The 72,089-nt window shown below is 38.3% G+C and overlaps 2 protein-coding genes across 2 annotated transcripts; both read right to left on the bottom strand.

The window, feature by feature from the left end:
• Positions 1–5,671: 5,671 nt before the first annotated feature.
• LOC124164398 (uncharacterized protein K02A2.6-like) lies at positions 5,672–8,275 on the bottom strand. Its single transcript, XM_046541721.1, has one exon. It carries the CDS (start codon positions 8,273–8,275, stop codon positions 5,672–5,674), a length of 2,604 nt encoding a protein of 867 aa, XP_046397677.1.
• Positions 8,276–24,480: 16,205 nt separating this feature from the next.
• LOC124164396 lies at positions 24,481–36,348 on the bottom strand. Its single transcript, XM_046541720.1, has 3 exons — positions 35,940–36,348; positions 32,159–33,973; positions 24,481–25,588 (listed from the first exon to the last, which is right to left on the bottom strand). The coding sequence occupies exons 1-3, from the start codon at positions 35,951–35,953 to the stop codon at positions 24,481–24,483; spliced, it is 2,937 nt and encodes a 978-aa protein (XP_046397676.1). The 5' UTR covers positions 35,954–36,348.
• Positions 36,349–72,089: the final 35,741 nt, after the last annotated feature.

Below are 72,089 nucleotides of genomic sequence, written 5' to 3'. Positions count from 1 at the left end.
CTGCATCTGTATTTTCCAAATCGCTATCTTAGTTTTGGTACTTAATTTGGCCAATAGGTTACCAACTGTACAGGGACATTCCTTTCATTCCATTTTCATTCCACGTTTATTCACACATTTCACAGTTTTCAATAGGCTTAGCTTTATTCCGAGAAAAAGAAGCTAAAAGATCGATTAGCAATCCATTTCTAAGTAATGGAGTAATAATGTTATACATCACATATGGTGTATGTTACTGATCTAAAGGTCCCAATCCAAGACCATATAGAGCATTTGGAAACCCTGAACAATATCCCCTCGCTACCCTTGTCGGCCAAAAGAAAATAATTGTCCCCTAACATGAATCGTGCGCCGTTGGCACAATGTGGGGCTGGGATCTTTGTGGCCCAATCCAGTTTTATCCTGAATAACCCACAGGCGTACAGCGTGAATGAATGAGAGAGTTAAGGAATTGACAGACTCGTTACAAAATATGCATTGTAAGCAGAATTAGAACACACACACTTCATAGCTTAACTTTCTGTATTTCACCCGTATATGTTTTCAGAATACAGCTTTTAGAAACATTCAATATCGTTTCATCACCAATACGACTGTTGTTTATGCATACTTCGTGAGAGAGAGAAGAACATGCAATGAAAGATTCCTTGGCTTTCAAAATATATTTTCATGAGCAGCTTTGTTTGCAAGAATGTGAGAACAGGTAATATGTAAAATTACAAAATCGGTATGTCTTGATAACAAAGGGATATTTCTATTGTATTGATTTTCACTTAATAACAAGAACTACTCCTCATTATTCATACCTGTAACTTATTACATATTCACATACAACCAAGCGACCCCAGGGTTAACAGGCGAGGACTTCATCCCGTCAACATCGTTACCAGCCAAATCGACCGGATATTTTGCAGAAACGTAGCCACTAAAAACTATTAATGAGCGTAAAATTAACCAAAATTGGTGACGTGACATACCATAAGCATTAATAATTATAAGTGATAGTAAAACAAGCGGAAATTAAATATCTTGTTGAGTAACACGATTAAATTATACACGGGCGCAATAATCTAATGCGCGCGTTAATTACGGGCAAGCATGTACCAGAATAATTGATTCAATACGCACCCAAAATAGGTTCGAAAGTGGATCAAAAACATATGTGAGATATCAATTACCTCGTAAAATTTGAAAAGCTCGTGAGTAGTAATATAATAATCCTTATTTAAGTACTCTCGCAGTTTTACTTCAATTAAAAATATCTGACAAAAGTTATGAATGAAGAAATCAAGAGACCACACTAAATAGCTCATAAAACTACTCACGATTTTAACTAATTCCTACCTGTTTTATCCTTAAATATTTTAATTAGCAACCCGACGTAGTTGGATATTCGGTTTGTTCATTTAAAATCCCGATATAAAGGCCTCATTGTGCTGTTTTCAGGGGTAATTGAAATAAATAAATAAAAATTTCTCAAATAGTGTTCCCTACTGAAGCACTCTCTCAGTTTTACTTCAAAACAAAATTATTTTACAAAATGAATGAATGAGGAAATCTAGAGACTACACAGAATAGCTCAAATTATTATTCACAAATTCAATCAATACCAATCTCTTTTATCATTATATTTTTTTAATAAACAAGACCACGTAGTTGGGCATTTCTCAAAAAGGGTCTTATAACCGCAAGGGAAATGTTCTCCAAAGACGGGCGTACCCTTACCCAATCGATCGCCGGTCAAACCCTAGCGTAAGAAAGAGCGCCAAAACCTACTCACTATAGGAATCCCATAAATCGTGTTATTTACTACACTGGACCGGCAACCAATTTCAAACCTTTGGGCTTGCTCAAAAGACCGTGGATATGATTTAAGGCTATCCCAGCGCATTTTCCTTTCGGAATATTTACAGAGTGGAAATCTGCTGCCGTTGCCTCATAATATTTCTCGAGCGTGGAACGATAAGCATAGCCTCATCTTATTAATTCTTTATCAGAGTTCCCAAAATTTATCTCCGCATAAAGAAAACCATTGGATATAATCTGTTTGGGTATCGAAACGAAAACTGTGAAAAAAATTGATGCAGGAAGCACTTAAAAAGCAAAAGACAGTTTAAGTTTTTCGTATCATTTTCCAGCCATGGTGGCAACGATAAATATTTTCCCTGAATGCAGAACATAAATGCAAGCGACAGAATAAACATACCTCCGACTATTCTCTATAATGGGTGATGTTATCTTGGGCACACCACCGGGTGAGTTGGTTAGGCATGACACGCCCTGAGAATGAAGACACCGTGAGTCATCGAAACGTCGGCCTAGACTACCTAAATCCCTAGATGGTGAACCACTTCCCCAATACCGTAAGCAAGGAAAGCTTGACGTATAAGTCCACTAACTTTTCCTAACGTACAAAATTTAAACGATGGTTTATGATCTCAGTTAATCAATCACAAACAGCGTTATTTATTTGTTGTAATTAACTTGGTCACTTTCAATCTGAGGAGAGGATATCTAATCCTAGATAAATATTTCTTATAGTGAGCTAAGGGTACTTGCCTGCTTCAAATCTAACGTACTTTAACCTTTAACGTAATTTAGCGTAACGTAACTTTTCCTAACGTACAAAATTTAAACCGGGATTTATGATCTCAGTTAATCATTCACAAATAGCGTTATTTATTTGCTGTAATTAACTTGGCCACTTTCAACCTGAGGAGAGGATATCTAATCCTAGATAAATATTTCTTAAAGTGAGCTAAGGTTACTTCCCTGCTTCAAATCTAAGGAAAACTTAATACTTTAGTGACTATTAATGCAGTGATTTTTTTCCTTGGATGTCAACAGAAAATTCGTATGACCAAGGATAAAATATATTTATTCACAGCTGATGCTCGACATGCATGCACCTAAATGTATCTAATTATTCTAAACCCGATTGATGGCTTAAGCAACATTGATAGTTCCTTAGAGAATTTTTAAGTATGTGGTTTTTCCAGCGATGTCTATGAATGCTTCTACAGTTAACATTTGTGCGATTAAAAATGAGTAATATACTGTGGTGATTGTATCAAATTTTCCACAAAGGCTTGTTGGAGTGCTGATAGTGTACCCAAAACTGAAGGCCTAGCGGAAGCAGAGAGGTGCATTTTTCATGAGAAAATAATAGCTGGGTAGAAGCTGGTCAAATAAGTAATGCCACTCTCAGGCATAAAAGAAAATGTTTGTTTTAATCTTGAGAAAGATTAAATTAATATGAAAGCAATGAAGACGGTAATAAGACATGAAAAACGGGGCAACATAAAATTTCGCATTATAAGTGTAAAAATTGCGGCAAGAGATGGGATGCCAAAGCCGAAGTCTTTTGGTAGCTGAGATTGTTCTAGCAGCGTATGTATGATCTCCGTTTTGCAACAAACCACAAAGAGAATCTTTCATGTGCCTACATTCGGTAACTTTAGCCAAAGGAATTCGCCCAAAGCGTAATAAAGTCCAGGATTAACATTTCTTCTCGTGAGCCTCGGTTTTTAACCAGCCGTACAAGTTGTCAACATCATCCAACAATGTTTCGCCATGAGAACTTAGTTATCTAAAAAGTGTGTCATCTCGAAAACATGCTCTTTTAAATACTGCAGTATGAACACATGCCCAAATGAATGCGACATAAATAAATAAAATTAACTATAACTAACTGAAGTAAGTATGAAAAAAATTATTGCCATAGTTCCCGCAGCACTATGGAAAACTCTGCTAAATTTTCTTTCCTGTACTTTTTTAAACAAAATTTCAACGGTGGGCCTCGCTAGTAGGGCTATTACTTGTTTTCACAACCCATTTACTTGATTTTGATGACTTAGGAAAATTAAATTGATCAAAGTGAAAAAAAGAAACAGAATTAAGACAGTGAAATACCATCAACTAAGCCGAAACTATCGAGTTTAATTTTTCTAAATTTGCTAATGCTCCCTGCATTTACGAAAAAGTTCTATATCCTCATTAATTTAATGTTATTAAAGCATGATTATCTCCTAATGAAGCTTAAAGGACTAAAATAAAATTTATGGTATTTGGAGGAGGCGACCGACAGCCGAGGTCATTTGCGCCATGAGGGTAGGGTATGGAAGGCAGGGTGGAGAGAAACCCGGCGTCGGCATTAGCCTGCTCTTAACGAAAGGTGCCAAGAGGACCACAGCTTAACGTCCCATCCGACGGACGGAGTATTGCGCTTGAAATTTCCTCCACGCAACACTCAAAGAGGGATCGGGCAGTCTCTGAAAATTCTCTGCCACTGCCGGGATTCGATCCCGAGCCCGCCGGGTGGGATAAAATAAAATCTACGAATCGATTATTAATGAAACTTATTTCTCATTATCCTAAAATTACTATGCCAAGTTTGAACGGCGAATGTGAGGCTCTCAAACAGCCCGAAGAGCTATTAACTCATATTCTTCCGAATTCACTCTTCTCACGTTTTTTAAAAGAAAGAAATAGGAGCTTCATTGCCACTATCTAGTAAATTTTAAAGGAATAATATTGAAAAAGGCTGCATTAGGAGCAATGAATCGTGTTTACAATAGGGTATAGTGGGTCGGACACTAGCACCAAAAAAATGGGCTTCTGTAGGCCAACTAGATCCTGTCGGATCTATGGCGAATTCTTGACTGTCGCCGAAACTAAAGCCTAAGGTTTAATATTTCTGTTGTGGCCAGCCTTCCACAGAGATTGGTAGGCGTTGCCTATTTGAGAAGGAGGAAAAGGTTCTGTGCGTCTTCATACCTAAACTTATTGAAATTTCCCTATGTTAACATTGAAATTATTAAATTGAATTCGCTTACTTAAGCCTAAAATATAGATATTTCAAGTTCTATAAGTTTGGACTAAAGCAATAATGAAATGAACATTTTTTCAAATGCTACCTACATATACTACGGTGGACCATGTTTCAGCTTTCACCCAAGTAGGTGGGGTAGAAAATATATCACGTTAGTTTTTACACCGTTACCACCAGGTGCAGTCATGTGGCCACGGTTCATCCTGAGAAAACATTTTGATGAATGCATCACCAAAATATTCAAAGGATATGGAGGCAAAAACTGATAGAGGTGGATGAATTCTGTTATTTGGGAAGCAAGATAACTAGTGACGGGAGAAGCAAGAAAGAAATTATCAGCAGAATAGCCCAGGCGAAGAGAGCATTCCACCAAAAGAGAGACCTGCTTACAGCGGGAAACTTAAATATGGATGTAAAGAAACAATTTATAAGAACCTACATCTGGAATATGCTCCTATACGGAAGTGAGGCATGGACAATGACCGCAGCGGAGAAAGCAAGGATAGAGGCCTTTGAAATGTGGTGCTACAGAAGAATGATGAAAATCAAATGGATCGACCGAGTTAGTAACGAGGAAGTCTGTAGGGTTCTTTTAATTATATAACACCAACTCCGGGTTCAACAATTTATTGTCACTCCGTTACATCGAGGCTTGACGTCGAGTTGTATACTGCTCCCGTCATGCCGGGCCACGGCCTTTTATGCGAACGGCAGGTGATGACGCACAGGCTCTGCGTTAGTCAGCCGCCTCCGTTAGTCAGCCGCCTCAGTTGACTCTCTCGGCCGGTACCTGGATCCCAACACCCTCCCTTCTCTGCAAGAAAGAAAAGTGTTAGCCTCTTATCTCTCACACATGCATATTGGTTTTCTCACCACCCGCCCGCTTCTTGTCATTATTTCACCCCGATGGAATTCCCCCGCTCCGGACCCGCTGCTCTGCGCCACCGATTTGGCCGCTACGAGGAATGCTCGATTTCTCCGAACAACGCCGCCGTCAACTTCCACATCGTATGACCTCGGCTCGTTGCGTCTATTGACGATTTTCTCATAGTGTTTCCTATCAGTCACCCAAACTCGGTCTCGTGGTTTCAGCTCGGGCAGCGGTTGAGCTCGATGTCTTCTATTGTACTTCTCTGCCGCCTTTGCTTTCTTTATTCCCATCTTTTCCCGGTGCTCCCTCAGGTTCGGCCACGATGGCTGCAATGAGTATGAAGAAATGGGAAGGTTTGTGCGTAATTTTCTTCCCATTAACAGCTCTGCTGGGCTATATCCGGTTTCCAGGGGTGTTGACCTGTAGACAAGTAATCCTAAATTTGGGTCTTTCTCCTTCAGTAAAATGTTTTTAACTATTTTTACTGCTGACTCTGCTTGGCCATTGCTTCTCGCTAATAATGGACTGCTCGTTATTAGCCGGAATCCGTATTCTTTGGCGAATTCCAACATTTCTCCTCTAAACTGTGGCCCATTATCGGATCTAACAACTTCTGGGATCCCAAACCTAGCGAAAATCGCTTTGATTTTTCCGATGACTGCTGCTGCGGTAGTGCTTGTTAACCTCGCCACCTCCGGATATCTGGAAAAATAATCTACAACAACTAAAAAGCTCTGATTGCGGACGGTTAAGATATCCATTCCTACCATCATCCAGGGTCTTTCCGGAACTGCAGTTGGCATCAGGGGTTCAACGGGCTGTGGACGCCTCTCCAGACATTCTTCGCATTTTTCAACTGCATTTTGTATGTCTGCCGATATTCCTGGCCACCAAATTGCATCTCGTGCTCTTTCCCTACATTTCCCTATTCCTAGATGACCTTTATGTAACCTATCGAGCATCTCCTTCCTTAACTCCTTCGGAATAACAACTCTGTGTCCATGCATAAGCAATCCTTCTCCCTCATTGAGATATCCTCTTTCTTCATAATATCTCCGCAGCGGCAGCTCAAGGTCTTCTTTGTGCGCAGGCCAGCCATTACGAACGTATTGCTTTACCTCTTTTAAGACGTCGTCTCTTTCTTGCTTTTCTCTGACTTCTTCCAGCCTGGTGTCTGACATTGGTAGAGCCTTTATTACTTCTTTCACCATCGCTTCATCCTTTTCTGCCATAATTATGTCCTCATCCCGTGGTCTCCTGGCCAGTGGTGCTCTGGAAAGCATATCTGGGGTATAAAACAATTTACCAGGAACGTGCTCAATAGTGTACTGGTAGCCCAGAAGTCTCATGCGAAATCTTTGCAATCTCGCGGATAAATCACTTAATGGTTTGGTACTCAATAAGGGCACTAATGGTTTATGATCCGTCCTTAAAATGAAATGGGATCCTTGGATGTATGAGGTGAATTTCTCACACGCCCAAGTCAAAGCCAACGCTTCTTTTTCTATCTGCGCGTACCTTTGTTCCGTGTCCGTTAGGGATCGGGACGCAAAACTTACGGCTTTCCACACCCCGTTTTGGTTCTGCTCTAGAACGGCCCCCAAACCATACGATGACGAATCTGCCGACACTCTGCATTTTCTGTTTGGATCATAAATCCCCAATGCGGGCGCTTCAGTGAGCCTCTTCTTGATCGCTGCAAATGCCTTATCGTGAACTTCAGTCCAAGGAAGTTTCCCCTTGCAAGATAATAATTCTCGTAATGGTTGTGTCATGTCTGCCAGGTGATCCAAAAATTTTAAGTGGTAATGAACCATACCCAGAAAACGCCGCACCGCTTCTGTTGTCTTGGGTCTTTCCATCTCGCGGATAGCTTCTATCTTCTCCGGGTCAGGAAGTAATCCTTCTTCTGCCGAGATTACATGTCCTAAAAATCGACATTTGTTTACTCTCCATTTGCATTTATTATAATTCAGGGTGATTCCTGCTTCCTGAAGCCTTCTCAACACGGCTTCCAGGCGCTCGTCGTGCTGCTCCCTCGTTTCACCAAACACTAGGACATCATCGAGCAAATTGGCAACACCTTCTAAACCTGCTAATGTTTCCGACATTCGTTTCTGAAAATGTTCTCCCGATGACGCCAACCCCATTGGGACGCGGTTGAAGAAATATCTTCCGAATGGCGTGATGAATGTCGTCATTTTCTTGCTCTTTTCTTCTAACGGTATTTGAAAATACCCTCTGCAGGCGTCGAGTTTACTCATTACTTTAGTTTGACCTAGACGGGCTAAAATTTCATCCACTGCTGGTAGCATGTGTCGTTCTCGGCGTACTCCTTCATTTAACTTCGTGTAATCGACACATATCCTTACTTTTCCATCTGACTTGGGAACGACGACCATCGGTGCACACCACTCTGTTGGTTCGTCAACCGGGGATATGACGCCTTCTTCTTCCATTTGTTTCAGCTCTTCCTTTACCTTTTCCCATAGCTGAATTGGCACTCTTCTCGGAGTAGTCACTGCAAATGGTCTTGCATTATCTTCCAATCGAATTTCATACCGCTTCTCCATTTTTCCTAGTCCATTAAATAACGCAGGGAATGTTTTCTCCGGTGCCCCGTTACGTAAGGAAGTCACCCCGACCCATTTTAATATTCCTAACTTCTGAATAGCTGGCCTCCCTAGCAATACCTCTCTACCCCCGGGAGTTACGTAAATTGTTTCATCACACAATTTTTCCTTCCACTGCAGCTTAGCCTCGAAACTTCCCTTCGCACAAAAGTTCGTCCCTCCTATGCCTGCCAGTCGTTTAGACGTAGGGGTTAATTTAATTCCTTGCAATTTATCTTCAACCACGAGGGACCCTATCACTGTTACGTCTGCCCCCGTGTCTATTTTGAATTTAATATCGACACCATTCAGCGTGACTGTGACCCACCATGGCTCTACATTAGTATCTACAATTCCCAAGTAATACATATCTTCTTCGTCGTCTTCTTCCCGGACTACGACGGTCCCCACGGATTTCCGCAATCTACATAATTTTCTCCAATGACCCTTCTTACTGCACGCGTGGCACGTTGACTGTCTCGCGGGGCAAGTTGCGAACGCGTGTTGAGGACTACGCCCGCATCTGCCGCATCTCTGGTGCTGGCTCTGTCCGCTGCATCGTAGACTCCGACCACAATTCGATCTCGGAGAAGATCGTCCTGGAGTGACCCATATTCGCAATATTGTATGAGGCGATACAGGTCTGAGATGAATTCATCCACTGCTTCTCCCTCCTTCTGGCAGCGTTGGTTAAATTTCGCCCTCATGTATACGACGTTTACCGTCCCATGTAGTGATTCTTGAATTCTTCGTATACCTTCTTGTATTTCTTCTTATCCGCTGCTGACAGCTGTAGGCTAAGCAGTACGTCTTCCGCCTTTTCGCCCATCACGTACACCAGCATGTTGAGTTGCTCCTCGTCGCTCTGCTTCTTCAGCCCAGACGCAACCCAGTATCTCTCCCAACGTTGCGCCCATCGCGGCCAATCCTCCGCCACGAAAGAAAATTGGGAGGGCGCCGTCACGCCTGCTGTTAGCACGAACGTGCTGTTGCCTTCCGCCATGTGGATCTCGCCGCTGCGTTCCTGGCACCGCTGCCACCATGTAGGGTTCTTTTAATTATATAACACCAACTCCGGGTTCAACAATTTATTGTCACTCCGTTACATCGAGGCTTGACGTCGAGTTGTATACTGCTCCCGTCATGCCGGGCCACGGCCTTTTATGCGAACGGCAGGTGATGACGCACAGGCTCTGCGTTAGTCAGCCGCCTCCGTTAGTCAGCCGCCTCAGTTGACTCTCTCGGCCGGTACCTGGATCCCAACATCTTGCGTGCCTAAGAAGTGTAGGAGAGAAGAGAAGCCTCATGAAAACCTTAATAAGGAGACGGAACAACCTTATAGGCCACATCTTGAGACATGATGGCCTGATGAAGACAATCGTCGAAGGAAAAGTGGAAGGCAAGAATGGAAAAGGAAGACCTCGAACAAAATATATGGAGCAAGTAAAGAGAGATGTGAAAGAGAAGAAATACGTAGGTGTGAAAAGATTATCTGATAGGAGAACTGAGTGGAGAGCTGCGTCAAACCAATCCTAGGATTGTTGACCAGTGATGATGATGATGATGATAATTTATACTGAGGATAATTAATTCGATTGTAGGGGCAAAATACGTAAATATTTTCGAAACCCGAAGCGACATTTTTCTGAGCGGAAATGGGTTAATCAGCCTAAATTACGAAGATATAATAATTAAGCTATCCTATAATTTTTAACCTTAAGGAGAAGACTGATGAAAATAATGGTGATAGGACAGTTGGAAGGGAAGAAGGGCAAGGGACGGCCCCGAATGAGTTACATAAAACAGGTTATAAAGGATGTAAAAGAGAAGGAATGCGTAGCTGTGAAAAGGCTAGCGAATAGGAGAGCTGCGTCATCTCAGTTTTAGGATTTTTTATTTTAAGATTTTCGCAGCTTCTTTTATCAATGTTGTAAGTTCATTTCGGAAAATGCTGAGTTTAAAACATTTTTTACGCAACGCTTCCCTACTCCTACTGGAGCGTTTTCAAGAAAATCGAGAAGAAGATTTTCTTGAAAACGCTCCCAGTAGGATCAGTGAAACGTTGTGCGAAAATTTATTTCAACGCAGCAATCCCCGGGAGAAACTTACAATATCAATTTTAGGATTGCTGACAAATGATAATGATGACAGATATTTTTATTATATAAGATTGGACTGAAAGAATACATAAATGAACATTTTTTTCAAATGCTGCATATACCTTAACTACTGGTGCGGAATTTTGAGACGCTAGTACTGGCATGGGAACGTACCATATCCCTAAATTATTTATTTAATTTCTTCATAACCACTGATATTTTGTCAAAACCACCATGCATTCTTAAAAGTTTACATTTTTTCAAAAGTTGTAGATTATATGCGAATGATATTTTCAACAATCAATATTTTCTCATATTTTTTAGAAAAAAAACCTTGTATTTTTTTGTGAAAACGTAAAATCATATTCAATTTTCTTTTCGCTCAGGTCCTGGGAACTCATTATTCAGTTATTATAACAAAATACAAAACAAATTAACATACACCACTTCACTTCACATTGGTAATTATTTCAATGCAAAAAAAACGAGGTATATATTACGCATCTAGTGGCGCGGAGATATACCGAGTCCCCAGATCACCTTGCACAATGTTTACACTTCACAAGGGTGAGATAGGCTGACAAAAACCAGTTTGGTGGGAATGGGGGGAAAAGACTTTAAGCTACTAAGTAGCTAAGCAATGTTGCCAAATCACTCTGGAAGTTAACAACAAATTAACCAGCCTGGGGATCAGCCATAACCCCGCGCTAGTAGTTAAGGGATATGCTACGGTAGACCAATATGCCAGCTTTGACCCAAGTAGCTGCGATTGTACCGTGCAGAAGAAAAAAATAATTAGAAAAATTCCTACGAATGGAATTCCGATGTAAATCTTTTGTTCCCCTTGAAGACTTCACCCTACGCGCATACCTACTTCTGTTTGCGAACAAAGCCGAAACTTGAGTCCTCCGCCGATTCCCTCGAGGGAAACGGTGACCCGAATGTAAAAAACCGGAGCGAAGCGCAGGGACAAGCGCGGACTCACCTGCGGGACATTTTTTACTCCCCCCTGCACTCAAGCTTCATTCTAGTTTTGAGTTGAGAGTATAAATGGCATTTATTCCAAACTTCCGGCACTACTCTTCAGGGAATATGCAACTTCCACATTGTAAGCCGAGAGTAAGTCTTCAGAATACCTAATGTACTTACGAAGAAGAAGTTCAACAAGAGGAAGAAGATACCGCCACAAAATAAACTCTCCAGTAGTGTTTCAAATACTGCAGGAAATTTCCGATTTCTTCCCAATTCACTAGGGTGATTCTTTTCGGTGTGAAATTATCGCTGAAGAGTTCACCTATATTTTGATTACAGAATAAATTATATACTTTTATATTCATTAAATGTATCTAAAAATAATCTGGGTAACTGAATACAGGAAAATAAATACAGATTGTCTGGTATTAATTAATATCCACAGCCTCTTACGAACAATTTCCAACATTATTCCAGGAATATTGCAGGAATTTAATCCTATTTGCTCTCGCTGTAGCTTCAACCTATTTCCACCTGTAATAATGTCTGCTTTCGATTTTGAAGATATTTAGGTGTATCGATCCTATGGAGGTCATAAATAAGCCTTTTGATGAGGCATATCTCAAAATGACCCATATGGCCACTCTAGGGGGTAAAGGTGTCCAAATCTTTTGAGATCTATTTTCTACCAGCTTAAAAAAGTATTAAATCTACACGGAAAACATAGTTTTGGTGAAGAAAATTTAAAACCATTTTTTTCTATTCCCTTCTTCCTTAATTTCGATTATACTTGCATTTTATTTATAAAGAGAAGGCGTCCATATTAACCGATTAATCCCCAGCATTGCGTTAACGCAACATTATTGAATCCTATTTCTCAGAACAAGTTTCTAATTCAGAATAATTTTTTCTTCGGTGTACTGACTTTTTAAGTATATCTAGTTCTAATTTCGTCAATTCCACCAACATTTTCATTCATATTATTGTATTTTTATGACTGATGACGTTTGGCATAAAAAAGGATGCGCACATACGAGAGCACCCTAGGAAAAATGACATATCCCATCATGTCCGTTAAAAGGCGGAATGGGGAATTTCCTCCAAAGGAATATCGATAACTCCCGGCGAAGATGTCGAGTGTACGAATCAAGACAAAAAAAATAAAAGATGTAATCTAAGTTTTAAAAAATAACTTTTTTTGTATATATTTACCGGAGTTTCCCCAGCTTTGCGTATACGCAGCATTATGAATTTCTTAAAATATGATGAAAATATTTTTATTCCAAAAATTCATCTTAATTACGCCAAAATAAATCGGACAATGCGAAGCAACCGAAGTTAAAAGCTCTTGAGTACAGTCTGGAGAATAATGGGTTAAGATTCACTTCACAATATTGCACTCGTTTTTTCAGCTAGTGGGATTATTTCTACTTACTTCAAAAATAAACTAATAGATAGATTAGGTTGGCAAAACCTTAACCCTTTAAATACCAAAGTATTACCAACTGATTTTTATTATTTTCGCATATCCTATTTATTTTTCAACTAATTAAGGGATATTACGAAAGAAAACCCGAACAAAAATTTTCAAATGTGTATTTCAAGCATATTCCCAAACGGGAACACGCCGCAAAATTTTGCTATAGCTTGAAAAATAAATATACACTTGAACAAAAAACTAAGTTAAACAACGTAATAAGTTTAACGACGTAATATATATTGAACTTATGAATGAATGAGCGTTGGTCACTGGAGAGCAAGTGTTGGGGAAAATACCGAATAAACCGTATGCTCACTAATGGGGTAATGAAAATACCCAATTTTGAAAAGGCACAACTAACGACCAATGTATACACAAGTCATGCGATTCGCTTTAAACAATACTTCTATATTTTATTTACATAACAAAAGCTATTAATGTAATCACAGATACGAAATATAATTTTTATGATTTTTTTTATAAATCTGTTCCCAAGTGGGAACATTGGACTTAAAACGGTTAAGCACTATATCTGCGACACTTAAAAAACAAAACATTGTACACTTTTTTAAAAAGAGCCCAATAGGGTGGTTTCCTATTATTTTTTTATTGCCTAAGTCGAAAGATTATTACTCCTGGAGCACGTATTTCACGCTTTTAGATTTTTAAATGACGATATCTATTTTTCGCGATTAAATGAAAAGTGAAAATTTTCAAGCGCGCGAAAACGCGACGCTTAAGTATGAATGCCGGGAAGTCTTTCCGCGTGACGTATTTCTGGTTCCCGTTGCCGCCCTGCGAGGTGACCTTGAGGCGAGGCTTAGCGCTGATACGACGCAGGCTGGTAGCGGGTAGCCTAGTACCCTGCTGGCTGGTAGCGCTTGGCTTAAATAAGGATTATTAATAACTTATCAAACGAGGAAAACTTTCCGACCTTAGGCAGTTTTAATAAGTGATTGTTAAGACACGTTTCCCTGAGCTCTGCGCCTCATGCATGCATTGGTAACCTCAGACGACGTAAAACTCCTATCTACTCGTATAGAAACTAGGTCCCTGTGACGTCAAGTGGAGTAGCATCGCATGGGCGCCAATCTGGCCTTTTTCAAAAGAGGATAAAATTGACCATTGCCATTCGTCTAAACCGGTATTTCTAAAACGAAATAATTTGTATATTTTGAATACACTAATGGTGGGTAACGAATCGCAATCAATGCCTTTCGTTTTCTTTGATGAAGGAAACCACCCTATTTGCCCAGTATTACAGAGTGTTGCCACATGGCTACGTTGGGCGGATATGGGTTAAAGTAGCATTCATATATCTGGTTAACAATCCAAAGATCGCTTTGACGCAGCTCTCAACTCAATCCTCTAATCAGCTAATCCTTTTTGCACCTGCGTATTTCTTCTCTTCCATGTCCTTCTTCATCCGATCCATACTTTTTATTCGAAGTTTTCCTTATCCATTCTAGCCCTCCACTCGCCTCGACGACAGTCTACATCAGGGCATGATGCCTCGCAGACAATCGTTGGTGCAAGAAAAATGGCGTTATAAAATGTAAATGATTTTCAGTGAATAAATATTTGCTAGGAAATTTGTTAAACTTACTGTCCCTCATCTTGATGTAAACTAACAAGAGCCAAGAATTATTTATCTCAAACTCTACTCAGTAATCATTTATGATATCAGGTCTGGGAGTCATTGTACATTGATGCATCAACTTTTCAACTTTACCGCCCATTATTAACGATATATTTATATTAGCCATGGTAGCACCGAGAGCGCTCCTAGTGGTCAACCCATCAATCATGTATGAATAGACGCATACTGTAACCAATTCCCTTAAAACCATTATTAAATACAAGCGATCCTGGATCAAGACCAGAAAATGTAAATTATTTAGTACATATTCCCATAAAGTTGGCACATCAATGCACTCGCAGATTCTCCGCAAAGATTTTCCGGTAGTATTTTAACAGCACCTTTCAATAAGAATATAAACATTGGCTTTATTCTATGGAGTGAAACACGACAGACATGATCTTGTTGCTTTTCATTGCTATCATCCGCCAGACGACACTTATTGATTTTACACTCATTTATTAAAATTACTAGCTGACCCGGCGAACTTCGTACCGCCTAAGAATCAATCTTACACCATTTATAAATCAAGAGCGGCTGTATCGTTTTTAATCATGTTTAATTTATTAAAATAAAATAAGGATACAAATTCAATAAAACTACGTAAATGAGTACCAAAATTGCTTGTCAGAAAGACATTTTCTTTATTGAATCTACATAGGGTGAATCGGAGCACGTTTACGCGGATTTTTTTCAACAAATTTTCTTACGTTTTAGCTTAAGAAATTTTGGGAATTGTGGTTTAATAAAGCAGTTCATGAAATAAAAATTATACGCATTCAGTTGTTGGCTGTTTGCGTTATTAGCTGTAAAAAATGCTTTTAGGTCCAAGTCTGTTGCATATACTTGGCCCATTCAGGGGGCAGGTTGACACGACCCCCAGACCGACGCTTGACTGATGCTCAAAATCGTGCAAGAAAAGCCCCTATGAAGCAGCATTCTCATTAAATGACATAAGGCGCGCCAGTTTTAGTATCTCTGTTTGGAAAAAATGCACTGCGTAAACGAACTGCATGCGTAAACGCACCACGGTGAGCCCTACACATTCGGGTTTAATGTCTTGCGTCAAGCACCTTCTGAGAAACAACAGTTTTTGCTTTGTTATCAGGCGCAAGATGAAGCGGATGAAGCTAAATAAATATAGCGAAGCAAAGCAGTGACGCAGCGAGGGGAGGTTTTGGGGGATAACCCCCCCCCCCCCCAAGAGCTTAGAGAATTTTTTTATGAAAGATTTTGTTATTAATATTTGGGGGACGGATGACTAACAAACAAAACATATTTAACTATTCACACAGCCACAAAACCCACTATTTTGAACCATTTATCTTAAAAAATGTCTGTGGGAAGTGCCCCCACACTTCCCGCTTACCTTAGCGAGTTTTCTATACCCTACAGACTCGTGGTATTAGCTGCGCCCAAAACCCCCTATCCTAGCTACGCACTTGAAGCGAAGGAAGAAATACAGAGGATGGTTTATCGACTCGTGAACATAGCACGCTAAATTGACCATGAGAAAATCATGGGTTTTCATTAGCACATGAGTACAAACAACACAAAAACTGAAAGAATGACCATGCGATTTTTTAATCGTTATCACGAATGCAACACGAATTGTAAATTGAATACGTTTAAGCTCAATAGGGCATATGAGTTGAGATCATGGAATCTACGGAATGAGGACTTCCTAACCTTTGAATTTTCCTTTGAGTAAAGTTGCGTGAATCACATTCATCACCAATTTTTTTAATGATCAAACACGTTCCGTTGGATAGTTATGGTTGGTTTAGGCTTCGAAAGATCATGAGCACAGAAACTACATTTTTCTGTAAATCGTGCCTTGGTAAGCCAGGTACGTCCAAGGACTTAAAATATTCAGATAGATAGTTGGTGATTTCGTCTTCGTTTGTTACACATTTAAAAGATTCGAATCCATGCAGAGTACGAACTATTTGAATTTACCTCGTTTTAGTCATCCACATCTTCGTTCTTGCTCGCTAAATCAACCATCTTTGATTCTTTTGGTGATCAATCATATTCTGGAACTCTTTGTTGATGAGCTCACCTTCCGCTGCAATCATTCCAAGGAAATGAGTTAAAACTACTCGATTCCTCGACTGGAACACGGACATAACCGTTTGTCAACAATTGCTTGGAGATTTGTTTACAAACACGGTAGTGAAGTGTCAACTCGAGCTGGGCTACGGCTGGGCTTACAATCAGCTCGAATTAAATTTTAAAAATGTAATTTCAATTTAATTAATATTTTGAATATATTTAGTAATTAAAATGTTATATTGTTACTAAATTCAGTTATTGAAGTGGTAAAAACAAAACAAATTATTTAATTTGTAGTTTTGACCGACTTATCAATTGTTGTGTTACTATAACTCCTAAAAGCATGCCCATAGGAAAGAGATGAATTTTTTTTGTGAAATTATCCTTTTTTTAATGGCCTATATGTTAACCCCGCCTGAGACGAATCCAAAGATCCAAATCTCATTGAAATCGGTGCAGCCGTTCTCGAGTTATAAGTGTTCTAACTAACACGATTTTCGACTTTCTTTTATATATATATAAGATGTACGGATAGGCCATCAAAATGTGTTTCAAATAGTCTGCGGTTCTAGCCGAATTATCTTAATTTCTTTATTCCCCATTAAATTTATTAATTTATTTTCTCCTTATACATATGGTAGCACCAGTAAGAGACCAATGAGGGTATAAAGAGATAGAATGAGGGAGTGTGTTAAAAGTATAGGACGGATTGAGAAGAGAATCCTGTAGGAAATACACAACGTAGTGAGTTTTGAGGACATGCTAGTAAAAAAATAAATATCTAAAAGAAAAGTTCTTCAAAGAAGCGACGACATTCCTGAGGGCTTCGGTACGAGGAGATATATCAGCGTAGAAACTACTCGCTCACTCGTACACACATAGAGCCAAAAAGAAAGACGTTGCTTCTCGTGTTCAATCTTTGAGATGTAGGCACAGACCGATCCGGGATGGAATTGGACCGCCCCGGCGGGGAAACTTTTCAAGAGAAAAACCCTTAAGGGGGTTTTAGCGGGAAGATATTAAGAGTATCGGTCCATGGGATGAGATCTGTGGCTTCTATGGTTCATGCGGAGTCGTAGATGTGTGGGAGGCGGACGTTCGCTGCAGTTTTGTGGGGAGGAAACGAAGAGAGAATAAAATTACCCAGTCCGTGGTGGACTTCCCATCTGGGCTAGGATAGTGTCGGAGGCAGTGCGGATGAGAAAGGCTATCCCCAGGGGTCATCATTGGTTATGTGGAGGAAGCCTAGATGAATGCTTACAGACACCGTCACATGCATATCTACACAGCCTATTTCAGGATGGATAGGACACAAATCTAGTAGGTTTTATCTTGGATCATATACAGTGCGAAAATATTTGAGAGCACAAATATCCGTCCAATTTTCATTAGATATTGAGCTATGCAAATTTTCTTATAAGCATACCATGAACTTACAAGTGATTTAAATGTACTCTGATGCCAAAACGCTTTATTGCACTGTTAATCAAAGCAAATGATTTTTTAAAAACTACTGTATAAACCACAAGATTGAATTCAGAAATTTGGGGCCATATAGGTCATTGGTTAAACGGAAGAATACCAGATAAATACTTACAGACGCGGTCACATGCATATCTACACAGACTCTATCAGGAGGAAAAGGGGACAAATCTTTTAGGTTTTATCATGCCTCATTTACATTGTGAAAAAATTTGAAAGTTCAAATATTCGTCCAATTTTTATTAAATGTTGAGTTAAGAAATTTTTCTATGAAGTACAGTATGAACTAATGAGAGGTTGAAATATAATCGATGCATATTTACACAGCCTTTTTCAGGAGGGAAATGGCACAAATCATGTAGGGTTTAAGACAGCTTGGTTACAGAGTTTAAAAAATTAGAAAGCTCTATAATCCGTTTGATTTTCAATATATGTACAGTTAAACAAATCTTCTAAAAAATATGCCATAAAATGATGAGAGATTTAAAAATACTCTGGTGTCAAAAAGGTTTACTTATTGATGAAAAAAAACTTAACAAATTACCGAATAAAGCACAAGATTGAATTGATGTATACGGGGCCATATAGGTCATTGGCGGTCATAGGTCATAAGGAGGAGGACCAGAGGAGTTTTTCCAGACGCGGTCACATGCTTATCCACAATCTACATAGCCTCTTTCAGCAGGAAAAGGCACAAATATTGTAGGTTTCATCATGGCTCATAAAAAGTGTATCAAATACTAGAAAGCTCATATATTCGTCCAATTTTCAAAAGATGTTGAGTTGAGCAAATTTTCTAAGAAGTATGCCGTGAACTAATAAGATGTTAAAGTATTCTCCGGATCCAAAAAGCTTAACTTATCAGTTTAAAAACCTTGAGAAATCACCGTATTAAGCTCAAGATTGCACTGACAGATTAAAACATTCTGCAAATGAATGTGAAGTGAGTTAAAGAATATATATAAGCTTGCATCAGATCCAATGTCGACTTGAGCTCGACATAACAAGGCGCTGCGATCATATTAGGGCAATATTTCAAGAGTTTCCACTTAATAATATGCATGTGAAGTGAGATAAAGGATATTCACTCTGTTAATACTATAAGACATTTTTCAAATACCTTTTGCGCGCCAGTACGCTGAGGTAGCGACAGCCCATAAAAAGATATAATGCAACACTTAAGAGATTTTCTTCTCTTCTTGCATGTTGGCCCCCAGTATATCATGCGCCTGAAAAAGTGTGAAAAAATTGTAATTGAAATTTAAATAAGTCTTTGCATGTATTGCGGATTCGGAGGGTCTAGGTTCGGCTCATGGATAATCTAACAGTAATTCCTCTCATTTGCAAACTTCATTTAGCCCCCACCTCCACCTGTGTTTTCGTCAATGCTAATGTCTTCTTCCATTGTTTTAATTTTTTATTTATGAACATATTTCTATGCTTATTTGAGCATCTAATGAATGGAGGCCAACAGGTCATCATCCTCGAGTCGGCATAATATTGGCAAACCACTCCTTTGCATTCTACTACTGCTCAATGCCGCAACTATATTCGAATTTTCTTCAATTCGCTCGCGGGCGAAATTTAAAACGGCGGCGGCATTCTTCCCATGTGCGGCCCATGAATCACCCTTTTTTATGCAATCCTATCAAGTGCCCTTGACGACAGTGCGGAAATATTTCCAATGGACTCCGCAACTAACTACATTTTCTTTAATAAAGCATCAATACAGGGAGGAGACAAACTGCGTAACGAAATTTTAGCTATAGATAGTTGATGCCAAAAATTTTAATTTAAAATTTAATTTATAATAACCTACCTTTGGAGTATGTTTCCACACGGAATTGAGGCATGTACAGTGAAAGTAGTGAAGAAAGCAAGGATAGAGGCCTTTAAAATTTGGTGCTACAGAAGAATGATGAGGATGAAATGGAGATAGTAATGAGGAAATCCTAAGAGTAGGTTAAAAGAAAAGCCTCATGAAAACCTTAAATAGAAGAAGTAACAACCTTATAGGCCGTATCTTGAGATATGATAGCGTGATGAGGACATTCGTTGAGGGATAAGTGGATGGCAAGAACGGAAAAGGAAGACTTCGAACAAAATATATGGAACAGGTAAAGAAAGATGTGAAAGAGGAGAAATACGTAGGGGTGACGTCAAATCAATCTTAGGATTGTTGACGGGTGATGACGATGATGAGCTGATGACATTAATAGCCAAAATTGCTGATGATATTTAAGTCGAAATTAGGCCAATTTTTAAACTTCAAAAACTTAGAGCCAAGCTCTACGATTAACAGGAGTTACCGCTATCATTTTTATTTCACTCGCAAGTGAATTAAAGGGGAGATGGATGCTCTGGACAACTCATTACTTCGAATGATTTGTTTCATTTGACTTCATTTGCCTTTGCCTTTGTCCAGGCCATCTTGCAACAGGGAAAACATGCAACTAATTGGAGTACTTGGATCAATGTATCTTTGGTTTAAAAATGGTGCGTTTTCGACCAAATTATGATCAGTAATTTTTGCATTAGCTGTCCAGGATAAAATGCGTGACACAGTTTTTCTTTGCCCTTTATTGTTTCCTATTTTCGTCGAAATATCCTGCGCACGGTTCCCATTCAATATTTCTAGTGCTTGACAGATGAAGTGAAGCTCTAAATGATATGAAGTTCATTCATCAAAGTTTTGAGACAATGTTACTCGCCCAATGGTTAATTTTTGCTAGTGCGGCTAAATAGCTTTAAGCGGCGATGGGATATAATTCTTATTCCCAATACTACCTCGCGTCCATTTTATAGTAATTTACTCTATATTCTGTGACATATTTGCTAATATAGGATAAAATTCAACTGGAATTCATCCAATGATATGAGTTGCCATCATGTAATTTGAAGGCCCCGTTTCGATTTCCAGGCAAGTAGAAATTTGTAGTCGTGTTTGTGCACTTCTTCAACCGCATGGGGTCATTTTTTTCGATGCATTATATTTTTTATGATTACATGTTTCACTTGTATATCTAATAAAAAAAAGTCCAACAGGTTTTCAACCCAGAGGCTACGTAATATTGGCTAACCACTCGTCGATATTCCAATCTTCGTACGTAACGTAGCCCTAGATCCATCTCCCTTTAATTCGCTCGCGAGTGAAGTAAAAATGATTGCGGCAATATTTACCATGCAGAATATACTTTACAGCTTTTAGGATTTCACTTTCGTCCGTTACACACTGAGAATCCATCTATACATATAAAAAAAGGATGTCTGTTTGTATGTCCGCTATGGGTTTCCATAGAACTGCACGGATTGAGACTTAAGTTTGTACATAGGTGCATCTCATGCTCCCAAACGACCAAATGCTACTTTCAGTTGCGTCCGACGCGTCCTTTGCGTCGTTATCTCATTACCGTTAGCTACGACACGTCATACAACTTCTGCGATTGGACATCCTGCAGGGTAGGCACACCTTTTGACCCGATGAAGGTGATAACAAAAAACCTATTTGATCATGACATCCGAGTTCCAAGTTTCCCGGTTCTCTGAGTACCATCCTCCCCTAGCAACTCGGAAAGGTACCCCAGCTATTAATTAAATCAAGTTTATCACTGAATCATTCGGAAATATTTCTGTATTGTCGTCAAGGGCAAATGATAGTAAGAATGAATTGTTTTTCATCCCCAAGGCGATATAATATTGGCAAACCACTAGTTGATATTCTTGCATACCTTATCTCTCTATCCGCCTTCCCTTCAATTCGCTCGCGGGGGTGAAATAAAAATGGTTGAGGCATTCTACCTCCAGCCCTTAAAAACCATCCTTCCCATCCAAGCTAGCTTTAAACGCCGATTGGATATTATTTCTAATACTACCATTCGTCTACCTTATTGTCATTTACTCTATATTCTGTGACATCAATACGATAACAAGATATAATTTAATTGGAAATCATGCTAGAGGCATGAGTTGCCATCGTGGACTTCGAAGGCCCGGGTTCGATTTCCGGGCATGTGGAAATTTTTACTTATGTTTGCGCGCTTCTTCTAATTCCACATCACCGCTGCGGTCGTTTTTTTTCTTCTTGGCATTGAATTTTATACGAATAAAGTCTGTGCATGAATATCTAATGAAGAAGATGCCAACAGGTTTTCATACTCAAGGTGATGTCATATTGGCAAACCACTCTTCTGGTATGTATTCCAGTCTTCTTACATACTGCACATACCGCACCCTTTCCATCCGTCTTCCCTTCAATTCGCTCGCGGGGGTAAAATAAAAATGGTTGCGGCATTCTTCCTCCTGCCCTTAAAAATCACCCTTCCCATCCGAGTTCCTCTCATTTGCCCTCGAGGACTCCATCGCATGCATTTCACCATCCCTCCCTCGACCCACCGTGCCCCGTTATCCCCGTCCCCCTGCATTTCGGTCGCTTTCATTTGGGTTGAACTATTCCTCTTCTCATTTCCACGCCCACTTTCCTTTCCGTACGTACCCATAAAGTTTAAACATGCCCCGACCGTAGTGAGCGGACCGCTTCTAATTTTGGGGGGGTTTGTTTTTTTCTGGGACGGAAATGTAGAACTGTCATGGCGACGTTGTCATGGAGACTAGGATATGTCGGTCAAAATTTGGATTTCGGCTTGTTTTCTTGGCTTAAAAACTGTCAGCCGAAAAGGAAGACATTTTTTCCCAATTCACGTATTTTTTATAGGATAATAAGGTAGCTTAAGGGGTGATGCGCTTAAATAGATATTCTCTAGGATTTCCTGGAAACACACAGGTTTCTACCTCGGAAGAACCCTGAGAGATAAGCGGTGAGTACTCTTAATGGCCATTTGCGTTGTGAAAATAATTTACAATGCGCGTAAATTGGTAGCCCGAGCGTTGTCTTTACTCTCTAAAAGTTGCTTTGAAACACGGAAGAATGAAATTTCCTCTTCTGGTAAATCGTGTGAATTTTATCGGTGTAACATTTCTAGCTTCGTTAATTTTCTTCAAATCGTCTCTTGTTGATTGTTTAAACTACCGATGTCATCATCATCATCACTGGTCAACAATCCTAGGATTGGTTTGACGCAGCTCTCCACTCAGTTCTCCTATCAGCTAATCTTTTCACTCCTACGTATTTAAAGGCCACATTAAGCTGTTTTCGGAGGTAATTGAGATAAATAAATAAATGGTGCCACAGCATTATTTTCTCACAATGACTGGATACTGTAATCAATGACTACGCGACTTTCAAAAGAAAATCTAATACAAGGTAATTTTGAATATTTGACTTTAGAAATCATTAGTTCCCTTATCAAATGTGTAGCCATCATACTGTAACGAATACATTCATTAATTTTATTACTTACGGATTCCATATTTTCCCAACATACACTCGCAGTTTATCATTTCTTTCGAGATGAATTATTGAAAATGGATCTATTGGAAAGTTGGAGCAGAAAAAAATTTCGATGAGGAGAAAATATTTTATATTTCGCATTTCAGGTAATACCTGTAGTAGATAAGGTAATGATTTTTTTAAATATTGATATCCTAGTTACCTAGTTTATGAAGGAGAGCCAGTGCACCAGTTATTTATGATATTGTCTTTTGTGTAAAATTACATTAATTTCAGTAATCCTCTTTGCTGGCCTTGGAGCTAGTTGCCATGTCAAAGAATAGGGGCCATCAATGATTCATAAGTTTTCCATCTGCCAATTTTTTTCTCATCTATAGTGATATCAACTGCATCCGACTGTAGTCCACGCCGTACCTTGCCGGAAAATATTTCCATACAACTCTGAAACACCTGATTACCTCATCTTTTGCGTGCTGATAGCTTCTGCTTTAATAAAAATACCGGGAATAACGGCGCGTGTCTAATGGGTGTTTTCATAGTGCTCTCTCAATAGAAAGAACAAATGCATCAACTTAATTACCAGCAATATGTGATGTTTAACATTGTGAGTGAGCGATGAGAGTAATAACTACTAAATGTACTATCTCAAACTCGATGGACGAGCCAGGCACTTTTAATTTGAGTGGAAATTGATGATACAAATACCATCCTTTTAATATGCAAAATAATTCGTGTATTGATGGAGTATTCATATACCTTGTTGACGCAGGTCTCAACGCCTGCAGCTGGATAATAATTATAACGCCGCGAAGTCGTTTTGCCTTGAGATGGTTTATTACAATTTAAGAACAAATTTGGTTGCTAATACAATGAACAAGTGAGTCGGTTCTGCTCCCTTTCACGACTCGCTTCACGACTGCTCTCGTCTTGTCGTCCGCACCAGGCCTCGCTCACTCCCATCGCGAACCGCCGACAGCGCCGCGCCTCGTCTCCCCGACGAACCACGACGGCGGGAGTATGAAAGGCCAACATTCCGCCCACCTTGAAAGGTTAACTTTCAACTCTGAAAAAAAGGAATGAAATAAATATGCTTTACTGATTGCCCGCCATGGGCAAGACACAAAATTCTGTGATGGCTCTTTTGACTGATCCCTTGGCTGTTTTAATGGTGGCCACTCTGCTAATGCCGTCCTTCCCGGGGTGAAGAGCAATAATCCTCCCCATTGGCCAGTGCATGGGGGGACGAAAATCTTCCTTCAGCATCACCAACATTCCCTCCTTCAGATCGCCCCCTCTGGAAACCCACTTCGACCGCTGTTGCAGATGTGGCAGGTACTCCGCTGACCATCTTCTCCAGAAATCCTGCATGAGCTGCTGACAATACTGCCAACGGGATAAACGATTAATCGGGAGTGGAGTCAAATCTGGCTCAGGAAGTGAGGTGAAAGGCTGGCCAATTAAGAAATGGCCTGGGGTTAAAGGATTTAAGTCATTAGGGTTATCTGAGAGTGGTGTCAATGGGCGGGAATTTAGGCAAGCCTCTATTTGAGTGAGTATTGTGTTCAGTTCTTCATAATTCAAAATTGCATTGCCCAAAACCCTTCTTAGATGATACTTAACCATCTTCACACCTGCCTCCCAAAGGCCTCCGAAGTGTGGAGATCGGGGAGGGATGAAGTGCCAAGCAATTCCATCATTGGCCAGGTGGGTTGTCACATCTCGTTGATAGGCTTCTGTGTTGAAGAGATTTCGAAGTTCCTTCAACTCCTTATCAGCTCCTACGAAGTTGGTGCCGTTGTCGCTGTATACATTGATACATTGTCCCCTGCGACTAATAAATCTCCTGAAAGCTGCAATGAAGGCTTGCGATGTGAGTTCAGTTACCAGCTCCAGATGAATAGCTTTAGTTGAAAGACAGACAAATAGAGATATGTAAGTTTTTACCACAGGAGAGCGTCTATGCTTAGTTTGTTTGCAGTGAATTGGCCCACAGTAATCAACTCCAGTATTGAGAAATGGTTTTGATGGTGTTACTCTCCCGGCGGGTAGCTCTCCCATTAGTTGGCTGCTAAGAGTTGGCTTCACTTTAAAGCATTTGATGCATAGATGTACAGTTCTATTAGCTAAATGCTTTCCCCGAAGAGGCCAATAAGTTTGTCTCACCTCAGCCAATAATGCTTGAGGACCAATATGGAGTGAGCTGATGTGGATATGAACAAAAATTAATGAGGTCAAATTGCAATTATCAGGAAGAATAATAGGATGCATGCTCCCATAAGACAGCTGTGAATTTTTTAGCCGACCACCCACTCTAATGACACAAGATTCATCGAGGAATGGGCAAAGTGGCCTTAATTTACTTTTCCCAGAAACGCATTGATAAGCCTTAAGGGGATAGGATACTTCGGGAGAACTCCGCTGCAACGGTCGCTGGCATTTAGTTCCGAAAGCGACCGCTGCGTTTGAATTGGAGGGGAAGTTGACTGGGTGGAAGGGGGACTCGAGAGCGAAGAAAAATTCATGGTTGGGGAGAGGGACTGAACTCCCCTTCTGCGGTGTCAGATTTCGGTCCGCTGGCGGTCGGGATCTCGGATAACCTATGCAGACCCCATGGAGTTGTTTGTGTTGCAAAAAAAAAACTCTTGAGGCCCAAAAAACACTTTTTGTGTTTTTTGTGTTACTTAAGTTGATCAGCCCTTCCGTCGGTCTCCTTTTCTCTGGATAGTTCCCGCATTGAATTCCGCTCGCTTTCTTCACGGTGTCCCATTTCTATTCATCCTGTACCTCAATGAATGCATCGTAAATAAGATTGCAGTTTATAATTTATAATATAAAAATAAAATAGACCGTATGACTTGACTTATTCCACGCCGGTAACCAATATTGCACAATATAATTAATCGAAACGAGAACACGAGAAATCGTGTATCACTTTCGTTAAATGCAGTTTCATTTTTCTCTCTACCGTTTGTTGTTGCAATCCTTCACAAAATCCACGTTTATATTACTTCAATACTCCGTTTTATTGCGCACTTCAATTATAATTTTTTCCTATGATGGCAACGACAGCATAATTTTTAGTACAGCTGGGAGGAATCCTAAATTACCTCTATTTCGAAAGCTTCAACTCCAAGTATGAAAGGTGAAAGTATGTCTTAAAAGTCGAAAACTTTTACAAGTGGTCTATTTCATATGAAACATATACGTGTTTATGATTACATTTATAAAAATTCATACACAGTTATTAAATCTCAACTCCCCTGGGATCATGCAAAATTAATTTTTTCTTAACTTTGAAGTCTGTAGCGCTGTAATCGGCACTGAAGCTGAGGAGTCATGATATCCTCATTTTTTTATCTTACTCGTTTGAAAATGCCCGGAGAAAATTAATGTCGCGCCGCAGCACGAAAAATTTCGACTCGGTTCACAATTGGTGAAGGGTATTCAGAGGTGGAATTAGTAACTTCATGTATTGCGATCTCATTACCCTGTAAGAATCCCATCTCTAAAGGCCGTTTTACACGGTACATGGAATTGCGCAATCTGACTTACGTGCGAAGGCGCAATCAAAATTGCGTCGTGTAAAGCGGTGAATTGCTAGAACACATGCGAGAATGCGTGGATGCGAGACGGCAAAATAGCCACTGGTTTAATTTCGTTCATGCATTCGCGCAATTCCGCGCCATTTTAGAAATTAATGTAGCTCTAACCTGCGCAATTCCGTACCTCGTGTAAAACGGCCTTAAGGCTGAAGCCGGAAACTTTTGATGCGCGCGTGACTCGATAAACAATGCGGTTCGCGCGGCTGAAAGCTATTAATTATTTCGATGTATGTATAGCATATTGTAAGCACTAATGGAAGTCGCACTTAAATTTGTTACAATATTAATTAATTTATAAAATTGGCCTAGAAAAGAAAAATGCGTCTTACTCAGCCATGCCATAATATATATGCGATAATCCAGGAAAAACCAGTGGCCGGTGCAGAAGGCTGCTGTTGGCCGCACCGCGATATACAGGGATAAAATATTACCATATTTAATCTCCAGGAGACCGGTGTGCAGAGAGAAATGAAGGGTAAAAAGTTGAGGGAAAGTATTGATAAAAAAACATCAGCTCCGGTACAATTATTTATTGTAACCAGGTGTATTATGGCATATTTTAGGCAACATAAAGTTCAGGTAAAACTCTTTTAATTTATCCACCATTGCTGTGGCCCAAAACTGCTTTCCCTTTGAATTCTGTCAATTATAATCCCATGAGGAGACCACACAATAAAATCGCAATATTGTTTATCCCATATTTCCAGCTGTCCCTGTACTTGATAAAAATATCTGTTTCTCCTGCGTAACTTATATTTTCCTTCTTTCACTTCCATGAAGGTAGCTCTTTTATTTTTAACTCCTTCCTCAGGAGTAATATACCTACAATTATAGGGGCACTTGATTTCAACCAAGCCTTCACCATCAGATATTACCCCATCAGGACTAGCAGCCAAAAAAGGTAATTTGTCATCAACAAAGAGACCTGCGGGTAAAACTTTATATTTGATTGAAGACTCATAATCCCTGATGGCAGATTTTTCGTTAGCATTTCCCCAATCTGTAGCCTTGTTTCTTCTGAAGGAAGGAAACAAAATATCGTCTGCCACTTTCTCCCTAGATGTTGTGGGCCTTAAATTGCAAATACGGCCAAAGAAAGAGGCCGTCAACCTTTTCCACATTTCCGCCTGCCCCGTCGTATTGAGCATTTGCTCTCTTGTTTCCCTCTCCAACTTTTCCCTTGAGGTTTTATCCATTTTTAGTGATGATAGGAAATTATTCATGGAATCTTGGCTGGCCAATGCGATGTCACTTTGTACATCAGGAACAAGCCCATAATGTTTGTCTGGTCCCTCAATTCGCAGACGTTTCTTTTTTGAAGTTTCAGAGAATTCCAGTCGTCGCTTTCTAATGTACTCCCTATTCCTTTTGGAGGAAACAGAATTTTTTTGGGCATTCTCCTGGGCTCTTGCTCGTCAGTCCTTTATGAATTATGCCATGTACATCATCTTTCACATTGAAGGCTACCGATGCAATGGCACACCTAGTTTCATAGGCCCCCCTTAAACATAAATTTAACCTTTTCCCTCCTACGTACTTAGCTACATAAGAGTTGTAGGACTCCGCAAGATTGTCACGCTATATATCAAACTAGCGGAGTGACGAGATAATATACTGTTGGCATAGGTGATATCCTCCCATATGCCGCAACTAATGAAATGAGGGACCAAGTTTTCCTCTCCTTCTTTGGGCCCTTTGCAATAATATTTGTCACATTTATTATGGTCACCAAAAACATGATTCGATCCTTGCTCTATGTCCTTCTGTAGGAGTTTGACCCTTTCCGACCCGGCCATTTTCGCTCTGAAGGAGATTGCCCCACTCACAGCTACCCTCAATCTTGGCAAGTTATTGTTTATTGTTCTCCTGTACCCAACGGGTACTGCCCCTTTTGAATTTCTTGGCCGTCGTGCAATATCTTGCAGTCTACTGCTGTAATTTCTAAGTAGGTGGTTGACGCATTCTACTTTTTGCACTGGTAGGTAACTGCTGCCCATATGGCATTTCCCTAGACAGCCTTTTCATTATGCTACTATCACCATCACCTGTAATAAAAAGGATTTCATTACTTGAGAGCGATGTTGTTTGATCGTGAATGATTTCATGATAAAAATATATTAAATATTCAAGTTTTAAAATTAACTTCCAACTAAAGTATTGAAAGAAAATGAATGCATATAGCTTCTAATGAACAAATATTTTATGCACATTAGCTACGTAACAGTTGTATGACTCTACAGGATTGTTGGTGACATTATATATTAAACTAGGGGCGTACAAAATAGGAGACGGTAAACTACATTAAAATGCGTTTTTCAATTCTGTGAGTTTGCGTATTCAAAATTATGTTCCGAGTAATTCAACCTAACCGAATCAACAAATCCACCAAAGTCTTACTGCAATTACCTATCCGTTTTTTCCAAATGATCCTCAACTCTGAGAAGGCAATCGTCTACGTCTGATTGCTCAGCTCGTCGATATTCATCCTGTTCCTTAGGGTCCATTTCTCCACCATGCCAATTGCTGCATCCAGGCTGAGGTGATGATGGCCTAACCCAGTGAGAAATTGATCATCGAATCTACGTCGATTCGACGTCGAAGTACTCATCGATAAAACGTCGATGGTAACACATCGATCGATGTCTATATGGTCCGAAAATCGACGTGTTTTCGACGTCGAAGCCATCGACGTGTTTTCGACGTCGACGCCATCGACGTGTTTTCGACGTCGACACCATCGACGAGTTTTCTATGTCGACGAGATATTGTCTTTTTACCTGCGATTCCTACTAATAATTGCGGAAATATACATCTATTCGGCTAATAAAGAGCATCTATTGCTGCGCCAACGACGTATTTCAATCGAGCACGAAAAGTCTAAACAAATGAAGGCTGAAATACATTTATAATGGTGATTTGAAATCTTAAGTCCTTCGTATTCATCTTCAATAATAATCAGAAATCCTTGAGAAAAAATGTGAGGTGTTGACATCTATGACGCGAGTATAAAGGTATCGAAATGAGGTAAACGTAGTCACAAAGCCAAGCTCGTGCGTATCACATACCACGTAGGAAAGAAGTAAGAACTTGGACGCAAATAGAAGGTCCGGCGTATGTGGCAAATGTGCGAAAATGGAAATCTTGAACACATTAAATAGGGGAAGCTAATCCTACCTGTCATACAGCGGTCCAAAAGCAGACCGATTCCGAAGTATGGAAGACGTAGTGAAGCTTGTCTTTACTAAGCGACGGAATGCCTTTTTCGATGATTAATACGAATCCAAAAGCTCATTAAGTTTCAGAAGGATTTTAAATACCGCAATAACAGGATTTAGAGCTAGCAAAGTTTGTCGCGCAAAATAAATGCGACAATAAATTTTCTATACGGCGCCGAATGTCTCTGTTCCGAGTTTACTGCGAAGAACTAACAGCATGACGACTAACAGCTCAACTGATACACGCAATCGAACTTCAACGGTCAAGTTACAGAATTAAAAGGAATCAAAGATTGTTCTCGGAGATTAAAACTAATGTTTATGGATAAATAAAATAATTATTTAATTTTATATTTCTTATTTAAGACACATATGTTGTAATAGCGTCTCACCGTTATTGTTAAGACATTAAAACTACATCACTAAGTTCTCCCCTCAGCCAATCAATACGCTGACCCCGCTGGCCAATGAGAATAACACGTCGAAAAAACGTCGATTGGACAAATAAAATCGACGTCGACCACATATCGATCTATAGTCGTCGAATCGACGAAGATTCGATGATCCATTTCTCACTGGGTAAGGGGAAAAAACGAATTTTGAGAAAACGAATTTGCTGACGGTGATGTAATTTACACGTTAATTATAATTAGCAATTAGCGCTCCATTGAATATTTCTGAACTATTATAAACTAAATCGTAGGTATAATATTTAATGTAATTATTTTGCAGCAATATTTACCTTTCCACTACACCTGTTCCGGAACCCAATGGCAATGATTCTTCGGAATGAACGCTTCCGGTTTCAACTGCTACAAAAAAAATGTGTAATAAGGCTTCAGGCAAAGGAGGGAATTTTTATTCTCGTTATTTTTCTTGAAGCTTAAATAATTGGTACACTATCAATACAAGAGAGTCATTTTTTAAACGCAAAATGAATTGAATTTCATTGTGAAATTACCTGCTTCCTTAGGTTTTGGGGGGTGATATTTCCTCTTCTTTGGCTGATAACACTTACGATATCTCCACTTCAGGTAAGGAGTTGGTTTTTCCATAATCTGCTGTCCACAATCAATCTTGACACTGACCCGTCGAAAAACACAGGTGTATCTTGCTCTCGTAGCACGCTTGAACTCTCCAGCCTCCCGAAACAAAATATTTTTTTTCTCCGAATATGACGCCCGACGCAGTGGAGCAGTGTGAGGGGAAGGAAGGCAAGGGATTGGTAGTGGGGGAGAGAGAGGGGAAGGAGAGAGACCGCCAAAGAGAGGGGAAGTGGAGGTGGGGGGATCCTTCTCTGGAAGACGACAGCGCCAGGTCCCCGCCAGCGCTGTGATAGACGTTGAGCCGTAGAAAGGCCAAAACATCCATCACGCTCAAGAACATAACGCGAATCTGGTTGCATGCACGCTCTACCGGTATATATATTTGAAATTATGAAAGACGCAGCCTTGACTCAAATGTTTGATCATCTCTGAGTCTCAATTTGGAGCGGAGTAATTCTCACGAGAAAAAGGCGATTTTTTTGGGAAGTTTACAATTTTTTTCTCCTAATAGGTTTTTACGTGTGCAACTGTGAAGACATACAAACCAAGGCTACATATATCCTATGTTTTTTAGTGGAAACAGTTCCTTGTTACATGCAAAAATGGCTCCCTAGCGACCTAAATGGTAGCTTGCTGCAACAGCACTTTTCTGGCGTGGTATCCAGTCCCCTTAAGATCTTCTATCTCCTTAGAGAAATGTTGTCTTTGTGCAATCTTAATTAAACATGACATGGCATCTTTAATCTCTTGTGCTGTGATCAATCCGAAATTTCGCTCTTGACATTGCTGCCTAGCGTTAGTAATGAATCTTCGACAATAAGAAATCACCTTTCTGAGTTTATTAAGTGATGAAAATCTATCGAAAAGGTGAACATCATCTGCAATGGCAATGTAAGAGTTTACTAACGATACCCTTGCTTCAAGGACATCTTCTCCTGGGACACACTTTTCAGTTGCCGTGGGCCATTCCTCTTCCTTCTTCAGCAGCCAACTTGGACCAAACCACCACAAAGAAGAGCTCCGTAGCTGCTCTGGGGAAGCGCCGCGAGACAATATATCAGCAGGATTTTCACTGGTAGAAATGTAACCCCACTTCATTCCATTCGTGATATCTTGTATCTCGGTGACTCTGTTGGCGATGAAGACCTTCCAACGGTGTGATGGCGCTGCGATCCAATCTAGTACAATTGTGGAATCTGTCCAAAGATAAAATTCATGAAAGTGAATCCCGGTGTCCAATAGCCTTGCGACAAGTCGGGATAAAAGAAGAGCACCACATAGCTCCAGTCGAGGAATGGTGATTCGTTTTAATGGAGCAATGCGTGATTTGGCACAAAGGAGATGGCAAGAGATTTGTCCTTTAACATCTTGGCAACGAACATAAATACAAGCCCCGTAAGCAGCCTCTGATGCGTCGCTGAAGCCATGAAGCTGAAGACCTTGCACCATCTCCTTGCTGCTAACTAGTCTGGGTACAGTCAATAGCTCAGCAACTGCCATCTCTGCCTGAAATTGATTCCATTGGGTATGGACATTCATTGGAATAGATTCATCCCAGTCTAGATTAAGTGACCACAAATGCTGCATGATGATTTTACCCTTGACAATCACAGGAGCAATAATTCCCAATGGGTCAAATAATCGAGCAATTGAGGCTAGTATAGTCCGTTTAGACACATTTGAGCATTTAATTGGCGTATAATTGAACCCAAAATGATCCTCAATTGGGTTCCACGAAACTCCCAATGTTTTGGTATGTACCCCTGAATCCTCCATAATATCATATTTAACCTCTTGGTCCTCCTTTTCAATATATTGCAATAATTTGGGATGGTTGGCGCACCATTTGCGTAAATGAAATCCAGCTTCACTCAGCATTCTTACCAATTCACTCTGCAACCTTAAGGCTCCTTCAATTGTACTTGCACCGGTTATGAGGTCGTCCACGTAGAAGTCCTTTCTGGTAACTGCTGCTGCCAATGGATATCTCAGTTTCTCAGTCTCCGCCAGATTTAAGAGGCATCTCGTTGCTAGGAATGGTGAGCAGGCTAATCCGAAGGTGACTGTTGTTAAACGGTAAGCCAATAATGCTTCCTCCGGTGAATTTCTCCATAAGATGCATTGCAGGTTGGTGTCAGCAGGATGCAGCCTTATCTGCCGATACATTTGTTTTATGTCTGCTGTGAATACATAAGAATGAAAGCGAAATGATACTAATATTGAGAACAAATCGCGTTGCATGTTGGGACCAATCATCAGCAAGTCATTGAAGGCAATACCCGAGGTCGATTTTGCTGATCCATCGAATACCACCCTTAGTTTCGTCGTTGTGCTCGAATCCTTGAAAACAGGATGGTGTGGTAAGTAGTTAGCTGGAATTAAATCAGAACATGTTTGATTAGAGCAAGGTTCTAAGTGATCGAGTTCCAAATACTCATTCATTTGCATGCTGTAGTTCTGTTTCAGCTTCTTGTCCTTCTCAAATCTCTTCTCCAATTTGTGGAAACGGTCCTCGGCGTGCCGCTTGGTGTTCCCCAAAGTGGTAGGACTATGCTTCAAAGGCAGTCTTACCACATACCTTCCACGTTCATCTCGGCGAACGTTTCTCCGGAAGTGGTCTTCACATGCTCGCTCCTCGTCCGATAAAGTTGACAGATTGCTTGAAGTCACTTCTTCTATCTCCCAGAATTTCTTCATAAGTTGGTCAACATCCTCCTGCATGCTAAAATGACAGAGTAAAGTGTTTTCACAATCACCTTCGAAGCACTTGCCTGGTGTTTTTCCTGAAACGACCCAACCAAACACCGTTTTTTGAAGTATTGGAAGATCCTTGGCAGTACGAATTTGTCCAATGGATGTGAGTTGCCAAAATATGTCTGCACCTAAGAGAGCATCAATCTTACGGGGGACATTAAATTCCGGATCTGCCAAGGTTATTCCCCGAGGTATTTTCAAAAGTTTTTTGCTGATTTGATGCATGGGCAACCTTTGAGTGATTTTCGGAACTACTAAAAACTCAACGTTGGCATGAAAGGAATTAATCCGGGAACTCACTATGGCTTGCACTTTACTCGTGACGTTCATCATTTCTTGATCAATCCCCATGATTCGTTGGCGTACCCTTGTGTGCTGAATGCCCAATGCACGAGCAAAGGAATGAGTCATAAAGTTCGATTGCGAACCAGAATCTAAAAGAATTCGGCACTGATGCATGCACCCCTTCACATCGGTTATATTGACTATCGCTGTTGCGAGGAGTGTTTGTTGAAAATCATTCGTATTATGAAGACAATTAATTGTTTCATCAGTGCCAGTCACTCCCTTCTCTTGCTCTTCATTGTTGCTATCTAAATGCAGTAACGTATTATGTTTTTTGTTACATGTTCGGCAGAGACTTGAATTACACTGAATGGTCATGTGTCCAGAACGAAGGCAATTTTTACATAATTTCAACTCTCTAACCTTGTTGAGTCTCTGCGTCACACTCATATTTTTAAATAAAGGACACTAAAAAATGTGATGTTCTTGGTTGCAAACTGAGCATGACGTCACTTGTGTATTAACGTAAGCAGATGAATATTTAATACGTTGTTTAAACTGGGATGCTCTCAGCTCCTGATCTGAATGTGTGCTCCGTTGCACTTGCTGCAATTTTGGTTTTACTTCGCCTTCGCAAATCTCGAGCACCTTATATCTTTGTTGAAGAAAATTTTTAAGTTCGTTGAAAGTAGGCATTTCCCCGGCAAATGAAGAGGATTCCCATGATCTTCTCGTTATAGCATCGAATTTACTTGATATCATATGAATTAATATTGTATCCCATTGATCGGTGGGCTGACCTAAAGCCCTTAAAGCCCGTATGTGTTTTTCGGAATCGTCCAATAGCTTGCGAAGGGAGGTGGATGATTCTCTTTGAACTTCGCTTAAATTAAAAAGCGCTTGGACGTGCTTATTAATGATATATTTTCTGCATTCATATCGGTTTTTTAATAGCTCCCATGCAGTATTGTAATTGTCGGATGACATTTCCAATGAATGAAGCAACTGCAAAGCATCGCTCTTCAATGCCGACCTTAGATATTGAAATTTTTGAATGGGTGATAATGCATCGTTATGGTGAATCAGAGACCGAAACGAGTCATGGAAAGGCAACCACTCATCATATGATCCGCTGAAAGTTGGAAGTTGAAGCGTTGGTAGCGGAATTGGCAGAGGGTGAGGGTTACTCATGCGTGACTCATTGCAGTCAGCACGTGAACCGGCGGATCGTAGACCATCTTGGAAAAGAGCAATTAATTCGAAATAATTCTGTTCGAATGATTCCCTTTCGTATGCTGATGGCGTCGAAAGTTTTGATTCCTGTTCCGCGAGCTCAATATCCGATTGCACTTCATCAAATTCTGACCACGTTTCTTCTAAACGAGCAAGTCTAGATTTAATCTGCCCAGGTGAATCCAAGGAACTATCGTCTTCTATGAACTGTCTAAAGCGCGTGAGACGCGACTTCACTAACCCCCGTTTGTGAATGAGTCGTTTAAATTCTGGAGTGTCCATAACTATTAATCCCAATGCAATTTGAATATGAAATCACTCTTATTACTGCTATGGCAAGGATTAGCAAGGCTTGGAAGTCATGGTAATGGGTTCGGAAATTGCCAGAGAAAGCCAGAATTATGATCTCCACTCACCGATACCGTAACATGCGGATGGACGTCTTGACTGAAGCTCTCTGCTGGCCTCGGAAGTAGTTGAAACAGCTCCAGGGTGTCACCACGTGGTTTGAAGTCCGTTTTATTGTCGTTGAATTGCTTAAGATCACGTCGGGGTCACCAAAATGTTGACGCAGGTCTCAACGCCTGCAGCTGGATAATAATTATAACGCCGCGAAGTCGTTTTGCCTTGAGATGGTTTATTACAATTTAAGAACAAATTTGGTTGCTAATACAATGAACAAGTGAGTCGGTTCTGCTCCCTTTCACGACTCGCTTCACGACTGCTCTCGTCTTGTCGTCCGCACCAGGCCTCGCTCACTCCCATCGCGAACCGCCGACAGCGCCGCGCCTCGTCTCCCCGACGAACCACGACGGCGGGAGTATGAAAGGCCAACATACCTTAAAAGAAATTTTTACCGTATGAGACACACGAGATGTTTAATTAATTTGATGTTGATGCAGTTTGAGATGTGGTATGGTTCATTTTACTCATTACTTTTCCGCGCTTTTAATTTAAGAGGAAATTGATGAATTAGGTGCAAATAATACCGCGGTGTTTGGGGGTATGAAATACCCACCAGGATAAGCGGTATGTGCAAGATTAATAAATTGGGGAATTTTAAGATAAATGGTTAAAAATAGTGAGTTTTACGGATTTCTGAGGGATATTTTATTAATCCTTACACTATTCTATTAGTAATATCAATCCAATTAAGTAAAATGTATTAAACTTAAAAATTTCTCTGAACTCTGGGTGGGGTTTTTTCCCTAAAACCCCCCCTCGCTGCGCCACTGGATACAAATACCATCCTTTTCATACGCAACAGAATTGGTGTATTGATGGAGTATTCATATGCCTTAAAAGAAATTTTTACCCTATGAGACACACGAGATGTTGAATAAATTTCATGTTGATGCTGTTTCAGATGTGTTGTAATTCATTTTACTCATTCCTCTACCACCCAATACAGCACAATTTATATCGGGATGCTCAACAAATTTAAATATCACACGTGCACGAACAACTATGACCTGGATAGGGACAACCTACCCAGGCGGGAATCAAACCCTCCACCTTTTGTCTGGCAGGCAAAGACCCCTCCGCCGGGCGTATACTTTTCATATTGATTCGAGATCATTTTGATGCACCATTTGCGAGAGACTCATTGCAAATACTCAAGCACAATATAATTTCACCTCACATTAATGCTCTGCATTCTGGCAGCGGAGGTTAATCAACGACTGGATGAATTTCTTCTGTTGACTCAATCTCGAATGTGAAATACCTTACTTGTACATTACTCGCCATCTTGATAGCTATTTGCGTTCAATTCAGTCACGCGTCATAATGAAGGCTAAGAATTATTTAATTATTTGCACATTTTCTCGGGAAAATGAGCGCTGATATGTTATAAAATTAAGATATCGCTGACATATTTTTTTGTACTTGTCTGGATCAAGAGAAAATAGTCAAGATATTATTATAATGCAATTGTATCGAATTTTTTTGGCCGTATTCTCCTACACTTTGTCTCCGTATACTACAACGGCCTTGTCTCACTCCTTTCTTGATTCTTGCTTCGTCACAGCTGGGTGTTGATTTTATCACCACAGCATGGTTTTTGTATAAATTGTAGATTATTCACCTGCCACTGTAAATATTTCCATTTTCTTTCAGGATTCCCAACATTGTGTTCCAATCCACGATTTCCCCTTCACAAAGCCTTTCTTCTTGGCTTTTCCTGTATCTGAATTGGACGTCATCGAAGGTCTCTTCTGTTCTTCATTTATTCTTCTATAGATTATCCTTTGGTTGATTTCACGTAACGCATGCTTTTCCGATACAAACAAATTATTAACATAATTCAGTATAGGCAACCCGCATACCCCTCTAGCTCCCCCGAAGCAAACTTCCTGTTGCATGCTTGCAGTAGAATATGAGGGTGAGATTTGTGCAGTTGCAACTGACTTACCGCCAAGGGATTCGAGTTAAATTCCAGCAGAGTCAGAGGTTCACTAGAGGTAATCTGAACCCTACTTGGAGGCTTATCGAAGAGCACTTTAGCACAACGGGGTAGTTCACTTAGACCCGTAGTTGTGATGTAATGAGATGATTCGTTGGATGCACGGGAAATATATGTTACCACATTAAAAAAAACTTCCACATTCAGCCATTTTCCCATAGCTTAAAAATGAATACACTCAAAAGTTGCCGCCAAGTTTTCATGAGTTAATGACGTCATTCAATTTTTGTCGTCGTTCTGAGAACCCGATCCAGAAATCCGGATCCAGATCCGGAAATAATCGCTCAATAGAGTTTTTATCACAACGAACCATGTGAAACGGATTTACGAGACCGAGAAGTAGCGGAGAAGCGGTATTTCGCTCGGGAAGAGTCCGTGACGTCATAAAATTGCCAGCGAAAGGGGTAATCCCATTAATATTTCGTCACTGACAGCTCGAAAAGTAAGCAAAAGGGCGAAAAACTGAAAATATCAGTCTATTTTCTCTCTATTCTATAAAATCTATATTTTTTATAACTAAACATATCGCATCTATCATAATTAGAATAATGGTGAACTAGCCCATTCCGTCTATCCGTCGGGTCAAGTCGTCTTAAGCTACGGAGGGAACTAATGCGTAATACCGGCGCAGCGGCAAGATCCTCTTACCCTAGACCAAGATATCGATTCGTGAGGGATAGCATTGTAATATTCAAAGATGAGCAACGGCAGCGCAAACTAATCGCGTCGTCTATCATACGAGGGAAGTATAGCCAATAAACTATTAATTTTCCAGTTTTACAGAAGTTACGCGACCGAATCTTTCGCTCATAAAAGTAGCTATGACCTTTTAGCGGGCATTAGCGGTAACGCTATACGAATAATTGCAGTTCAGGAATCCAATGATCCTTGGATCCTGAAGACGATGGGCGAGTTGTTCATCGAAACGTTGGAAGGAGAAATGGAGGACCTGACCCGGTGTGAAACCCGAGAAAACTTCACTGCAATTGTTCGCCGGGAAAAAAACAAAAAAATTATATTGCTATGGGAATAAGCCCGCGAATCTGGAGGTATAAATGATAAACACTTCACATTACCGAACTAACTACTTTTAGAATGGAATATTCATGAACTAGGACCCATTTAGATAGTCTAGACTAGTTTTACGGAACAGAAAGTTATCTTGCAGTTTTACTCATCCCCATAATTGACTGTTATCCGGTGATATTTTCTATTTACACTCATATATATTCTATACCATTTCTTACGGTATCCTTCTCATTGTAAGATAAGTTCTAAACGTTCCCAACACATAATACCTTGCTGAAAAAAACGATATATCTAAGTCATATTAATGTAGAGTGATTACACAGAGATGAAAATGCAAAACTTCCACCGAAATTACTTTTTGCCAGAATTCTTTCAGGAAAAAATTATACGCCTAAAAACTGGTTATCCCCTCATTCCTGATTTTAACTTACTTTTTTTTCGGTCTTTCTCGTGGGAAATCCTCTTTCCTAGCGTTCACTTTTCCCAAAAAAAGTTGACTTGAGAGGTGAATAAAGGTATATAAATCTAAAGAGTTCCCAAAAATATCCAACTTCCTTTCATTTTTACGTGTCAGTACCGTCAAGGTTGCCATGTAACTCGATGAACGCTTATATATATCGTGGGCGATATACACGAGTTCCTTCCCATCATTTCTTTTTTTCAAAATTTTCATCAAACTTTCCCTTCTTTTTTATTATTAAATCCTACTCTTCTCCTTTTATGTTTTCTAAAAATCCCATCCTCTTCCCGTTCTTTGAATCCGAAGAACGGATGGGGAAAAAAAGTCACCTTCTTTATTAGCTAAGCGATCGAAAGTAATACGCATGGCATAGTTTCGCAACCTTCATCTTCCTCTCTGTATTCTCTACCTGTTTCACCTTTCTCTCCCGTCCACGCCAATCTCTTTCCAAAAAAGAGGGAGCTTACATTTTTATGATGCAAAACGCTGACTTAAAAGTTTCACAATCGTTTAAAAACTTTGGCGTAATATGAATAAGACGGGTGAAATGAAGCGACATTCTTATTTATTCCTCCTTCCGAGAAACAGTTCCCCCTTCTGGGATTCTTTTTCGAGCGAATTCTTGTTATCGCCTTTGTGTATACTGCCCCGCCCTTAAAATTCAGAGAAAAACAAGGTAATACATTTTAATTTCTTTCTCACAAACCCACAGCGAGTTGGAGCAAGATTTATTTATTATTTTTCTAAGGACACGATAGGAATGCTTTATGTTTGGTAACGTAATAAACACACATATCACGTCTAAGGAATACCATGAAACTCAATTTTGTTGTGTCATACCTGGAACTCCAGAGAGGATATAAGATAGTTGAAAAAATATAGATAGCATATAAATATCACAGTAACTAAATAAGCAAGTAAAAATTAATTGAAAACGAAAAATTAAACCGCTTAACCGAACAACGGGCTTAGTCTAGGGACCACATGGGAGGACCTTTGGGATGGTGTCAAATTATTCTCCTCACAAAAATATAAAAAATGGGCCACATTTCATGGTGACAGAATGAACCAAGCAGCGATGCATAAAAGAATTAACAGTCTAAAATTCGTGTTTTAGATATGAGAGATGACTATTGATAAAAAAGATGAATATTGCAGTACCTTTGTAGACATAGTCTGCACTTGACACCAAGTGAACAATTACCTAGAATCGAGAGGTTCTTTCACGTTCCAAATCTGAAGCTTCTAAATTATACGTGGGGCGAGGAATAGTTTTGTGATTTCAAACAAAAGAATAACCAATATAAGAAATACACGAAAATGAAGCACAGTTATTCAGGAAACAACAGGCATAGTAGCGACAGCTAAGTATCATTGTCACGGCACATATATCTGGAAATGAAACGAGATAAAATATTGAGCAAACGTATCGCATAAACGAATCATCTCGAAGGTTTTATATATATAGCACTGCATCAACAGGATCAGGTGCAATTTTTTCTGTGTGATCGCAAAAGCAGACTTATAGCTTCGCAATATAGAGGCTCTGTTCTATCTGACAGCCCTGGTCCCCTATCTCAGTGACACGGGCAGGACCTCTCATTCCATGAGTCGCCGTGAGGCTCCTCTCTGCGTGAGTTTTCGTATTGAATTGCTCCCCCAGACGGCTAAAGAAGATGGATTGGTCCCCTTATCCCGTTCATTGTCATGTAACTTGACATTGAGGGGTCTTCAGCATTGCCCTAAAAGGTAGTTTACTCACCGATACCCACAAATTCGACACACATACCGAGTGAAATCTCGGAAGAATAGCTACATTCTCTAGCATTCTCGTTTGTGCATTTTAAATAATATTCTTCTAACTTAATACAAAACTATATTTTAATTCAAGAGTCAAATTAGGACAAAATCTTTTTATTTACCATAAAGAAAGTACTTGGCCATTTCCTTACTTATTTTTTTTCAACGGGCCCAGTTTAAAAAAAATATATATAATGCCAATTTTTAAGCCCTTCCATACCTTGAAAATGGTATTATGTACCGAAACCTGGTTATGTTGAAATAAAAATGTGTGGAAACAGACAAGTTTTTTCATTACGTTAAGTATAAAATATTTCCACCCCATTATGCCGAAAATTGTATCTATTATCTAGAATCTTTATACTTGGCAACATCGAAACTAAATTATTACATTGAGGAAAAAATACACATTATGTTCACCTTCATAAAATTGTGGGATTTAATTGGTAAAAAAATATTAGACGAAAGTAAAGGTAAAAAATAAATCATAATTCATAAATAATGAATGTAGAATAAATACTGACTCATCGAATAAACGTTTATGATACACTTTGATAGAAAGAGAGCACTAATTTTTTCCTTCGTTTTTTTAGCGAAGGTAATGTTCTCCTCGATGGACTACGCAGTATTCCTACCACGATAATATAAGTACACCACCCACTGATGCCACAATGATTGGTTTCAATTAAAGGTTCTGAGAGTAAATTGGTTCGAAATGAAGTTAATCGGGTTTATCTGTGGAAAATGAATAATATAATAAACCATAAACATGCTGAATAGAAAGGATTATTTTCCATCGTAACTCATCTTTCCATCCATCTACAGAACATTTCATATGATTTTCGATTTCGGATTCGAATGATATGTTCACTCACTTTTTTTGTTATAATCGTTAGATTGTAGCACACCATCCTGCCTAGAATTCATTTCCATGTACCCTACATATATTGAACTATCAATCTCAGTGGCTAGTAGACGTAAATATTTTTTTTCAAGTACGGCAACATTATAGAGAGGAATCTAAATATATTTCCTTTTTTCATCATGACCAAGATATTTTTCCTTCAATAGGTTGTACCAGATTGATGAATTCAAATATTATGCTTACTATCGAGGAGCAACAGGGGCTCGTCTTTGATTGAGGTTTACAGTGGAATGACACAGGGGTAAGGGCAAACAAGTCCACGAGTGGAACGAAATGTTTCCAATACCATTTCTACTCTTTCTCCCTCTGAAAAAACCCTCAAGTATCTCATTCGGTCCTATCCCACTCCTTCGATTTCCCCAACCCCCTACCAACAGTGGAGCAGCGTAGTCCTCCTAAAGCCAAGAGAACGCCAAATATACTGCCTCTCAAGAAAATGTCATGCTTTCAAGAAGATTAAATTTTCTACAACCGGAAAAACTTTGATTCAGTGTGTTGGAGTACAGGTCTTGAAGAATTTTCAATGAAAATTTTTTGCCAAAGATTTGGCATAATTATACCCCCACATCGAGGCTTTTTTCAATGTATTGGATTTAAAAATGAATTGGTTGGGAAAAACAAATCCAATTCATTAGAAAAAGCCATGTTGAAGGTGTATAAATATACCGAAAGGTTGGCCAAATTTTTCGTTTAATTTATTAAATACCTCTATCTAGTCCATGAAACTCAATCAATACTATATACAGAGGTCAAAAGAAAGAAAAAAAAACTCAAAAATGGTTTTCATATTTCATATTACTTGATTTCACTTGATACCTGCAAATCTAAATTATGAGTCTAAATGCAGTATAAATTTTGAGTATTCTATCTTGAAATATTTTTATGTTCTAGTAAAAAGCACATAATAAAGGTCACACGACTTTAGTAACTAGTGTATCCAGGGGCGCAGCTAGGGGGGTTTTAGGCGCAACTAATACTCGGAGATCTGGAGGGAATGGAATACCCGCCCGGAAAACTCTGCTAAATTTTCTTTCCTGTACTTTTTTAAAATAAATTCCAACGGAGGGCCTCGATGGTAAGGCTATTACTTGTTTTTACAACCCATTTACTTGATTTTGATGGCTTAGGAAAATTATATTGATCGAAGTGAAAAAAGAAACAGAATTAAGACAGTGAAATACCATCAACTAAGCCGAAACTATCGAGTTTAATTTTTCTGATTTTGAAATGCTCCCAGCATTTACGAAAAAGTTCTATATCCTCATCAATTTAATGTTATTAAAGCATGATTATCTCCTAATGAAGCTTAAAGGACTAAAATAAAATCTATGGTATTTGGAGGAGGCGACCGACAGCTGAGGTTATTTGCGCCATGGGGTAAGGGTACGGAAGGAAGGGTGGAGAGAAACCCGGCGTAGGCATTTGCCTGCTCTTGACGAAAGGCGCCAAGGGGCCACGGCTTCTCATCCCATCCGACGGACGGAGTGTTGTGCTTGAAATGTCCTCCACACAACATTCAAACAGGGATCGGGCAGTCTCTGAAAATTCTCTGCCACTGCCATGATTTGAACCCGGACCCGCCAGGTGTGAAGCCAACACTCCAGCTACCACACCAACCCGATCCCCTATCCGCTTTGTAAGCGGGAGGTGCGAGGGCCCTCTCCCAGAAAAAAATTCAAGATAAATGGTTCAAAATCGTGAGCTTTACGGCTTTCGGAGGGATACTTCATTAATCTTTACACTTTTCTGTATTAAGTATTATTATTATTATTATTGTTATTGTTGTTATTGTTTTTGTTGATGATATTTTTGTTAATCTTGTACTTTTTGCTATTTATTGTTATTGTTGTTTTTTGTTGTTATTATTACTATTATATTAATCCAATTATGTAAAAGGGATTAAAATTAAAATTTTCTCTGAGCTCTGGAGGGTGTTTTATCCCTCGAAACCCCCCCTCACTGAGCCACTAGGTGTCTCAGGTCCATGGAGGACGTAACTCCAACGTTCCAGTTTAATACGAACCCTCAATTTGAGCGGTTGGCCATATCTCTGAGCAGCCGGAACCCTTGTTCAATTCCAGTGCCGATCAATGGTCATGGAACCCTTACAATATGGTGGGTTGTAAAAAAAAAGTTTTCGCTCATACCCTAGCAGCCGAGCTTCACATTCAGCAAAATAGAGAGCTTGACCATAAAACTTTACCGGAGCAGCTACAGAGTAGAATGCGAAGATTTTTTTATACCGACAATCATCAATATTTAAAGCGTAAATAATATCATGGGTAATCCACAGCACTGTGAAAGTATTTGGTGTATGGACACCAATGGCTTATTGAAATAAAAACAGTAGTTATTTGGTGAATTTCTACACTAAGCGATTAGATAACTTTCTGCTAATAAAACAATTTTTGATCGTACGTTTCGTACTCTAGATTATAATATTTCGGGCTCTAGATAATAATACAAAAACTATATCATTTAATAAATTCTTATTACTTTAAGAGAGCGATTTCACAGCCAAAATCTAAAATTATGATTAATATTGCAGAAAAACTACCAACAGTAGCATTATAATGTTTTTTCGAGGAAAATCACATCAAATATCATATGCATAAACTTTATATTTTAAATACATAATATTTCCGCTTTAAATATAGATAAATATACTCATAAAAGCTCGACGCGTACACTACGGCCCCTAACTTGCCAGATTCGTACGATACCTATCACCCCCTTTTCCCTAGGCTGAGCCACTATTCTCTACCCCCTACTCCCTGATCCTAGGGTTCCCTCTATCTCGTGTCCTGTGGCAACTGCGGTGGCCCTTTCGTCGTCTCCCAGGAGACCGGATGCCCAATGATGAATAGCCTCCGCTTTCTTGTGCACGACGAGGAAAACGGACACCACCCACATTGCCCCCTCGCATTTTATGGCGTAGTGTGCCGCGCAGTCGGCCAACCACGACCTCTTTCATCCGACACCCCAAGAAACAAGTGCACATCAAAGGTAGTGCAGTATACTTCAAAAGTGCTTTATAGCACTGAATTCTAGTGAAAAGAATGGAATATGGTTTTTTGTAACTCATTATCACCTGTTAAAAATCCTAAGATTGGTATGACGCAGCTATGCTCTCAATTCTCTTGACAGCTAATGTTTTCACACCTACGCCTACGTATTTCTTCTCTTTTATATCCTTCTGTACCTGTTCTATAAATTTCCTTCGAGGTCTTCCTTTTCCGCCCTATCAGCGTATCTTTCCGCTCTTTCGTATTTCTTCGATTTTACATCTATATATATTTGTAAAATATATTTTGTTCTAGGTCTTCCTTTTCCGATCTTGCCATCTACTTGTCCAACGACGATTGCCTTTATCAGCTCATCATATCTCAAGATATGGCCTATAAATTTTTCCGTCTTCACATCAAGGTTTTTCATACGGAATCACTTCTCACTTACTCTTATTACGACTTCCTCATTACTAACTCGGTAGATCCATTGGATCCTAATTATTCTTCTGTACTTGTGCAAACGGGGTTAGTAATTTTTGGTACATTGTTATCTCACCAAATAGTTATTTTAAATTCAGAAATGCTTCACCATTATTACTATGATGTTTTCAGATAAGGAATACCTCCTGCTCCACTGGTCAAATTTGGTGACGGATAGCTCGCATATAAAATATTCCATCATGGAAACGTGGAAACGTGGAGTAAGCCCTTGTCAAATTCACGAATGCAAAAAATATACTAAGTAATATTAATAAAACCAATGCAAGTACCTAAATTGAATAAGTCCAAATATACGTTATTTCATTGTTTAAAATTTTAGCTAGAAATAAATAGTTTCATTTATATAAAGTTTAACAGGACTTAATAAAACTAAATTGAGATTTTAATTTTTTCATTTAGCAAAACGTATATATATTTCCTATATTAAATATGTATATTTATTGTAAAGTTATTGTTGCAAAACAGATTTTGGGTTTAGATTTTTGATTTGCTTGTATCTCAAATTTGAAAATCTTATCTCAGTATATTCTTGGATGCATTTTTTTATATTCTAAAAACACGAAAAAGTTGAGAAAGGTCGACTCTGTACACACTGAAAAATGAACGTAGGAGGTTTAAATTATTAATATATCGTTTAAAAAATACGGCGGATGGAAGGGAGAAACGTGTCCACTGAAGGGCCTGTTCTGCTTTATTTATCGATTTTTGCCGACCGATCCCTTTTCTCCGGTTGTCACGAAAACAAAGTATTACTTTTTTCGTTCATTCTCTGCCAAATTTATAAAATAAAACAGAACTCAAATTAATTCCAATAACAACGAAGAAATTCATGTGTATTACAACCTGAGTTCACCACATCGTTTAAAAATCACTACGATTTTCTCAGGAACGTTTTGTTAAGCTTTTAATTAAGGTATCCTGTCAGAGTAACTTTAAAAAAAAACAAACGTAATTAATCATAGTGAACATTGCCTACGTACAGCCTGGGTATGATATACATCTTAATTAAAAATATTTCGGGGCGTTTTCGAGGACATTTTTAAGTTGGGAAAAATGCTGGATTAATCTAAAGAAAACCTTAAAAACTTTTGATAAGATTTGGAAAATTTCGGAAGTACACAAAAGTGTGCAGGAGGTAAAGATCCTGTGTTTTAAAAATTAAACATAATTTTTTAAATTAATATAATTTATTTCACTTGGATTTAATAATCACCTTATTAAGGGACCAGCGAAATGAGGTCCATGCCTAAGTATGAAAATTCACAAAAAAAACTGTACAGCTACTAGTGCTATAAATAATAGTAATAATATGGCTGCATCATGGCTGAAACAAGTTTCGATCTATTTATGTACATCATGGGCAGTCGTCGCTATCCATAAACATTACCTATCTCTTGAAATATATTTTTACATGGGATATATAGCCAAAATACCCAGAGCCTCAATTCGGAATCCAAATCATAGTCAATGAAAATTTGTAAAAAGAAAACCAGGTACGAAATAAGGCATTGGATGAGTAAAAAGAATAGACAGAAGGAATCCAAAAATAGCAATATGGATCAAAAATAGCACAAAAGGCGGCAAGAATGACGAACCAAGAAGGTTTTGGCACAATGAATTTCCGTAGGAAATGAAGGGGAGGCTAAGTCGCCCGACGGAGCAGCTAATCAATGACGTGGAATGGATTGCGGAGGGTCTCAGAGCAAGGAGGAACACTGTTTGGGAGAGTGATGGACGGAGAGAAAGGGCTAAGGATAGAGGTACAGATACAAAGAGATTGAGACGCATCGATAAGTGGCGAACGTTGAGTGAAAATAAAGCTATAACACAATATTGGGGTCAGTACACCTCAAACCTACGTCCCTTAGAGTCTTAGACTTAAGGGAAATTTTTTAAGGGTCTAACTAAATACCCTGAGACCTTTTTTTGTGAAAAATAATAGAGAATTTTCAGTTAATTTCAATATTTACGCATTTTATCCACCAATACACGATCCTTGAATTGTATATTTCCTTTTATTTCTCCATCAAAGTTTTTCCTACTGCTTACCTTGAAGCTAATACTCTAAGTGAAACATTGACTGAATATAAAATGATTGAATGTCATTTCCTATTTTTTAATTGAATGTAAAAAAATCAATCAACTTTTCTTTAATGCGCAACCTCAGAATTGGACGAAATTTTATTAAAATATCTAGACATGTATAGTTTAATTGTCCAAAAACAAAATTTAGTAGAAACTCATAAATGAATTTTTTTATGTTGAAACATTCGCTTTTCTTATTTTATTTATTTATTTCAAAAGCCCAAATACAGCCAATATGGCCAATTTATAGTGACCCAATAACAAGAAAAAATGCATAATATATAACAAGAAACAAAATACATACAATTTAACGGGAATAAAATACATAAAATATGCCGAGAATCAAATGCATAAAATACAACGAGATTAAAATCCTTGAAATTAAAGAATACAAGTGCATAAAACTAAAGGGAATCGGAGGAGTGGTAAGAAATTCGAAGCGTTGCTATTGATGTTCAGAGAGATAAGATAGAGCCAAGTTAGTAAAGACGTTCGGGGATATGGAAAAGGGATCAATACTTGGAGGAAGGGAATTAAGAAGTGAGGGAAGGCGGAAAAAAGTGAGCGTTCAATGAGTGATAATCTGGGAACTGGTACATATGTGCAGCAGTGACTGGTTGCGCGGAAATTAAACAGAAAGGAGTTCAGTACAGTCTGGGATTCAGTTGAAGATATTGTAAATAAATTTAAGGACACTTTAAGGCGTATAAAAGGAATATTGTGAATGGAGAGAGAAGTTAGAATGGTGTTAATAGGCATATTACGCATGTGAAGGGCTCTATATTTTACTACACTTGAGAAGAAGTTAGTGAGAGATTTAAAAGCAGAGCTATTTGATGGCATTTTCACCCGTTCCAGCTCCCCCATAAAAATGCAAGCGGTATGCTTGTTACAAATGTCTAAGGATGTGAAAACTGCACCATTCCGAAGGTATATGACCTATTTCTTCAATGATGTACTATCAACGTCACCAATGTTGGTTAACCATATAATTGACAATTTGCTTTTGACGAACCTTATGTGAAAGCCAAAGTGAAGATTTTGTTAAAACGGCCAAGTAGTGCGACGCCAGGTAGTTTTCAAGTTTATTCATGCCATAAAGGTTACGTAAGCCACAAATTAATTTCATGCAAAGAAGTGATATTATTTAAACAAATACTAATTTGAACATCGTCATCGTATCCTAGGATAAAAATTACCCGTTTAATGTTGAAAAGAGGCTAACTTTTTCCGACTGAAGGAATGTCGCTTGAATTAATTTTGATTGAACAAGATACATAAATTATAATATGTCAACTTCACAGGGGATTTATCATGCTTTGATATTTGAATTAATATCAATTAATGAGCATTCGACGGCCGCGTTGCAGTCGTGAGAAAAATTCCCCTAGGTCATACTCTTTAGCCGGAAAGGAAAGATAATAATCATACACAATATAATGGCAATACGAAACATATTTTCCATAACTATTCCCTTTTCTTGCAACCAAAATAGTACGGCCTTGGAAAATTATTTCATTCGAATCCTTAATTAAGTATTTGTTCATCATATCTACGGCCACAGCAGTATAAAGATAACTAAACTAAGTTACACTGAATTGCCACATGCATCATTACACCCGTTAACAAAAAGGTATCAACAGAGTGTAACCCATAGGAAAAAAAACATAGGATATTCGATAAGCGGGAGTAAATTTCAGAAAGTTCTTGGAAGGAAATAAGAGAGGATGACAGAACTTTAGCCGATGATATATGGTTTTTCAGGGAGCTGTAATTGACAGAAAACAGGGATACATAATATTTATTTCTACTTTAATTGATGAGAATGAGAAATGGGAGTTCGGAGAGTAGCCAGGTGATAAATCTTGGAAAATTACGAGAAAATGGATGATCGATCAAATGCATAGAGCCTAACCCATACACAATCTAAGATCGAATACCTGAAGATATAATTGGTATTTTCACTCGAACGAGCCAAGCCACATCCCTCCCATCTGTGGATAATTTCAATTGAGTTCAGGTTCTTGCTTCAATGCTTTGCGGAGATCATTTCAAGCGTATTCCAATCAACAGCAGTTCGTTTGAAATGATGCTATTCACTCAGCCACCATATAACCACCTGCTAAGAGCGCGCTGCGACGATACCAGCGTTACACCAGCCTTAACACCTACCCGGACATGATAATTTTCTCATTGGTTCTCTTTATTATTTTGCTCGTTCACTTCGAACAGCAAAAGGTCTCAATAGCAAAATGTACACCAGAAACTCACGAGAGATATTCTAGAGTTTTCGTTATTCATACAAAATTAGATGAAACATCTACCTTTCTCTTTTTTACCATTTATCTATCTAACGCTTTTGTGTACTTTTTTTTCAGGTCCTATGTGATGGAAAGGTAACGATTACACTTCTCTATTGTGTACTCCAATTTTTTGCAAAGGAAGTACATTAGATTCCGGTTAATTGGGACATAGCAGGACTTGTGCACTTTGCCCCAATTAAGCGGCTGCCCGAATTAGGCGAACTATCCTGCATATGGGCATAAACAAACGTTGAAATGATAGAATGAAGACTAAAGAGTGTTTATAATGCAACATAAGTTTATTAAACTATTAATTTGATTAATAAATCAGCGCATTTAGTTAAATTATTGTCATTTTGAATAATTATAATAATTAAGTTAAAAATATTTTTCACAGCCTCGGGCGACGCTGACTGAATGTCTTTTACTAAGTCCTATTAAAGAAAAGTCCTATCCTCTTGCGGATATTATAACAACAAGAGCTTTCAAAATAGGGCAAGAATAGGAACATTTGTGAAAAATAAGAGTAAATCCAAGGAGGAAAATATAAAAAAGGTGTATTCTGAAAACAAAAAAATTTACTTTCGTCATGAGTATAGAGTCTATGTCACCGACTCATGGCCCAATAAAGCGGCATGCTGCCCCAATTAAGCGGAGAATACTCTGGGATATTCCTCTATTGGGTTCTGTTCTTCAAGATCTGCCCCAATTAAGTGGCTGCCCCAAGTAACCGGTGGACCCATTAAATGGAATCTACTGTACTTCTTAACCCTTTTCTTTAATTGTTCCACCACACATCTTCTTCCGATAAACTAACTGGTATTATCTACTTCCAAAAAACTGTAAGATAAATACCTAATTAGCTTTAGCTACGTGAGGGTTAGTCAATAAAAAGTGCGTGAAGTGGGAAAAGTTTAAAAAGTCAATACTTTTTACATGAATGCTTGAAATAATTTTATGCTAAATTTATTTGAAAAATGAAAGAAAATAGATGGAAAAGATATCAAAAATGAATTGAAATAAACGCAGCTTTTGAATCAAAAACTTTTCGGAAAATTAAATTTCAAACTGGAATTTTTCACTCCTTCAAAGAAGAAATTCTTTTCCTCCTGCACATAAAAAAGAAAAGACTTTATCAGATATATGACTCCATGCATTTAATGTTGTCTGGAAATCAGAAACCAATACGTTGATCAAGAAATATGAACACTATAAAAAATAAATTAATATTACCAGTAAAAAAGAAACTCTCGGAAAATACTTCATGGAATCACATGATGTTGGCTCAAACGCAAAAATATGCCGAAAAAATATTATTTAAAAAACTATGGAAGTCATTACATTGAAAAAGTCCAAATTCACGTAATTTCATTCTTTCCAAAATTAGGTAGATATGTTAGTTTCATTAATTCAAAAGTAAACAGGATTTAGTAGGACAAATATGAGATTTTCATTGTTGTTGATGAGATTTTAATTGTAGCTAATAACTATAACGAAAATTTTTAATATTAATTGCAAAATTATTCTTGCAAAACCGATTTTAGGTTTAGATTTCTGACATTATATTTATTCTTTACTCTTCTCGGTATTCATTAGGTAAAGAACTCGAGCTAATTCGTCCAAACCAGAGACGTGGAACCGAATGGCTGATTTTATTGCGAAAGCAACATCCACTGAGTCACTCACCCGCGATTACATAAGTTTTCACGTGTCCATCGCAATTCCATCTTCTTTTTTTTTTTCTCCCTCCCTAACGACACGAGAGGGACATAAAGCTGTCTCCTGCACATTTCCTCTTCCCATCCCCACCATCCCTCTCTGAGTTAGCCAGTTGAGTGGGCCCGGATACCTACACAACCGGAGGTTATTCGGAACATCAAACCCACACACCACGACATCACCCGGGCAAGGAAGGAAGGACGCGCTTGAAAGGGGGGCGAATATGTTTCTCAAAATTTTGGAGCGTCCGTCTCAAAAACACACACGCCATCACGCACAAACATTTCCAAAGCTTTCCTCCACCTCACCGTGTCCATTCGCTTCCTTTACTATACCGCGTCCGTGACTCCCAAAAAGGTTTTTCACAGAAAAAAAATAAAAAGATGAGTTATTGGACCCTTGACCCGGTGCTGTATGTCGAGAAAGAGAGAGAGATATGGAGCGTGGGTGGGAAGAGTGCGGTGGAAAAAACGCATGCGATAGTTCCAAATAAATATTGACCATCCGCGCACTCCAGGGGCCAGACACGACGCGAACACAGGCGCATATACATATACACCCACACAAATCCTAGTTGACCAAACAAGGTGGGCGGATCACGCCGTATGGATACTACGAAAGGGTTGCTCATGAACAGCCGCGTCGGGAAGCATAGGTAAAACTATGAACGTAAATCTATACACTACCCAACTATGTAAGTACATATTTATATGAAAAATGCGATTTTATTTAATGCACATAGAGTAACAAAATGGTGTTATAAAAAATTATAAATAATAAATAAACCTTTTTTTTTCAGTATTGTAATGGTCTTGCATGGTTATCTGTGAGCCTGTTAGTTATCAGTCTGTTTCGCATTCACTACAGAGACTCATTGAGTAAATAACGATGGACTTTGTCCTTGAACATTACATTTTTTATTAATTTAACCTCACAAGCCGCCTCAATGAGTGAGTGTCGAATGTTATTAGGACACCAGCCGTAGACAGGTAAGAAAAGGTACTTGCTGAATTTACTTTTCAAAAGAATGAGTCCCACCTAGCTTCTATTAAAGCTCTTTATTTTTCAGGGAAAAACGAATTCCTGTACTGCTGTGGCAAAATATCTCCCTTATTCTACCTCCGCTGCTGTAAATTGAAACATTCTGTTCTAAGATGGTGAAGCCCATTCAGGCAAGCTACTCCTTTAATTCGAATGCTAACAGTGACAGATGATTCCCTCCGGCTGACATTCGGTTATGCTAAATACTTACGAATTATAAACTTTTAAATGCATTAGTTTATTTTAAAAATAGCGCTGCCTATTCTGCACATGGGAAACGATAGTTTTAGTATTTAGCACATTCCGCTGAAGGTCCCTTACAAAAACCAATATAAGGCTTAAAATAACAGAATCAAGTAGGGTTTGCGATATTTTTGGCAACTTTTGATGCATTTCGCTCAATCTTCCCCCTTGGATAGATTAAATTTCCCTTTTTTAATTTTTGTTTATTGTGTTTGCATGGGTTTCCATTTCTTGGGAAATCCATCGCCAGTCAATATGATAAAAAATATCTTAAAATTTCCTTCCTAAAATCGCTCACAGATCCTAAAAACATTTTTACCATATTTATTGCATTCTAATTTACATTAATTAAGTAACTTGCAACGCAAGTTCATTCAATTATAACTGGTAAAAAAGACACCGTCATCGTAAACCAAAGGATTTGTTTATTTTGAAACAACAAGGAGGATAACTGATATCAAATTCGATCAGTCGATTTTCCTTTATATATCCCGGCAGATCAGTTTCCTAAAATCCTACAGCATTTTTTTTGTCGTAAGTCTATAGCTATTGAGTTCAACTGGATTTTTCGGAGAGGTATAGTAGAACAGCGTGCTGAATAAAATTATAAAAAAAACAGTTTTTGAAAACCATTGGACAGTACAATAAGTTTTATCATATTATTCTATAGCTATTCTTCCATTTCTGTTCTCCCGTAGCAAATTAATAATTGGAATCCTCTTTCCTACAAAAAAAATCAGTTTCTTACGATATTGACTATATGCTTTGTCTCATTGGGTTTTTTAAGTTAATCGGGTGGAATCAAAATTCGTATTTAAAAAAAAAACATTTCAGTAACCGAAGATAGAAGAAAAAATAAGGTATCCAACATTTTTCGGTGAAATACATCTTCACAATATTTTTAACGCTATACATATGCTAGAGACAGGTGATGATTATATCCTATTAAATATTATACATAAATATTTTTCATGTGCCCATAGAAACCGTGTTAAAGAATTTCTTCGCCATTGCAGACACTAGAGTACTTCATCTTTTACGGATACTTACTCTGACTGAATCGTTTATTTTTCCACTCCGCGTCCTCATCATTTATCTTTGTAAATAACTACTTTATTATAATGAAAGATCTAGTAATTATGAACACCAGGCGTGTTTTTCAAGTACCGTTTTAACTATAAGATAACCCAGTTATTTTAGTGAAAATTTGATTTTTACATAAAAGCCCACACTTTAAACTATCTTTCCATATAATGTCTGCTAATATTAAGGCACTTACTAATTCGAACCACAAGTTTCGTATATCGTCATCATAGAAAATTGCCTACTGTGGTGACAGCCACCTGGGATCGATAGCTGCATGCGGACCCGTGTTTTGGGACTGGAAAGGGATTGTGCTAGTCGATTTTTTGCCGTGTATTGACTCAATAAAGGCTATTACATATGGTGAGACCTTAAACAAATTGCACCGTGCAATTGTAAAACAAAAGATGAGGAATGCTAAGCAAAGGGATCTTTTTGCTTTACGACAATGCCCCATCACATGCAAGCGATCGAACTCACGATCTAATTGCATCATTTGGTTGGGAACAATCCCCATACTGTCCCTACCAAGCGCCCAGTGACTACCACGTTTATTTTCATCTGAAGAAACACCGAGGAGGTCAGCGCTATAATGACGATGAACGAGTAAAAACAACAGTTGTGCAGCGGCTATCAACGAAGGAGGAAATTTTCTATAACAACGGTACACCGAAGCTTGTTGTTCTACACGATAAATGCCTTAATATTAAAGGAAAACATGTGGAAAGGTAGTTTAAAGTGTACGTTTTATGTACCAATTATATTAATTCAAATATTTTTTTGGCTTTTTCTATATTTGAAAAAGGTTCTTACTTTTAAAAAACCCGCCTCTTATTATTATTATCCTGCATTGGAGAAGAAAATCATTCTTTCCAAGACGCCTTTAGGTTTAACGATTCCAACAGTGTCAGTGGCGTAGCAAGGAATTTCGTTCGGGGGGTTCAAAACCAGGAATTGTTTTAAAAAAGGGCACTGACACTTTTCATAATGGAAAATTTTCATTTTTAAAACAAATCATTTGCAAATTCATGATTTTTTTCATATTTTGTTTTCTTTTATGAAGATAAATAATTGTGTTTTTATGTTTCGGGGGGAGGCGGATCCCCTGGACTACCCACTCGCTACGCCACTGAACAGTGTATTCTTGCGTTACAGGGTCACAATCGAGTGGATTCCCTCGGTAAAAACCATAGACCGGAGACCCACTGGGAAACGGCAGCACGGACTATCCGCTCTCGTATCCCAAAATCCCTCACATAACGACTGCGACGCACGGCTTAACACCGCTGGGACGCCAGGCGGAGGTAATATTTGGAGCGAGGGAAAACGCCGGACGGACACCTGTTCTCCCTCAAACCCTCCCTGAAGGTTTAATACCTCGCGCAGCAGTGCTCAAAGGCAGGGTCAGTTGGACGCGAAGCAAAGACCATTTTCCGCATGACTCCAGAATGCATAGCCGTAACTGGGATTGCAGGGACATCCGTGCATCTATTATTTGGCGCTTTGGACATAACGGCTATATCCAATTCGCCCCGTTACGTTCGTAAGAATTTGAGAGAAAGACAGGATAAGAGTGGAAGTTAATTCGTTTATAAGGCTCTTAGATTCCACAAAAGGTATAGGCAACAGCATAGGGTGGTCATAAAATACTATGTTCAAATTTTTTTTCACGAGACCCGCCTAAAAGTTGCATGTTGGTCTAAAAACGATTTCGACAGAGTGTCAACTCAACGTGATAACGTTAATCCCTGCCCCATTGACGGTGAAGTTTTGGAAAAAACCTGATTTATAGCGATGAATCGCAGTTTTTCTTCATAAAATGAAAATCTTTTGCCGTAGGAATCAAAAACTCCGTCAATGAACAGGAAATTATATAATACACATGACTAATATCATTCTTAGACCAATAGGCAACCTGAAGTGGGGTCGCCGTTAGATATCATGAAGAAAATATTTTCCCATACATTAAGTGATTTCAACAGGTCAACTCGTTTTCTGCTGCTATAATACAAGCATATAAAGTTAAATTTCTCCAATTAGTTCCAGGCTTAGGATGTGTCTCATTTCAATATGCTTCATTTTTTCATTCATCAATATATTGCATCGTTCAACCGTTCAAGATTTAATTACCTCATAGGTAATGCAATTTAATAAAAAAGGAAACAATTACCGAGACATTTGTTTTTCAATAATTACTTAACCGTCACCTCCATTAATGATTAATGAAATGAAATTAAATAATTCCATAATTAATAATTAATGATGTAATGACATAATAAAGCATTGTAATGAAATAAATGCCGGAGATTGTGAACCATTCTCTCTGATAACTCTCAGTACCATACCGATACCATATCAAATATCCATGGTCGTTTATCAACTCACTGAGCCAGTTTTACTTCTAAAAATAGCTAAAATTCTCTTTTAATTCCTTCCTAGCTATCAATGATTAAAGTAACTTTTCCTGCTAAATGTAATCAGGAACAGTTGATTTTACTGATATTGCTCCACTTTGTATAAAGTATGCTTAAAATAGTTTACAACGCCATTGAATGCTAGCAGAATAAAGCTCTCCGGGTTGGGTTCGGCAAAAAGATAGCAAGAATGAAAAATAAATCAGAAATGGGTTATTACAACGCGTTCATTGTTCATATGTATTACTTCAGGCGATATTATTAATATCCGTGGATTTTTTACGAATTTCAGTTATTAAGCTAAATATCAATGAAGAAATTACATAATAATGCATTCTAATGAAATAAATTCCAGAGATTGTGAACCATTCTCTCTGATAACTCAGTACAACACCGATTCCACATCAAATATCCATGATCGTTTACTTTATCAAATCACTGAGCCAGTTTTACTTCTAAATATCTATCTATACATATATAAGATATTTACTTCTAAATATCTTATCTTCTAAATAAATCTCTGTTAATTCCTTCCTAGCTATCAATGAGATGCAACTACAGACAATTCACAAGAGAGAGTGTAACAGTCATACAATCGGAATGAACGTTAAAAATCCACAACCCATAACCCCTTATTTTAATCCCAGCAATTTCTATGATTCATATCCAGGCCATGCTTTGAGAACATCCATTGTGTACTTCAGATATCGATGTTAACTCGGAAGGCCGGGTAGGTTGCGTGTTCCCTCCTGTCAAGAACAACCCTCACCTTTTTTTGTGTCAGGCGTGCTGTGTCAACCGGGAGTAGATAAAACTTTCGCCGCGGGCAAATATAAAAATGCAAATAACAAGCGTTCACCGTGTCCCTTCCGCACACATTAACGCCTCCCTCTCGGTTGAAACATGCGGGATCAACATGGCGGCAGTCCCATCATCCATCAGTAGTTTTAAACGCGTTTACAACAAATTATCACCAAGCTCGCTACTTTTTCAAATGCGCATTTGCGTTCAATAACTAGGGCACATTATTATTTACATCCTATTCACTCTAACGCCAAATTTTCAGTCTACAATGGAGCTTAAGAGAATTGCTCTTTATTTTTTTCTGGGCAATGGAACAGCTTTAAAGATTATTTTTTTCCGAAATCGACACTTTTCAATGTTTGGAAATAAAGTCTCACCGCACCTCTTAATATAAGTTAAGGAAATTATTTGATACTCAAAGTTTATATCATGGAACTTTTTTTCATTTTTCGATTTTGTAGACATATCATCAGAGGATAGAGAAAGGAGAAAACAATTCGAAAGTTAGAGGTAAAACTCATAACTCAAGTGCGTAATGAGTCATCAGAGATAGAAAATAAGCCTGAATGTGATAAGTACACGAGAAAGTAAATGCCTTTAACGTCCTGTAAAAAATAATTTGAGTTTCTCCTATAAAGCGTCAAGTTTGAGATACTTCGTGCTGCAATAAATAAAGCTGGAAGATGAATTATGAAATGGAGGGAATACAGAGAGAGAGTCTTTCATAACTATTATACTATAAAGTTATGATGGCAGAACAGCAATTTTCTAATGTGATATATCAGATGATAAAGAATTGGTAAAGAACATGAAGGAAATCAGAGAAAATGATGTTTAAAGAAAGAAGATGCCAATAAAATGACTAGTTTTGTGAAGATGAAGGCAAATTGAAAAAGCTTGCGTTGCTATGTTAACAATGGAAACATCGGGTTAAAAAAATTTTAATAGGAAAGATACGTGTTTACTTCAACAGGGCCGTTGGACGGGCAATTTATTTGGGAATTTTATGAAATAATAACCCACTTTTATAGATACGAAGGATAACGAGAGAAAAATTAGGTGACGCGATATGAAAGCGAGATCACAATGCTCGTCATTGGAACCGTTCCGGTCCTTATTTAGGACTATTCGTGTTGAACATGTCCGACAACTTAAGTAAAAATTTGAATGAGAGAAATGATAAAACCCTTAGAAAATGGTGGATAAAATATGGAAAAAATAATTTCTATCGATGGTTTAGCACCGGTTAAGACATGCTTACTTATGAAGTTTTAACGAATCATGGTTGGATGGGATTAAAAATGAACAAATAAAAAGCCCGCCAGAGCACAGGCTTTGGGGTCAATGAAGCCCTCAAGCCTTTTCACTGCATCAATTTTGTATCCCAAAACAGGAATAAACGGATAAGTGATTAAATAATTTTAATCCTCCAGCTATATCTATCGCATTTTTTTAATTCCCGTAACACTGGAAACAGTCGATATATTGGCCTTTTACATCGGGGTAAATTCAACAATTTTGCAATAATACGGATTCGAACCACTATGCCCAACATATGGGCAACCTAGGCATGGGACTCGAACACGCGACCTCTTCTTTGGCAGGCGAGGACTTCAACTTCACCGGGGCCGGCGGCATGATAATACCTCGGAAACAATAGTCCTATGAAAATAACTGCAAAATAAAAAGATAACCGAATTAATGCTGCACATTTAGTTACCAATACTTTAAGGCTTTCATTTTGACGCTTTAGGTATATAAGTTCACTAAATAGGACTCAATACGTCGTCAGCACGGATTCATTTTCCGTCAACTGCATTTACCTTTTCAGGGTACTATATGATTCTTCGATTACTAAGTTGCTGTCCAAGTTTTCCAAAAGTATCAAAAATAACTTGAAAACTAAAAAAAATAACTTCTTAACTTGAAAAAGCATCAAATTTCGCTGAAAAATATTTTCCCCTACTTTTAGAAAATGAATCATTTTTTGCGCTCTTTTTTCATCAGAAGACTATTTTAAACCCATCTCCTTAGATAAACGGATCCCCGGCGGCGCCTCTAGTTAGCTCATTAACATACTTTCAAGGGAGAAACCTTAAACCATTGCGTTATCCCCGGGGCTGGTATACTCCCGCGTTTGATCCTGCTTCCAAAATTCACCGCGGTGCGGCGCGCGGGGACAGAGGTACGCAGCATCCCATTAATTAATTAAGGGAAACATCCCGCCTCTTTTTTTTGCGGTAGAGGGCGCTACATTCCTTTATTCTTCCAACGAGAGAAGTGCGTAGCTTCTGGCATAATCTATGAGCTAGCTGCAGAGCGCTACGCTCATCCACTAATGAACTCCATTGATTCCTCGTATACGGCGCCCAGCACGCACTCAACGTTGTACATTAACCGACGCTGTCCTCCCAAGCAACCGGAAAACCTGGGCCACCTCTAATGATATTGATTATTGAACCAAGGCCCCACACCCGTGGCCTTCCCGACCTGCCTCCATCCTCAAAACCATTGCCGGCTCCACCAAAACATTCTTTGACGAAAGTGGAAAAGACTCGCCAACGTATTTCGGTGTTTGGTATTGAGAAAATGATGTTATTGTTTACCCATTACCGTCCACCGGAGCCTTATGGCTTCATGGAAGGTTACTCAGGATTTCCACCGGGTCAGATTCTCCATCAAGGGAAGACGTTTCGATGCACGAGTCGTCCATCGTCGTAAGGGCATGATGACGATGGACGACTTCGACATCGAAACGTCGGCCGTGATGGAGAATCTGAGCCGGTGGAAATTCCGAGTAACCTGCCTCGATACTATTAGCTGGGAAAGGCTGCGATAATGCTTCACTTGGCTACCTTCTCACCATTCTGAGCATATGAGGCTCTTTAAGAAAACCAACATTTCTTATTGATGTCTAACTGTCACAAATATGTAGTTGAAGCTTGCAATAGTTTAATCCTCTCATTTTTTTTTTAAGCCGGTCGAAATAATTGCACCGACGGAAAGGGAGAGGTGCGAAACGGAAATTCAATATGGACGCCTACCTTCTGAAAATTACATTTAAGTATTATAAAAGTAAACATAAAATTGCATTTGATTGATTATTTTCACTTTGCTTAATCCAAAAATATGCTTCCCCAGAAGATTAACCCTTTAGGGTCCAATATTTCCCGTTTTGGAACATATTTATAAAAATTCATGAAAATTACATTTATTATCTGTGATTACTTTCATAAATTTTGCTGCGTAGGTAAAGTACGAAAGTAGTTTTTAAAAGTGAATCGCATTACTTGTGTATATATTGATCGTTAATTATACCTTTTCAAATTTGGTTATTTTCATGACCCTCGCAGAGAGTATGCGGTTTATTCGATATTTTCCCCGACACTTGCTCTCCAGTGACCAACGCTCATTCATTCAAAAGTTCAATATATATTACGTTGTTACACTTAGTTTTTTTTTCAAGTGTATATTTTTTTTTTCAAGCTATAGCAAAATTTTTCGGCGTGTCCCCGTTTGGGAACATGCTTGAAAACGCATTTAAAAATTTTTGTTCGGGTTTTCTTTCGTAATATCCCTTATTTAGTTGTAAAATAAATAGGATATGTAAAATATTAAAATATAAGTTGATAAGGTAGTTCGGTCTTTAAAAGGTTGATCCTTCTATCAAGATCACTCGCAGAAACTGAGCAACATTGGATTCTGACCTCGTTACCACAAAGTGTGGCTATGGGTCACTAAGAAGAAAAAAGTTCATTTTCCACCAACATTATTCACTGGTTTTATAACGACAGAATTTTCTGGGCGTAAATGGGTTCATATTTAAGTAAATACGTTATCTACTAATTAAGGTAGATTTGGAGTATTAAGAGATTCAATTGAAGAAGGTAATCGTCGAAGGAAAAAAGGATGGTGATAACAGCTAATATTACAGTAAATATCTTAAGGACAATAAAGCACTACAATCTGAAGTGACATATAATTTAGCGGAAAATATACGTCACCATCTAACTTCCACCCTTTATGGCAAAACTGGATGTCAAGGAACCAAAATGTATACTAAAAATGCGTTTTGGTAAAAATAAGCAGAGCAAATTTCTAAGTTCTCCGACACATGATTCGGCAAGGAAAAGAAGAAAATTGGGATATCAAGCAGGTTCTGTAGTCATTCCAAAATTGCAAAAATAAAATCTTGAAATGCTGCCAGATAAAAAATTTAGGCAACCATTGTTAGCCCTGACGTAAAGCCTTTATAGGCAATTCACAATGATCGAAACAGCCAAAGTAGGCTAAAAAGAGTAAAAATGCTTCTCTAGTATTTACTAGTTTTATAGTTTTTACCAATAAAAATATGGACAACGCCCATCAATTTAAGATAAATTTAAAAATTCACTTTAATGGCAAGGTAAAACTAATATTTAGAATTCATGATAATCCTCTTCCTTTTGTATTGGAAAACCTAGAAATTTTATGCCAGTTATACATGGGATTCAGTTCAGCAAATCGTAAAAATATTTTTGACCCTCTAGGCTGATATGTATTCCTATACCATATTATACAAACCTATGTCAAGCTTGCTGACATCACAAAAGCATTTTATTTCACAAAATATCAATTATATCCACCGCTATGTCCAGTGAAAATGTTTGCCTTAAATGTCTTCTCAAAGTGTGCTAAAGCCCAGATCATTTCTCTTTGCAATCATTTAAGGATTCATAGACGATAAAAAGTCGATTTAGTTTCAGTTAACCAATATTTCAATTACTTATAAGCAGTAGAAAAATGTTATCTGCATGCATAATGAGATGTATTCGGGGTATTTTGGCGTCATCATGTATTTTTAAATTTAGGAAAACCATGCCTCATTCGATTTTATTGCCGAAAAACTATTAAATTCGCCTTTTACGTAATGCAGGCCCAAAATTGCAATGAATTAAAATCGAATGTACGATAAATTGAAACTCGAAAATGAGCTTTAATAGTATCTTTACCGATGAGTAATAAATCCCTATGAAAGCCATCCAAGCAGGAGACAATGCCATCTCCTTACCCGAATAGAATGGTGGAGTTGAGTCTCAATACTCCATATTTAGATAGAGCCAATAGCCACTAAAACACAGCGTTTACTCTTCTTATTAGGAAAAATGTTCAAACTGGAACTGAAAACGATAATGTACATGAAAGAGGGGGCTATTTCACAGATTCAGAAAATAAGATCCTCATCAATTCATAACCCACAGAAATTCATCACCGATCCCAACTGTGTTACATCAATCAGATTATGCTATACAAAATTTAGGAAATGAAAATTAATTGAACAACTTGGTTACTGCTTCTATTAAGTGTCCACCTGGTCGAACCAAAACTAGCCTAACTCCACTTCTCGGGAACACCGTTTTGTTAAGACACACTTGCGACTGGAAACTGGGTCGCAAGACCCAAGGTAACCAGTAAAGTTACGTGCGAGTAAGGTAATTGCATAAGAAAGTAGTTACGGAATATCTAGTCCACGTGCCCCCCGACTAGGGTTCAATTACGAGGTAGTGGAATATCAAAGGAGCCACTTGATTCAACTCGCCACCTTCCAAGTTACTCCGCAAGTCGAGTGATGATAGGATCTCCATCCGGGAAAAGGGTTACGAGTTCAGGGTCAACGCCGAGGAATTAATTTCATTTCATAGAATGGCCATGACCCACTCGCGTGTGAGTTGCTGACGTGAACAAATCTATAGGCGTACAACCAAGAATTATTTGATTTGTGCAAAAGAAAGCGAGTTAGCGATGCGCAGGAGACACCGTTCCGTGATGCAATACGTACAAAACCGTAAATCGATACGACAAAAAACCGTAACGCTGCATGTCGTACGTACACACGTGAAATATAATCTTATGGCCAAACTACTGGTTATAGAATCATTATATTTTAATAATAAATCCGTTCTGTGCATTATAACCCGCCTTTAGGAAGCGTCAATCGGGAAAAAAATTGGGCCCGTTTCTACCACATTTATGTCAACTTTTACTCCCATTACAAAAGCACTGAACTCGGGAGAAATATATCCTTTTTATGTTGAGTATTTAAAATCATTTCCGCAAAAAATAAAGGATCGATAGTTTTTTAAACTCACGTTTATGTAACTCTTTTTGCTTCACTCAATTCTGTTTTTCTTCGTCGATTACGTCCCAAACTTCAAATCGATCTTTTATATTTCTTTCCAAAAATCGCCAATATTTACCTCGGCACCAAAGCGAGTTCTCACACTGAAAATTCTATTACACGGGTCTTAGAAGAATAGTATAGTTTGTAATACATATTTCAGCTGCCTAACCTAGTTATCTTTTAATTAATATTCTTATGCAAACCACATGATTAGCCACTTCATGAGACATGGTGGTCTGATGAAGACAATCGTCGAGAATAAGAATAAAGGCAACGGTAGGTTTTGAATGAAATAAATGGAAAACGTGATGATGGGCGTTAATAAGCAGAAATACACGGATATGAAAAAATTAGATGAAAGGAGATGAGATCTGCGTCAAATCAGTAATTACTGTTGACCTACAATGATGATGAGACTCCAGTAAGTATTTAATAACTTATATCCATGCCTTAATAATTCTCATTTATTTTAAAATTTATTTTTTCAACGGCACAACAATTTATGAAAACCTATATAAAGAATAACCTACCTTAATTGTGTAAATTTTCACATCCATCGGCCAGTCCTGGGACAGCCATATTTTTTCCCCCAAATGTTATCCCAGTGAATAAAACGAACGCACGTATCTCATATGACAGAAAAACAGCACCCAATCTTCGGAAAATATTTGAACTATTTTCCCCATCTCTCACGGGCTCCCTTTCTCATTAATTATGGCCCCTCCAATAATCTTCATCGCCCAAATTGAAGAGAGCCCGGCCTCAAATTAGAATTCCGCCCCATTTTTTTCATGGACAATGACGCTACCCCTTTAAAGTTCCTTTGCTGATCAAGAATGAGAGCCCGCTTTGCATGGGACGTGTTCGTGATTCATTAAAAGCTATCGTTAAAAAATAAAAGGACGACGCTGGAGAAAATTGGGTAAAAAAAACTACTCGAGAAAAGACCGGCCCACCGAGTTGGGGACAAAGTATAAGTGGACCAGTTACGGGAGGATGACGCTGGTCGTTATTCCTTTATTTACCGCGTCGCCGCGCTACGATGACAAACTGAATTTGAGATTGCGTCCAGCCGAATGAGCACCTCTTAAATCTCCAAAATAATACCCTCGGAGATCGCGGGCACGAAAGGTATGTCACCTGGACACTTCAATGCCTTTTACCGAGCCAATAAATGCCCTAAAATTTCATTAAGAAAAAAATCAATGCATTATCTTTACTTTCAATATGCATCCAAATTAGAGCAATATATCTGATTACCTCTGACTAAACCATTTTAACACAGCAATTTGGGAAATTCAGGAACCTGGATAACGGAGTGATCTACGCAGTGGACTGGAAAATCAAAAGTAAATGGTTCAATTCCCGGTCCAGGGGAATTTTTTCTCATGGTAATTCATTTATATGTCACCAGCCTTCACGCGGCAGGTATTGAAATATTAAAAATATTTTCTAACCCAATATTTGATTATAAGTGGAGAGTTTTGTTATATCCAGATTCCTCTGCATTTTCTAACTTTAGCTACGAAGTCAAGTCCTCGCCGCCCACCATTGTGTCACACATTACTAACGGCGGAATGTTTTGAAGTATACTAATCCACAAGCGTGTAGTTTATTTTCAATTTTGTTATTGAAAACTAAGATAGATGTACAATTCGTGAGCACCCAGCATTTCAAATGAGTTACCGGATTTTTACTTTATTTCCAACGTTCACTAATATATCATCCTTCAAATATTTGTATTTTGGTTCTAACAGGCATCTAGAAACATTTTTACTCTTCTAATATGTCCATGGATCTTCATACGTTCAATAAACCTTTAAATTAAAAATTATAACTGCCCATTTCCACTTGGTGACGTAGTAGTGATGAGTGTGAAATCTAGAGGACTCTGGTTATGTCTGTAAAAATTGAAAAAGCTATCACGATCGCTCATTTTTCGCAACTGTTCGTAGAATTGGTAATTAAAGCATTTAATAATAATAAAAATTTATTTCACCGATTGGCAAGAGTACAATTGCATGGCTACGTCATAAAAATTCTAATAATAATATAAAATAAAAATACAATGATGATGTGTCATCAAGATTTACAATTTACATAGAAACAATTAAAATAATTTTTACACATAATAATTGATGAAATAAATAAATACAATACAATAGTATGGACGAAGTAAGATGTCACAACTAGCATCATGGAGATTATCATAATTACAAATTATCTTCCATATATATTCGGAAATGCTGTAATAGCACTTTTTAGAGAGAAGAAGTTTCAGCTTGTTCTTGAATACATAAATTGAGGTGCAATCTTTTATTTCGCCAGGGATTTTGTTAAATATAGCAGAGGCTGAATGCCTGGGACCCTTTAAACAGAGGGAGCTGGAGTACTTTCTATTCATCGTACCTTTTTCCAGGCACACCTGTATTAATTTTTTGTAATGCATAGCAAAAATTAGCGGGTAATCAGGTTTTCAAATTTTTAACTGATAATTGAAATCAATTCCGTTGTCGAACCGTCCATGGTAACCACAATAATGGAAAACTTTTTAAGTGACACCTTATTCAACATCTACCTAAAATGACTTTTTGTGCCCAGAAGACGATGTCAGACTTGCCCACTGAAACCTTAGAATTAATACTTCCAATTACGTAATATTGAGCTTGAGAAAACTTAGTAAATTTTTAATACATTCCCTAGTCTGTACGGACTGTAGTGTAATAAATTTTTATGTGGAAAGTGCAAAGTGTTTCACTTCATATCTCACATAATCACGAGTTTTTCAGCAAAATTTTATTTTTTTCTGGTCAAAATAACTACAGGAGACAGTATGTATGCTTCGGAAATCTGCAGAGAAGGACAGAGAGGGTTGAGGCAGTAGCGAACCGATTCCATTGACGACTTTCCCGATGATGTTTCGGGACGCCACCACCGATATTGGGGAAAATTCGCTGATTCGCCTCGAGAGTTTCGGTGGGCCCCTCAGCCATTAATAACATTAACTTTCCAACCGATGGATTTCGTCATTAGAGAAGAACCCTGAAGGCAAATGAATGGAGGGAAAGGCGGAGGATAAAATTCCATTCATGCAGGGGAGCAAAGTATGTGAAAGAAGAGGAGGAAGACTTGGCAAGAGTTGTTCGAGGATGAGGGTCTGCTGGTTCATTAAGTCTGCGGCACTGCTTGCGGAAAAAATACTAATTGGGTTATAAATATGTAAATAAAAATGATTTAATAAATAAAGGTTTCTTTGAAGTGAACCCTTGAACCCTTTAAGTAGGTTCCAACACAAGAGTCTAAAAATGGAACAGTGGTGAAAAGGTAGCCGCGATGGCAAAGAAAGAATATTTCTCTTTCAACAGAAAATTATTTCACTAACACTTACGTCCAAACCTTTTGATTTTTTCAGTCAAAATGTAACGGAAGGGAAGAAATTAGCTCATAACACCCCTCTAAGAATTATAACACCCTTTGAGAACATTATTAGATATTCCCAATGAAATATGTCCAATATGAGGAATGGAATGCCCATTTACAATAATATGTGGTTTATTGATCAATTTAAAATAGTAATTAATATATTTTGTTGAAAATGTCTTAAAGAAAGGGATTCTAATGTTTGTTTTTATTTAATCATTGGCAATAAAAACCTTTCCAAGACTTTGCAAATTTAATTCTCCAATCTATTCTAAGATGAAGCTGCCGCAAATTATTTTAATATACGAAGATAGTTTGATACCATTCGAAATGCCTAACGTGATGTAAAGAAAAACGCTTAGGATATAGGTTTACTTGTTTAGTCCGGGTACTTCTTTTTCCTTTCAATCATAGCAGTAAGTTTATCAGTACAGAGCTATTCACTAGAGAAAATATTCTTTAACGAAAAGACTGAGATAAAATAAATAAATGAACCTATTGTATTATTCTTACAATTTCTTGAAATGTATAATGGCATCTCAAAGTGGCTTATGTTACATTATCAATGTTACACCGTCACATCCTCTTTTCCTCTCGTATAGAGTAAAAGTGAACATTACGAAATTTTAAGTCGACGAATCCATAATAGCAGCTTCAATAAATAATAAAAAAATTCTTGGAAACAGGAATACAATTAAATGTGTTATTTTTACGAAATTCATTATTAAATGGGAATAGTAGGTTAAATAACTTACCACCGTTCTCGTCAAGATCTGGGTCGCAAATCAATTTGGTTTGGGTGCATGCAATTGAAATAAAAAGTAAATGCTACAATTATTCTAAAGAATAGATTGCCACGGTTAATGGACACACTCATCAGATTTCGAAGCATTGCCAATATTGGAGTGCAAGTCCCTCCCGACATTTTAGCACGGCTCAATTTCACTGATGGTAGTCATATGGGGCCGCATTCATGGTCGACCCTTAAGGGCCAACGGACCCTTGATACGTTATCAGCCCATACTCAAAATAATCTTCCCAGCGTCGTAGCAAGCCCTCCTTGTTGCCATTTTCAGAAATAAATTCCCCCTTCTTGCTGTATGGTACTCGTACCATCCCTACGCCCAAGGTAAATATGGCTGCCTGACTTCGTCTGCTCAGCACTTCGATGAGGGAAAATACAGTATCATGCAAATATTGTTAGATATGCCTCCATGAAATAAAAAATGATCCATAAAAATAACAGAAATATAATAATACTTCGGAATTATTTCATTAAGTCATATAAGTTAATTTATTAGTTGTCATCGAAGTGGAATATTTTCCCCTTGTTGTCTCGAAATATATATTCGATTATCACTACGCATAATATTTGGTATGCACTCATAAATCATTACTTTATTTGCATGAAATGTTAGTAAACTTATTTTCATGATACTATTCGCCCAAGTAAGTAAATTATTTACGGAAATTAAAAGCAATTAGCGAACCTTGAAAATGCAGTAATAGAGTCCCAAAGACAAATCACGTGCTCACACAGTGCTCATCATTCTATCTTGTCAACGCAGCTTTTAAAGTGATAAGTAGCATTTACTTAATTAAATTTAATTTAAGCCTACTTTTTGCTGGACGTAGGAACATATGCGGCAATATTTACGCAATCAATTTAATCACCGTCAACAGAAATAGGAATTCCAAACAAACAAGTTTTGTCAAGGTTGAAGACAAATAATAAACCCTTTGATATATAAATATATGTGTCACTGTTAGAGCGAATAATTAATGCTAACTAAACTAAAAGCATACACTGTGCACGCATAGCTCTGAGCATAAGGAGCGATGATAACCAAAGAGGCACTAAATATATAATAAGCAATTTACATCAACGGTAACAGCCGTACAAGCATGAAGTGGACCATAGCTTATCATCAACTTCGACGCGGCAAATACTATAGCAAAATAAAGCTGCTGTTTCCCAATGATCGAGAGAAAATCAATAGAAATCATCAAAACAAATACAATGTTACGTAGAATAGACGGTTATCCAATGCGCAGCGCGTGGAAGAGAATTATTAAAAAAAAAGATAGCAATCCCTGATTGCAGTATTTCTCGGATGATAGATAATAATTAAGCTCATTTTATAAGGAGGAACCAGAAAACTTATCGACATCCTTCACTTGAGGGCACTAGCAGGACAAAATAAATTTTTTGCCTGAATTACAAGTTACAGACATACACACGAAATTAAACCACCTGATTCTCTTATACACTAATGCGCTCGTCAAAATTACTATTTCTCACTTTGAAGAGTGAAATTGGACTTTCAAAGAATAACACGGCCTTGCAGATGGGAGACAAGTCGTCTCTCGAAACGTCGGCTTATACGAAAGAATTAACATGGGTGAGAACCTGAGAAGAATTCATCAATAGTATTCACCAGGAGAAATTGAAATCGTTTATTCTCTTGAATCGATTACGCTATTGATACATGATCTGACCTTATCCCATTTTAGCCCAGTGTTGCTTCTAAGCAACGTCAAAAATATATAAATTTTCAGCCCTATTTAGGAAAAAATATAAACTACGCATTATTTTGTGGTGGAAATTTTATAACGAAATAGTCACCTACCACGATAATTATGATTGATTGCAAAATTTCCACGTTTTCAAGAAGAAAAGTCTTGAAATTTGACTTCTCCCAGAAGCAGCTCTGGGTTAGAAAGGGTTATCCTGGAGGAATATTTCATTTTCAGGACAGGAGAGATATTAAGTCAACTTACGCCAGGTTGAGTAGCTGTGAGCGGGGCTTAAGTGGGTAACGCCTGCATTAAAAATTTCATTCGAACTTTTTCGTAATATTCAACGCTACAGTCAATTAAATTTTGGTGTTAAAGCCAACTAAAGTAGGTGCAAATCTTATACTTTTAGCACTACGTCTTGAAGATATAGTCTGTCACCGTGTGGTACCGCTAGGCCCTTAGGGGGTCACAAAATCGAAATTAAATATTTCGAATTTCACATTTTAATGCCAAAAACGATAAGTATTTTTTTTATTGTTCGCAAAAAGAAATACTCTTTTTCATCCTAATTTACTGAAAAATGTCTAATCTTACTTAAAAAAGTTAAGTTTTCTGAAAAACTTGCTCATAAGCAAATCTTGCTTAAAAAAGTTAAATTTTCTGAAAAACGTAATTATAAATATGCTTATCAGTTTAAAACTCTCTAAATCCCGAACAAATTACAATAAATAACAAAAAAGGCTCGTTTATTATTGCACTACCAGCAGGTACCACATGGTACCGCTAGGCGTATACGGGTTAAGTGGCGCTACTTGATCCAACGGAAAACATTTTCGACCCATAGTACAATGAGACTGAGGTAGGAAGGATTCCAAAATGCGAGCGCGGAGATATTCTCGCGCGGAGGATGACATAACATGTGGGCCGACAACTCGGTCGCTTGACACTGTGGAAATGATTCCGGAGCCACGCCGATAAAAAGGTCTAGCTCGGTTTCACTCAGGCCATAACTCCCGCCTTATCGCAAGCCTCGGGAGGGGGTGGGGGAAGGGGTTAACCCCCTCGCGTAATTCTCCGAACCGCGAAGTAATTAACGGCTTACCTGTGCGGGGAAGTTTTTCGGATGAAAACGTACGAACGATCACATGAACCGACCCACTGTTTTCACCACCTTCTCTTCCACGGCCCGCGGGACCCCTTGAAAATATATATTAAAAAATAAAACCGACGGACGAGTATCGCGCAAATATTGAACGTTGAAGCCATCCGAAAAAGATCTTTATCACACCGACCGTGCAACGTGACCTAGTTGCTGCCGAAAAAAAATATAAACACGAGAGACGGAGCCTAAAAAAATAATAATAATAAACAATCGCTCTTTTTTTTCGTGCATGCTATGCAAGAGTGAGGCGCCGTCGTATTTTTCCCCTGCATCCCAACTTGTCGCGTATATTTCCACGTTTTTAATGAGACCGCCCGAGAAACACACTGAAATATAATTGTGCTCACTAACCATTCGACTTGGACGCGGGAGAGAAGTAAAACGGTTAGATATTCGAACATGGAGACACCAAACCATGTCGTCAACGGTTCGCTACTACTAGGTACTGTGCGATCAATAAGCAAATACTTTACTCTTATGTTATTGAAGAAATTTTTTGTCATAATAAATAAAGGACAAATTGTAACAAATCAAACAAACGAGCTTAGAGAAATCTAAATAAATGCAATTACGAACAGGCATGACAATTTGAGTAAATTTTACGTAATTACTATTGCAATAAATAAAATTTCAGTTAAATTCGTGGCATTGATAAATTATTTTTATAAATATTTATTTTCTCCATGGAAAATTATGTTTTTATCAATATATGCATATACGAAAGTATGCATATTTATCCATAATTTCTTTATGTTCTACCATTTATTGTAATGGTAAACAATTGTTATTGTATTTCTTTAATGTTGAAAAAAAATATCCCTACTAAATTAAATTTTAAACTCATTTAATTTAGTAGGGATATTATAGGGTGTTTACAATCCGCTAAGCTATGGTTACATATATATTTTCAATTAACTAAATATTTGTTTCTTATCAGTTCCTCATTGTAGTTCCAACCTATATATCAAAATACAGCAATTGCCCAAAGGAGGAAAGAGAGAATTTGATATTATGTTTATATTTTATTGAATAAACAATTAAATTAAACAAATAATGAAACCAAATGAAATTAAATAAACAATTATTTTGAAAATAAAAATAAAATTTCACAGAACGTGCATAATTTTATCGTTATATTTTAAATTGGATACTTTTTCCAGCTATTTGAGCCAACCGTGGCGCCATTTTCAGCAGGAAGCTAACGCGATTTGATTTCATAAATAGCATGCATTTGCTATTAACTCATGAAGTAGTAAGGTGACGTGCCTACACTTTATTTTCATCACGATACCAATGGTACAAAGTACAATATATCAATTTTCACTCAAAATGGCTTTTATACTCAAGTAGTAATTAACAGGTATCTGTTGACTTGACACGAACCGCCGTAAGACCATGTATCACAATTAGATTATTTAAATTCAA

Source organism: Ischnura elegans, chromosome 8 (genome assembly GCF_921293095.1).
Source record: "Ischnura elegans chromosome 8, ioIscEleg1.1, whole genome shotgun sequence".
NCBI classification, from domain to species: Eukaryota; Metazoa; Arthropoda; class Insecta; order Odonata; family Coenagrionidae; genus Ischnura; species Ischnura elegans.
Note: the sequence above shows the minus strand (reverse complement) of the source record. Positions and strands in the feature narration are given on the sequence as shown.

What these genes read in the sequence shown, in the direction of transcription:
- LOC124164396 (XM_046541720.1), bottom strand. An exon ending in GTCCTTGAAGCAAGGGTATC is followed by an intron (nt 25,589 to 32,158) that starts GTTAGTAAACTC and finishes TATCCACATCAG; the next exon opens with CTCACTCCATATTGGTCCTC.
- LOC124164398 (XM_046541721.1), bottom strand. Translation starts at nt 8,275, where the DNA reads ATGGAGAAGCGGTATGAAATTCGATTGGAAGATAATGCAAGACCATTT.